The sequence below is a fragment of the Anomaloglossus baeobatrachus genome, chromosome 3 (genome assembly GCF_048569485.1).
Source record: "Anomaloglossus baeobatrachus isolate aAnoBae1 chromosome 3, aAnoBae1.hap1, whole genome shotgun sequence".
Taxonomy (NCBI): domain Eukaryota; kingdom Metazoa; phylum Chordata; class Amphibia; order Anura; family Aromobatidae; genus Anomaloglossus; species Anomaloglossus baeobatrachus.
The window spans coordinates 590,082,521-590,154,609 of record NC_134355.1 but is presented as its reverse complement, the minus strand read 5'-3'; the positions used below and the strand labels follow the sequence as shown (position 1 = coordinate 590,154,609).

General features: G+C 48.7%; 1 protein-coding gene across 2 annotated transcripts; it reads right to left on the bottom strand.

The window, feature by feature from the left end:
• Positions 1–36,625: 36,625 nt before the first annotated feature.
• On the bottom strand, positions 36,626–49,147 carry LOC142296908 (alpha-1,4-N-acetylglucosaminyltransferase-like). 2 transcript variants are annotated; one of them, XM_075341021.1, is made up of 3 exons: positions 49,032–49,147; positions 41,350–41,938; positions 36,626–37,385 (listed from the first exon to the last, which is right to left on the bottom strand). In XM_075341021.1, the coding sequence occupies exons 2-3, from the start codon at positions 41,914–41,916 to the stop codon at positions 36,816–36,818; spliced, it is 1,137 nt and encodes a 378-aa protein (XP_075197136.1). In that variant the 5' UTR covers positions 41,917–41,938; positions 49,032–49,147; the 3' UTR covers positions 36,626–36,815. The 2 variants fall into 2 exon arrangements, with proteins under 2 accessions (XP_075197136.1, XP_075197135.1); XM_075341020.1 differs by lacking the exon at positions 49,032–49,147 and adding an exon at positions 48,584–48,740.
• Positions 49,148–72,089: the final 22,942 nt, after the last annotated feature.

Sequence of the window (72,089 nt, the reverse complement as noted above, 5' to 3'; positions counted from 1 at the left end):
GAGAGCCAGAGACTAGGGCAGAGAAAGGGAAGGAGAGAGCCAGAGAGGAGGGAAGGGAGAGGGAAGTAGAGAGAGAGGAGGGCAGGGAGAGGGAAGGAGAGAGCCAGAGACTAGGGCAGAGAGAGGGAATGAGAGAGCCAGAGACTAGGGCAGAGAGAGGGAATGAGAGAGCCAGAGACTAGGGCAGAGAGAGGGAAGGAGAGAGCCAGAGACTAGGGCAGAGAGAGGGAAGGAGAGAGCCAGAGACTAGGGCAGAGAAAGGGAAGGAGAGAGCCACAGAGGAGGGCATAGAGAGGGAAGGAGAGAGCCACAGAGGAGGGCATAGAGAGGGAAGGAGAGAGCCACAGAGGGAGGGCAGAGAGAGGGAAGGAGAGAGCCACAGAGGGAGGGCAGAGAGAGGGAAGGAGAGAGCCACAGAGGGAGGGCAGAGAGAGGGAAGGAGAGAGCCACAGAGGGAGGGCAGAGAGAGGGAAGGAGAGAGCCACAGAGGGAGGGCAGAGAGCGGGAAGGAGAGAGCCACAGAGGGAGGGCAGAGAGAGGGAAGGAGAGAGCCACAGAGGAGGGCAGAGAGAGGGAAGGAGAGAGCCAGAATGGAGGGCAGAGAGAGGGAAGGAGAGAGCCAGAATGGAGGGCAGAGAGAGGGAAGGAGAGAGCCAGAATGGAGGGCAGAGAGAGGGAAGGAGAGAGCCAGAATGGAGGGCAGAGAGAGGGAAGAAGAGAGCCAGAGAGGAGGGCAGAGAGAGGGAAGGAGTCCTTTTCCTGTTGCCTGGTTTTGCTGCATACTGGGGAGCCCACCCTGTACACGACTTAAAATGAAGCATAAGTCGCAATGTGAATTTCACTGTGCTACAATGCGGCATAGCGTGCCTGTGCAACAACCGCCTGCCCCATCAAGTGCATCTGCGTGCTCTTCATCCTCTGTGACTGTGGGGACAGCAGTCTCACATGGTTTTTCACACTAAACTTCCACCCCTTTACACGCAACAGGGAGTGTGATTGGCAGGTCATCACTTGTTTTGGAAGTGGAAACAGATGGTATTGTTGAGCTGTCAGACATCGAGAAAACCAACATTGGATGCAGGCTACATTATATCCACACCTGCACCTTCATTACAGATTGGCTGGACTACCTGCATTTAATAATTGCATTCCAGAAATGTAAAGGAGTGTAGAATGCACATGTGTTGTACCTTGCTTGGCAGCAAAGGAACACTAACTTAGTATTACAGACATTTTTAGGAAGGCAGAAAAAGAGTCAGCTCTTTGGGCAAATTAAATAGCGTGGCAAAAGTGGACAGGTGGGTACAGTGGCCGTGTTCTGAGGGTACCAGGACAGTAAAGGAAGCCTCACTTTCTATCCCTCCGAATGATCAAATGCAGCAAGGAATTCCCTGAGTTTGCTATAAAATTAGCGTAGCAAAATGTGCATGACGGTGTCATGCAGAGTTGCTGCAAATAGATTTGCACCAGTGGGACACAACAGTCACTTCTTCTATGCCACTAAATGGCAGCATTTTTTGCTATCATTATAGCTTATTAAAAACAGAGCAGGAGGGTGTCATGCAGAGGTGCTAGACATAGCTTGGCACCATTGGGACACTAATGAAGTCCAACAGCCACTTTTAGGATGCCACTAAGTTTACTCAGTGTTTGGTATTATAATGGCTTAGTAACAATGAGTTTGAGTGTGCAATGCAGGCAGACGTGCTGCAAATATCTTTGCACTAGTGGGAAAATAATGAAGTCCAACAGCCACTTTTAGAATGCTACTAAATGGGAGCATTTTTTGCTATCATTATAGCTTATTAAAACAGAGCAGGAGGGTGTCATGCAGAGGTGCTAGAAATAGCTTGGCACCAGTGGGACAATAATGGAGTACAACAGCCAGTTCTTGTATGCCACTAAATGGCAGCATTTTTTGCTATTATTATAGCTTATTAAAATCAAAGCAGGAGGATGTCATGCAGAGGTGCTGCACATAGATTTGCACCAGTGGGGCTCTAATGGAGTACAACAGCCACTTCTTGTATGCCATTAAATGGCACCATTTTTTGCTGTCATTATAGCTTATTAAAAACAGAGCAGGAGGGTGTCATGCAGAGGTGCTAGAAAGAGCTTGGCACCAGTGGGACAATAATGAAGTCCAACAGCCACTTTTAGGATGCCACTAAATGGCAGCATTTTTTGCTATCATTATAGCTTATTAAAAACAGAGCAGGAGGGTGTCATGCAGAGGTGCTGCACATAGATTTGCACCAGTGGGGCACTAATGGAGTACAACAGCCACTTCTTGTATGCCATTAAATGGCACCATTTTTTGCTATCATTATAGCTTATTAAAAACAGAGCAGGAGGGTGTCATGCAGAGGTGCTAGAAATAGCTTGGCACCAGTGGGACAATAATGAAGTCCAACAGCCACTTTTAGGATGCCACTAAATGGCAGCATTTTTTGCTATCATTATAGCTTATTAAAAACAGAGCAGGAGGGTGTCATGCAGAGGTGCTAGAAATAGCTTGGCACCAGTGGGGCACTAATGGAAGTCCAACAGCCACTTTTAGGATGCCACTAAGTTTCCTCAGTGTTTGCTAGTAAAATGGCTTAGTAACAATGAGTTTGAGTGTGCAAAGGGCAGGAGGGTACAGTGGCAGGTTTGTGGGTCTGGATAGAGGAAAGGAAGCCTCCCTTTTTATCCCTCCTAATGGAGAAATGCAGCGAGGAAATCCCTGACCTTAGCTACACAGACGCTGTCATCTTGTGTAGCTGTTAAAATCTGTTTTCACGGCCCTCACTGTCACCTATGGCTCTGACCCTGCCGGTATTAGCCCTTACAAGGACTGAAAGAAACTTCTATCCATATTCTGTATAGCGCTGTGTATAGAGCGTACACAGCAGTATCGGAGACAGGAGCTGCGCCAGCGGTGACTGACACCCAGACACAGAAGAGATAATGGCGTCCGGACGGGCAGATACTCGTTTTTATAATGCAGGGACATATGACATGGACCTCCTATCACACATGCCGTTGCTTCTCTGGCTAAAAGTCCACTTAGCTGTGTGTGTCTGGGATTGGATGACATGCTGGCCCGCCCCACTACACGCGCGCGCTTAGGGAAGGAAGACAAGGAAAACAAAATATCGATCGCCATTATCCAAACAGCAGTGATCTGAATGCGCTGTTCCCGCACACTATACACTGAAATTTCATAATAGTGTGAGTCACAGAGTGACTTACACTATTACAGCGGAAAGCCAGCTAGTAATTAGCTTGTCTTTTTGCTGCTAGAACCGTTCTTGAACGTATCTAGAACTATCGAGCTTTAGCAAAAAGCTCGAGTTCTAGTTCGATCTAGAACAGCCCCCAAAATCACTCGAGCCGCGAACTGGAGAACCTCGAACCGCGAACCGCGTTCAACTCTAGTTATTAGCCCTTACAAGGGCTAAAAGAAACTTCTATCCCTATTCTGTATAGCGCTGTGTGTAGAGCGTACACAGCAGTATCGGAGACAGGAGCTACGCCAGCGGTGACTGATACCCAGACGCAGAAGGCAGATAGTGGTGTCCTGATGGGCAGATACCCGTTTTTATAATGCAGGGACATGTGACATGGACATCCTATCACACATGCCATTGCTTCCCTGGCTAAAAGTCCACTTAGCTGTGTGTGTGTCTGGGATTGCCTGACATGCTGGCCCGCCCCACTACACGCGCGCGCTTAGGGAAGGAAGACAAGAAAAAAAAAAAAATGGCGATTGCCATTATCCCAGCAGCAGTGATCTGAATGCGCTGTTCCCGCACACTATATGCTGAAATTTCATAATAGTGTGAGTCACAGAGTGACTTACACTATTACAGCGGAAAGCCAGCTAGTAATTAGCTTGGCTTTTTGCTGCTAGAACCATTCTCGAACGTAACTAGAACTATCGAGCTTTAGCAAAAAGCTCGAGTTCTAGTTCGATCTAGAACAGCCCCCAAAATCACTCGAACCGCGAAGTGGAGAACCACGAACCACGAACCGCACTCAACTCTACTCTCTGCATCAACCATGACTCATGCCATAGGGCTAATTTTTGTAAACAATGCACATTGTGCACTAGACCAACCAGGACTGTATTCCTACCAAACTAATATTTGTCATTGGAGACTCTTGTGACGGGTTGTCCCACATTGTGACTGAGATAGGGGATATATATTTGATAGCACTTTACAATGACTATTAATGAACAACTGATGGCGCTATGAAAACTTGAATTGAGGGCTGCAGTATGACATGGAGGAGGAGGGTAAAGCCCTGCGCTACAATGGGTGCATTGTAAACTGCTATGGAATATGTAGTTTACTATCTGAGTCTCAATGAGGGAGGAACCGCCCAAATGTATTAGTAAGAGCAGTCCCTCCCAAACGTATGTTACTGGCACACTACTGGCCCAGTTGATAACACACTCTGACATTACACTAGCAGATGAGCAGGCCAGCACCTCCAAGACCTATAGTGAGTGTGTTTAGTGTATCAGACAGCACAAAATATTAGTAGTACTGCTTTGTATTTGGCAAGCCCACTAGCAATGTATTAATGTGGCTCATGTGGATGGCACAAGCCAGGCTGTAAACAGCTAAATTTTGTAGAAACATACTGATGCATTTAGTGCATCAGGCAGCATAAAATGTCACAGTACTGCTTTGTATTTGCAAAGGCCACTAGCAACGTATTAAAGTGGCTGATGTGGATGTCGCGGGCGGGGGGTGCGCTGCTCGACCGCGCTTGCGGCTCGGGTCCGGCTGCTGCTGCTGCTCGGTGGCTCGAGCGGTGGGCCGGATCCCGGGGCTCGAGCGGCGCTCCTCGCCCGTGAGTGAAAGGGGTGGTTATTTGAGGTTTAGGATTTCGGTTTGTGACGCCACCCATGGTGTGTGGTGAGGTTGGGACACCACCGCTGCTCTGTACGGGGATCCCGGGCGCGATGACAGGGAGCAGCTGGGATGGTTCTCTCCCCTCCATGGGTAGGGGGATTTTGGTGGTCCCGGGGCCCGGTAATGTTGGTTGGAAGGTAGATAGCGGGGCCTGGGGAGGTGCAGGGCCGCAGGGGCAGCGCAGTGCCAGATGGCACGGTGGTACTCACTCAGCCAGTAACGTACACGGAGTCTCTGGTAAAACAAATGGCTAGATGGACGGGTCCCACAGACAGACCCCGGTCCTTACGGTTGTACGTCAATCGGCCTCTCCAGCAGACGATCACCACCGTCTGCCAACCTTGCTCTCCGTTGCCCGGGCCACGTACCCGGACATGGTCAGTCTGTTTAAGCTCCTCAACTACCACTTTACTTCCTCACTCTACTCTCTCTCCACTCAAACTGATTTCCTTTCCCGCCTCCAGGACTGTGAACTCCTCGGTGGGTGGGGCCAACCGCCTGGCTCCACCCCACCTGGTGTGGACATCAGCCCCTGGAGGGAGGCAACAAGGATTTGTGTCTGACTCAGATGTTCCTAACCGGGGTGTGGGGTGTGTTGTTGCAGTACCTGTGACGTCCTGGCTTGTCCAGGGCGCCACATTCCCCCTTGGTTAAACGCAGACCGTCCGCGGGCTGCCCTTCCATCACCGGTTTTATTTTTCTTTTCAAAACTGTAAAAAGTAGAAAAAAAGGCCTAAAAACATGAAAACAAGCATCACTTTATAAACTTCCCATAACGGGAGGCACTGTCCTTTTAACGTTACTAAACAGTTATCTTTTGTTAGACAAACGGCTTCTGCTCTCCCCCCACCCAAACAACCTGGCCCTGATGCTGCCCCTAAGAAGTGGGCAGCACCCCTTGCCCCAGTCCAGAACCAAGATGCCCGAGCGGGTACGGTCTCTTTCAGGGGACCCGCGTCCATGGGGGACCCCTGACCCCCGGAGGATCGCCACCGGTTACGGTAGTGGCGGGCCTGGGCCATCCATTTCCTCCAGGCCCATCCTCCCAAATCAAAAAAGTAATAGTTCTGGCACACTAAGAAGAATGAGAACATGAAAAAAAAATTTCTTGAATGCAGAATCAGTTTTATTAGTGCAAAAAACAAGATAAATTCATCCAACGTTTCGACCGTCTTAGTCGTTATCAAGGATAGAATTATCTACCAAAGAAAATCATAGAAAATGCATCATTACATGATATTACAAAAAATATACAAAAGAATTCTTTCACAGTAAGCATCATATAGTGACTGATGTCATGAACAAACAAATCATCTTATGTAGCACATGATTCCTGGTGGTATATGACAAAATCATTGCAACGTATGCATGACCTATTGGGCTAAAAAATGCATGGAGTTAATAATATGAGTACAGCAAGCATAAACCCACCTATATCATAATGGGAGGATGTGCGTTCAATAGAAAATGGTCATCACCATTAGGTATGAGTGATCAGGAGGTTACGATCTTATGTCTAAAAAGGAGAATAAATCATATGTGACACATCAAAGGACTAGAAAACTAATAAAACACACTCTTTTCCGTATATGGCGTACAATGAGTAAGTGGACAAAGATGCATATACCTCTTGCACTGGCCTATGGTAACGAGCAAAACCAAGATGGAGGCAATCTATGGTTATAGTTGTTTCTAAATGGGGATTAACATGGATATAAACATCACTCAGGTGTACAGTATAGTGGACCATCTGATGAAGGAGGTAACATGTAGGAACATATAGCATATACGAGATAGGTATACTACCTGGAATAATGCGTAATAATTGATAGTAGAAAAAAGGAAAATAATAGGATTCCCTCACTGAATGGTTCTCAGTTACCTCCCAGATATGCATATGCTGAAAGTAACATGTACAAGAAAGGAAATTCATACAAGGACAAGTAACATCAATATGAGATACATTTGTACAGGTCTATACCTCATATGTTGGTATATGGTAACCGAAAAACAGAGCTGAAGGCAATCTGTAATAGTAGATGTGTCTAAAAGGAGACCAACATGGATATAAACATCACATAGGTGTACATCAAATAGCATGACAGGGAGGATAACATACAAGCAAGTATACGAAATAGACATACTACCTGAAACACAGTGTAATAATTGATGGCAGTGTAATAACCTGCAGGTAACGGGATACGCAAGGACTGCACGGAACCACGGGGGTTAATCAATGCAAATTTAATAACATATTGAACAACACAGGTGGAGGAATAGTGTGGGAAAGGAGGGAGAGAAAAGCGGGAATGTGCACAGCAGTAGATATAATGTAATATACATACAACCACTTTGAATAGCTTGTCAAGGGTGGGAAGCCTCAGATTGTACTCCCAAAAGCAAAACACAAAAATCCTTATTAAGCAAAAAAAACGCAGGGTCCTTGTTACCTTACTTGCATAACACATTGCAGAGTCATTTCCTATCTGTCCCTAACTAAAAGTAGTGTGCACACTTAACTGCAGGTTTCAGCGTGGGGTACCTCGTCACCGTTGGGGCCCGTATTCCGCCGGCAGACACCTCTAAAGTTCAGTCTTTGTCCCGTCTCTGTAATTTGCCCGTGCTGTCTGGCTCCTCGCTCCACATCCAGCCTTTCTTGGATCTGTGTCTTGGAGAGATGTCACGAACACTCAGGTACTTGGACCTTGTTCAGCAGGGCAGAATGCGGCCTTGCCTTCTTCAGCACGTCCGAACACACACACCTCAGCATAAACAGCTACCAAACAAAACTAGCTCCTCCTCACATCCTGTTCAGGACTGTACCAAGTAAATCAAGTAGCAGGGGTTTGTGCCCGCTGTGCTTTGTTTTGACAGCAGGTGGCAGCATAACAAGGAAAAGTTCACAGTCTTCTAACCTATATATGTAAATGTTAACAGGTCTTACATTTCCCCCCCTCTTTAACCTCGGCCGTCCCGGCCGATACTCTCCTGAGGCGCTCTGCACAGGGGCACACGGTGGCAACTCCTGCCCTGCTTCACAACCTGTTGCTTGGGAGCCAATGTCTTAAAACAGGATCCAGTGACAGAACACACAAATTCATCTGCCAAGTACCGATCAGGGAGAATACCAGCATTAGCCCGCTCAGTCCGGCGTGGTACTACGGCTAAGTCACCAGACGTCGGCGCCGTATCAGGGAGTACAGTATTCTCGTCCCCATCTCTGGCGATTGGTGACTCCTGCTCTGCAGGGGTGGCACCTGTGTCTTGAATGAATGGGGGCGTGGATCTCTCCCAGTCTGCTGGGTTGGCCGGGGCCCGACACCATTCTTCATCGTCAGAGCCCTCTTCGAGGGTAACAGGAACGGGCACGGGCACCGTCTCCGAGGTACTTTGTCTGGTCCTGTCTTCTGAATAGCAGGGCCTCAGCATATTGCGATGCAGGATGAGGGTGCTGCCTCTTTGCTCGCCTCTCACTTCGTATACTGATCCGTGGGGCGAGATTCTTCTGATCACAATGTAAGGCTCTGTTTTCCAGCGCTCGCTCAACTTGTATCTCGGGTGCGTCTCTGCAACTAGTACTCGGTCCCCTGGCAAGAACGGGGTTTCACACACAGGTTTCCGCTGTGGATGTGTCTTTTCTTGCAGCCGCTTGGTGACAATTCGATGGATAGTCTCCAGCCGTCGACGGTGACAGTCAACCCAGGAACCCACACTCTGACCTTCACTGATCTCGGGGGGAGCTAGGTTCAGCTCTTCAATGCCTCTTCCAGCTCTTCCAAACAGTAGCACGTACGGGGTGTACCCAGTGGTGGAGTGGACTCGATTATTGTACGCCCACACGAGTTCTGCGAGATAGCCGGGCCAGTGATTCTTACGATCATCCTCTAACGTGCGTAGCATTTGTAGGAGGGTCCGGTTAAATCTCTCGCAGGCTCCGTTGCCCTGTGGATGATAAGGCGTAGTCCTTGACTTCTGCATTCCGTAAATCCTTTGCAGCTCTCTCATGACACCGCCCTGAAAGCAAGCCCCTTGGTCGGAATGTATTCTTTTGGGGCAGCCGTACACCCGGATAAAGTCATCACTGATGGCTCGAGCAGCTGATTCAGCCGTCTGATCTCTGGTGGGCGTCACCACTGCAAATTTGGAGAAGTGATCTGTCATCACAAGGCAGAACTGATAGCCCCGGTGGGAGTGACTAATCTTCAGATAATCGATCATGAGTACTTCCAATGGCTCTTTGGTTGCAATAGTCTGTACTGGTGCTCGCTGTGGGGGAGCTTTACTTAACTCACAGGAACGGCACAGTTTACAGGCCTTCTCTACTGCCCGAAGCATCTGAGGACAGTATACTATTCTTTGCAACCACTGGTAAGTCTTGTCCGGTCCGAAATGGGCTCCCTTCTCATGCGCCTCTCGGGCCAATGGTACTGCCATCTTCTGGGGTATCACTACTTGCCACCGTACTTCCAACTCTGTAGCTAGGTGCACCTTCCGATACAGCATCCCTTCCTGCACCGACAGCTTATCCCACTGGCTGAGAATCTGGAGGGCCACGTGCGACAGCGTGGCCCGTATTTCCTTTCTAGGCTTGCACTGCTGGATCACCCACTCTTTCACTTGAAGCAGTTCTGGGTCAGATGACTGGATTTTCACCCATTCCTCTCTGGTTTGGCCAAGCAGGCGTGATGTCGTGCCCGATGTAATTTCCAGCATACGAGCCTCTACCACTTGAGCGGTGAATTTACTGAAGTCCGGAATTTCGTCTTCCTCCAACTGTTCATCTCTCTCCCCCACTGGGGCCTCGGTGGTAACACGAGAAAGGGCATCCGCATTCTGATTTTCATGCTTGGAGCGGTACTGCACATGATAATTGTATCTGGAGAGTCGTGCCAGCCACCTCTGTTGCATTGCTCCCAGTTTGGCGGTGGAGATGTGAGCCAGGGGATTATTATCCGTATAGACTTCAATTTGGGCTCCCGTGAGATATTCCGAGAACCTTTCGGTTATTGCCCATACTAGTGCCAGTAACTCCAGCCGAAAGGAACTGTAATTCTCGGGGTTGCGCTCGGGTTCCCGTAACGTCCGACTTCCATATGCAATCACCCGTTCAGTACCATTCTGTACCTGGGCCAGTACTGCACCCAGGCCGTAGAGGCTTGCGTCTGTATACAACCGAAAAGGGAGGTTATAGTCTGCATAGGCAAGCACAGGGGCGCTAACCAAGGCCTCTTTCAATTGGTGTAAGGCTTCTGCTTGTCTTGGTCCCCAGCAAATTTTCTGTGCTTTTTGTCCTTTCGCAGTCCCTCGGAGCAATTCGTGCAAAGGTTCTGCCTCCTTCGCGAAATCTTTGATAAAGCGACGGTAATATCCGGCTAGCCCCAGGAAAGCTCGAACCTCCCGCACTGTGCTGGGTGTGGGCCATTGTAGCACTGCTCTCATTTTCCCATCGGAGGGCTGTACGCCGGCTTCCGACACCTTGTGTCCGAGATATTCAATCTCTTCCTGAAAGATCCGGCATTTTTTTGGTTTCAGTTTAAGCCCATGGGCCCGTAACCGCTGAAACACTTGACCCAGGTTTTCTAGATGTTTTTCGAAGGTTGCAGAATACACTACTATGTCATCCAGGTAAATCAACGTGGCCTCGAAGTTCATGTCTCCAAGGCAACTTTCCATGAGGCGCTGAAAAGTTCCTGGGGCATTATTTAGTCCAAACGGCATGTGATTGAACTCGAAGAGTCCCATGGGTACAATAAATGCGGTCTTGGCCTTGTCTTTCTCTGCCACAGGGACCTGCCAATATCCGCTGGCCAGATCAAGGGAGAAGTAACGTGCCTTTCCCAGCGCCGACAGGGACTCCTCTATCCGGGGCAGAGGGTAGGAATCACGAACCGTGCATCCATTAAGCTTGCGATAGTCAACACAGAAGCGGGTAGACCCATCCTTTTTCTTGACCAGCACGATTGGGGCAGCCCATGGACTCTGACTTTGTCTTACCACCCCGCTCTTCAGCATCTGCGCCAAGAGCTCTTTTACCTCTTGGTAGTACTTTGGGGGTATTTGTCTGTACCTTTCCCTGATCGGTGGGGCATCTCCAGTGGGTATTTCGTGCTGAATCTTGTCAGTACAGCCAAAATCTTCTGCGTGACGGGAGAACGTGGCTTGATTCTCCCAAATAAAGTCTTCTATGGCTTGGGCTTGCTCCGAAGCGAAGGGGCTCAGGTCCACTCCCATCTGCCCTAAGATGACGCGACTGTTCCACTGATCAGTGGGTTTCTCTTTTCTTTCCATAGAAACAGCCCAAGTCCAGGCTTCCCCTGCCATGGGCTGCAATTCAATCGATTCTGCGGTCGCCACCTCTTTAGGCGCCAGGTAGACATGGGCCAGAACAACTCCCGAGGTCAAGGTGTAGGCCTGTTCACCGGTGTTCACGCAACGGAAAGGGACTCTTCCATTTCTTACTGTTGCTAAAGTGCGAGCCACCAACGGTTCATCTCCGTTCTCTTCACCACGGTAAGGCTCCACCAACACCTCCATCCCCTCGAGTGTACGGTGGGCTCCAACTGGCAAGGTGAGGACTGTCTCACGATTTGGAGGTAGAGTAATTGTTGTCTGTCTTGGGACTCGAACTCTCCCCACCGGGTAGCGGCTCCCACCATTCCTCCACAGTCCTCGGGCACGGATAAGGTGTTGGAAGACCTTTTGGGCGGGCCTGTTAGCAACTGTCATCTTCCAGTAATCACAGCCCCCCTTGTTGAAGAGCAACTGGTCTAATTCTTTCAGGACGATTATACCCACGATAGCCGGCACTTCTCTGTCGTACCGGCCCTCCGTTAACACAATCCCTTTTTTGCCTAAGTTCTGGCCACATGCACGTATGTTCATCCACACGACCCCTACAACCAGAATGGGAAGATTGTTTGCAGCCCTCAGTTTGATATGTGCCCCTTTGTCAATGGATACAGTTTGTCCAAAATGTTGGTAGAAGAACTGTTCTGGCATGGTGGTCACTTGGGACCCAGTATCCATCAAGCATCTTACTTCTTTCCCTTCAAATTCGGCCATGATCGTCGGCGTGCTGGCTGCTATATCTTCAGGGCGTTGGTTTTCTCTAAGCTCAGTTGGTCTCCCCGCCATGTGCCCATCCATGGAGGGAGGCACTAGTTTAACGGCGGTCTTTCTTGAGACGTCTTCCTCTCCGGACAGTGTCGGAATAAATGGTTCTGATTTCCACAGTTCCAACACTGGTACTCTCCAGCGGGTTTCGATCGTCTCTGCTCGATCTGTCCCCTCTCTTCTTGATAGGTATGCGTGCGGGTATTTGGCCGCGGTGCTGTCGTTCTTACTTCTGACGCCGGGGCTTGCATATTCTTCAGCAACTCTTGTAGAGCAGTAACCGTCTCTTGTAACTGATCGATTTTAGCCTCAAGTTGGCTCGGTTCTCGGTTTTTCTCACCCGGGACTATCTTATGCATTCAAACTTCTCCCCAGGCGTTCTGCGGGTCGCAATTTTCAGTTTGTGCGCGGGAGACTGCTTCTTCCAATATTTCCTGGAAAGTTAGTTTTTTTTCTACCCTGAGCCGTTCACAGAGGGCACCTTTGATCTTGAGGTTATGTAATCCGCAGAGGAATTGATCTCGCAGGGTACGGTCAGCATAACCGGGGGTTTGTGCTAGCTCTGGCTCTGCTGTAAGCATTTGTCTCATTATTCTCTGGAGTGCATTTGCATACTGTGGCAGACCTTCTTCTTCACCCTGCAGCCTGTAGAACAGTTGCGCCTGTAAATCTCATGCTTCTGATTTCCCGCCATACACTCTCTCAAGAATCTTCACCACCTGCTCTAACGTCTTTCGTTCACTCTCAGGGCACAATAAAATAGTCTCTTGAGCATGGCCTTCAAGGGCAATCAGCAATATCTCCCCTTGATTTTCTGCAGTCACTCCTGCTACTCTCAACATGCCCCTCACTCTCTGCGCCCAGTCATGGAGAGGTACATTGTTGCCAGTAAATTTTGGTATATGGGTCAGCATAGCCCCCAGGGACAGCTGCCTTGCTGGTATTCCCCCATCAGGTTGTATTAGAACACCTCCATCAGCGACACCACCCTGTCCGTCCATTGTTCCGTACCAGCCTGCGTATCCTGCCGACTACGCCAAATGTAATAACCTGCAGGTAATGGGATACGCAAGGACTGCACGGAACCACGGGGGTTAATCAATGCAAATTTAATAACATATTGCACAACACAGGTGGAGGAATAGTGTGGGAAAGGAGGGAGAGAAAAGCGGGAATGTGCACAGCAGTAGATATAATGTAATATACATACAACCACTTTGAATAGCTTGTCAAGGGTGGGAAGCCTCAGATTGTACTCCCAAAAGCAAAACACAAAAATCCTTATTAAGCAAAAAAAACGCAGGGTCCTTGTTACCTTACTTGCATAACACATTGCAGAGTCATTTCCTAACTAAAAGTAGTGTGCACACTTAACTGCAGGTTTCAGCGTGGGGTACCTCGTCACCGTTGGGGCCCATATTCCGCCGGCAGACACCTCTAAAGTTCAGTCTTTGTCCCGTCTCTGTAATTTGCCCGTGCTGTCTGGCTCCTCGCTCCACATCCAGCCTTTCTTAGATCTGTGTCTTGGGGAGATGTCACGAACACTCAGGTACTTGGACCTTGTTCAGCAGGGCAGAATGCGGCCTTGCCTTCTTCAGCACGTCCGAACACACACACCTCAGCATAAACAGCTACCAAACAAAACTAGCTCCTCCTCACATCCTGTTCAGGACTGTACCAAGTAAATCAAGCAGCAGGTGTTTGTGCCCGCTGTTCTTTGTTTTGACAGCAGGTGGCAGCATAACAAGGAAAAGTTCAGTCTTCTAACCTATATATGTAAATGTTAACAGGTATTACAGCAGCACAATAAGATTCCCTCACTGACTGGTTCTCAGTTACCTCCAAGACATGCAAATACTGAAAGTGACATATATAGGAAAAGAGATTCATACACAGGCAAGTAACACCAGTATAAGGTACATTTCTACAGGGATGCACTGAGCTATTAATATATACTACCTTTATAAGGCAATCAGGGGGAAGCCATAAGGAACTGTTGCCATGAACAGAGGGATATATGTCCCTGTGGGACTAAACAAGGAAACCTTGTAAAAGCCATTCAATCAGGAATCATGTACAGTAAAAGGGAAGGACCCAGTGACATAGTACTAAGGAAACACATACCTGGTGAAATACACTGGGCAAAACAAGTAAACTGTCAGGCAGTAGGGTGAAAGATTCTGGGGGGAAAATGAAGGGCACAATCAGTGCTTTCCCTCTACCCCACGCTGGACGGGTTACCACTGATTGTGCCCTTCAGGTCATGCATACGTTGCAATGATTTTGTCATATACCACCAGGAATCATGTGCTACATAAGATGATTTGTTTGTTCATGGCATCAGTCACTATATGATGCTTACTGTGAAAGAATTCTTTTGTATGTTTTTTGTAATATCATGTAATGATGCATTTTCTATGATTTTCTTTGGTAGATAATTCTATCCTTGATAACGACTAAGACGGTCGAAACGTTGGATGAATTTATCTTGTTTTTTGCACTAATAAAACTGATTCTGCATTCAAGAAATTTTTTTTTCATGTTCTCATTCTTCTTAGTGTGCCAGAACTATTACTTTTTTGATTGACTCCTATTTTTTCTGGGTACCTAATTCATACACAGTGAGCCAGACATATTCACTTACTACATCCTCCCAAATCAGCCTCTCCGGAGGCGGTTACGGTATTAAGGGTACTTTACACACTGCGACATCGCTAGCGATCTCGGTAGCGATGTGAAATTCTAGATGGCAAGTGCGATCTTTTGAGATCGCACATAGGTCGTTTAACGCATGTGCGATCTCAAAAGATCGCACTTGCGATCTAGAATTTCACATCGCTACCGAGATCGCTAGCGATGTCGCAGTGTGTAAAGTACCCTTTAGCCAACATTTTATTTACATGCCACTAGTTTGTGGTTGCCCTGCAAGTTCTCGGGCTTGTCCGTAAGTAGTTCCTTACGCAAACGGTTGCAGAAAGTCCCCACGGGGACTAGTTGCCGGCAACGGCCGGTTCAATCACGGTGTTAATCAGGTCACAGTTCGGTTGATTCATTTTTTTTTATCATTCGGTACATTTAACAACACTTTCAACAGATTAACATATCACACAACGGTGCGGGTGGTCCCAACGGGGACAACGGTGTAACGGAGGGACCGCTGACTCACTTCAGGTCCACTCCACCGACCGGGGGAGGGAGCTGGGCTGGTGCTTGGGGCCCCTGGCCTCCCCTCAGCCTAGCATCCAGGGCAAACCAGCCCCTCTCCCCACAGTGCCGGGTATAGGTGACGAGGTCACCAGGAAGCAGGTTGCGGCCCGGGTAATCCTCCGGCAGGTGGTCATTCACGTCTCTCCGGTCCACAAAAACTTCGGCCTCCAGGCCCGGTTCAAAAATGAAGCCGTATCCTCTACGGACGTCGAACCTCCTCACTTGTCCTTCATACCTCGGGCCCCGTACTCGGAAGGTGGCTCTGCGGAGGCTCTCCTTCTCTCTAATAGTGCGGGATACCAGCTCCGCCTTCCTCTTCTCTCGCTCCGCAATCTCCTGGCCCAACGGGGTCGGTTCCCTATCCCAGTAAGGGGCTGCTGCGGGCCCCTTGCACGGGTCGGGCCCCGCGAGATCTCCTTCACGCTGCCCACTACTGGCGCCCTCTGTGGAAGGTCTCGTGGTGTCATGGCCTGGGGTGCTGCCTTACAGCTGCAACCCGGGGCAGCCTCAGCCGAGGCATGGGGGATGGGTAAAGGGTTCCTCTCCCGCTGGACCTCCTCCTCTTCTTGTACGGGACGGGCTGCCGGAGCCGGTACGGGACCAGGCACGGGTGCTACGGGTGCCTCCGGTATACATCCACCGACGGGCTTGGTTTTCGGCAGCTTCCAAGGGAGTGGTTCGGGCCGGTGACAAGCTTCTGCTGCAGGTCGGTCCGCTTGGCGGATGGGCGGGGTACCGCTACCGATGAGACGGGTAGCGGGCCTAGTGGCGGGGTGGTAGCAACTAACACGGGTGGCGGGGGAGGCAGTAGGGTGAGCGGGTACAGGCCGGGTCCCTCAGCCGCTACGGCCGATCCCTCGGGAATACAGGGGCGCTCCTCAAAATCTTCCTCCACCTCGCGTCTCCGTATAGCCGCCACCACGTCTGTCATGTCGGCCTCCCACTCCTCGAAGAGGAGCTGCACACTGACCTGCAGACGGCTGATTAGCTGGACAATCCGGACCTCCACCCGCGCTGCTGTGCCAGGCGTGGGCGCGGGGACTACGGTGTTGTCGGTCGGTCTCCGCATCTTAGCAGCGGCCTCTTCCAGGAACCAAAGATGGCCACAGAGTCCTGGCGTTCCTGCTTTTATAGCCGCGGTCTACATGCGGCCAGGCGCCATCCGTCCCCCCTTGGTTTCTTTTTGGCACCTCCTCTTCAGGGGCAGAGCTTCTGCTTTCGCGCCTCCACTGCTCTAGGAGACGCTCGAGCGGGACAACCTTCGCGCCCAAAATGGCGGCTTCTGAAAATTTTCGGCCGGACACCTCCGGCGGGACACAAGGCGCACTTCTACCAGGCGGTAGAACGGTAGGATCCTGTTCGTGATGCCAAGTTGTCGCGGGCGGGGGGTGCGCTGCTCGACCGTGCTTGCGGCTCGGGTCCGGCTGCTGCTGCTGCTGCTGCTCGGTGGCTCGAGCGGTGGGCCGGATCCCGGGGCTCGAGCGGCGCTCCTCGCTCATGAGTGAAAGGGGTGGTTTGTTGGGGTTTAGGATGTCTATTTGTGACGCCACCCACGGTGTGTGGTGAGGTTGGGACACCACCGCTGCTCTGTACGGGGATCCCGGGAGTGATGACAGGGAGCAGCTGGGATGGTTCTCTCCCCTCCGTGGGTAGGGGAATTTTGGTGGTCCCGGGGCCCGGTAATGTTGGTTGGAAGGTAGATGGCGGGGCTTGGGGAGGTGCAGGGCCGCAGGGACAGTGCAGTGCCAGACGGCACGGTGGTACTCACTCAGTCAGTAATGTACACGGAGTCTCTGGTAAAACAAACGGCTGGATGGACGGGTCCCACAGACGGCTGCAGTGTTCACTCCCGGTAGGTTGGCGGTGACTATCTCTCCCTGCACCGTTGTTGTGTTTTCGGCCCCCATGGCTTCCCACCGGTAGCCCGCTCCCCGGCGGTGTGTTGGCTAAGGGAGCCCCTTTGTGCAGGCTCTGGCCCTGGGAGCTCTAGCTCTGGTGGTAGCTTTATCTCCCTCACGGTTTGGATGGTTGCCTTCGGTCGGGTCTTTACTGCTGGGAAACCCCAGAGGTTCCCGTCGCTGATGGATTTGACCGGTTTTACGGCGACTCCAAGCCTGGTCGGGGTCCGTAGGCCCTGCCGAATGGTGTTGGCTTCTCTTCGCTCCCCGGTCCGGTACCGGCGGGCCATCGCCCGACCCCAGTCCTTACGGTTGTGCGTCAATCAGCCTCTCCTGCAGACGGTCCCACCGTCTGCCAACCTTGCTCTCCAGTGCCCAGGTCACGTACCCGGACACGGTCAGTCTGTTTCAGCTCCTCAACTACCACTTTACTTCCTCACTCTACTCTCTCTCCACTCAAACTGACTTCCTTTCCCGCCTCCAGGACTGTAAACTCCTCGGTGGGTGGGGCCAACCACCTGGCTCCACCCCACTTGGTGTGGACATCAGCCCCTGGAGGGAGGCAACAAGGATTTGTGTCTGACTCAGATGTTCCTAACCGGGGTGTGGGGTGTGTTGTTGCAGTACCTGTGACGTCCTGGCTTGTCCAGGGCGCCACATGGACAGACAGCACAAGCCAGACTGTGAACCCCTAAATTTTGTAGAAACATACTGGTGCATTTAGTGCATTAGGCAGCATAAAATGCCACAGTACTGCTTTGTATTTGCAATGGCCACTAGCAACGTATTAATGTGGCTGATGTGGACAGACGGCACAAGCCAGACTGTGAACCCCTAAATTTTGTAGAAACATACTGGTGCATTTAGTGCATCAGGCAGCATAAAATGTCACAGTACTGCTTTGTATTTGCAAAGGCCACTAGCAGCGTATTAATGTGACTGATGTGGACAGATGGCACAAGCCAAACTAAACAGCCCCGATTCCCTACCTGATCCACAATATATCCCTCCCTGTGACCTTATTCATTCCTGTCAGCTCTTAAAACAGCTATTGTATTTTTTTACTATGGAGGTAATGACACGCTCCTTTAAACTCTGTCCCTGTTTAAAAATCTGGCCCTCCCTACACTACACTGACTTATACACTGCAGGTAGTCCGGCAAAGGGCTTTTTGTGTTATGAGTAGGCCTACACTATCCCTTGCAGCTGCTCGCCCTGTTCCTATACTGATACAATGCTGGCGGAAGGCTTTTATAGACTCTATGACACTATATGGCCAGCCAATCATAGTAATGCCACAACTAACATTGCTGCAGCATTAATGTGATTGGTTAAGAAGCTCAGCATGTTTAGTGGCTGCAAGTCAGACGCCAAACCTGCTGGGCTGTACAAACGGAAATAGTGGTGAATACACAAAAACTTGCACTATAACGAGTAACACAATTACTGTACTAGCAGTTCGAGTAGTGAATAGTGACGATTACACTCATCCATCACTAGACTACACCTGTCAATCATCCACCTACCTCTTGATTTGAAAAATGAAAATGCTGAGCCACACCCTGTTTGTGAATGGTCCATGCCACACTGCTGTGAAAAGACACTATGGGTACTCTGGGGCAATTGATGAAACTGTCCTGTGTGTGCTCCTAATTTGTGGAAATATGGAAACTCCTAGTTGGGTCTCCAAGTTGTGTCTTGTCTGTAGTAGCAAGGGTCTCAGAGCAAGATGCTTACACCTGTCACTCATCCACCTACTTCTTGATTTGAAAAATGTAAATTCTAGGCCACACCCTGTGTGGTGCATGGCCCATGCCAGACTGCTGTCAAAAGACACTATGGGTACTGTGGGGCAATTGATGAAACTGTCCTGGTGTCTTATCCTAATTTTTGGAAATGTGGAGACTCCAGGATGGGTCTCAAAATTGTATCTTGTCTGTAATCACAAGTTTTTCAAAGCAATAGGCCTACTCCTGCACTCATCCAATTTTCTTATATTAATAGTCTAGAAAGTTAAGGGCTGTGCGAATCCGAACCTCGGCCTGTTCGCTCATCTCTAGTTATAATGAGAAATTACGCAGGGAAAAAGTTTTGAACACGCTTACTGAAATGTATTTAATACTTCATATAAAAGCCTATGTTGGTGATGATGACAGCTTCAAAACACCTCCTGTATGGAGAAACTAATAACATGCATTACTCATGTGTGATTTTGGATCATTATTCCTCACAAATACTTTTCAAAACCTGAAGGTTCTCTGGGTTTCTTATATGAACTCTAAGCTTTAGTTCCTTCCATAAAGATCAGATCAGGTGACTGACTTGGCCATTCTAGCAACTTTATTTTCTTTCTCTTAAACCAATTAGGAATTCCCATGGCTGTGTGTTTGGGATCATTGTCTTGTGAAACAAACACCTTTGTTTCATCTTCATCATCCTGGAAGACGCCAGGAGAACAGATAATGTTAGGTTGACCTAACGGTCACAGCTATTGCCAGTGATGTCCGAATGCAGAGAGGGTACCGGTGACCCCCCTCTGCCCTCCCTTTAGCCTTCAATGAAAACAGGCAGACACCGTTATACACGTAAAGGCTAGGAGACGTGCGGCTCCCAAAAAGAAAAAACTGTATTATTTTGTTTACATTTCAAAGTTATACAAAGTTGATTAGGGCGTAACTATGCAGCATACATATTCATTAAAGGCGTGAATTACATATTCCCAGCAAAAGAAATTAACATAATGACTTATACTCCCATAATAAACTGTTGCGTTCTTATTCCCATAACAAGATGTTTGTCAGTCATTTCTAAGTCAAAACATTCTGTGTCCTTGAAGTTGGTCTCACAGTTTATTACGCAAATAAGTCTGGTTCGGTCTTGCCAGGGAGAATGAATTTCTATTATTTTTCTAAGTCAGTGAAAAAGGTTAACTCTTTCCTCACAATCCCCCCTATTGGCGTGATTGATGGACAGGGGGCCATCGAGAAGCTGTGGACTATAGAGCGAGCAGGCTAGTCTCCAGATACTTTCTGAGTCGCGGGTTGCTCAGGGAGTGTCGTCTCACATCCGTCACCCAGGACTGCCTGCATGCCTCTCGATAGGAGGCTCATCATGATACGCCAAGGTGATTTCTAGAGGAAAGAGTAGAGAAGAGAAAAAGGCATATTAGTGATTTCATACGGGTGCTGAATAATCATTGTATCTACATTGCTTCAATCAGCGGGAAAACAAAGCCATTAGCAACTTGAACACTACATAAGCAACTAGTAAACAGAGTAACACTTGGAACACTGATAGTCTGTTGTAACAGCCTCCCCATTGAAACACTTTGTTTATTGGGACTGGTATGGCTAAGTATGGCATGGAAGAGGCTGTCACAAGTGCGTGTGTACATATCCAGCAGTCTGTGATCTCAAGTTTTTCAGCTAACACTTCATGATGGGTCTCAAATGAATTCTGCCGTGGTGTAGAGGGCCCCAAAAAGGGAGTACACATAGAAATACTTATCAGCAGTATTAGGCCTTCTTGCAGTGGCTGGCATGGACCCATGTCGATCTCCCCTCAAGTTTGACGGAGGTTGGAGTGGTCAGCTGGACAGTCAAAGGCCCTTCGAATCGTGGCTCAAGGGTCTTTCTCACGTGCTTCTTTAGGTAGACCCGGTCACCAGGCTTTAGGGAGTGGGTTCCTGGAACAGCATCAGGATCAGGTAGAGAAGAGTAGACCCTTTGGTGGGTTTCAGTTAGTCTCTTCTGCAGGGAAACAACATAAGACGTTAGGCTATCACATTGCAGGTGTAACTCCTGCGGGAAGTAGCATCCTAATCTGGGTGCACTACCAAAGAGTATTTCAAATGGTGAGAGCCTGTGCTTTCCCTGCGGGGTAGTCCTTATAGAGTAAAGAGCTATGGGGAGACATTCTGTCCATGGTCTACCAGTCTCCTCCACTGCCTTGGCTAGTTTGAGCTTTAGAGTCCCATTTAACCTTTCCACTTTCCCTGATGACTGTGGGTGGTAAGGTGTGTGTAAGGCTGACTGAATGCCTAACAGGGCACAGGTGTTCTGGAAAACTTGTCTAGTGAAATGAGTACCTCGGTCTGACTCTATGACTTCAGGGAGTCCAAACCGGGGTACCAGCTCACAGGCCAATTTCTTTGCTGTAATTCGGGCCGTGGCTGAGCTGACAGGGTAGGCCTCTGGCCATCCTGAGAAGAGGTCTACACAGACAAGTACAAACTCGTAGATGCCATGTTTTGGCAACTGTATATAGTCTATTTGTACTCTTTGAAATGGGGCAAACGTCTTTGGCATGTGTCTTTGCAGGGTTTTTGTTAGTTGGCCTGGATTGTGTTGTTGACAGATGTGACAAGCTTTTATTCTCTGGGAGGCGTATTGTCTGAAGCCGGGGGCTACCCAATATGGTTGCATCTGGTTCATGATTGAGTTTCTGCTACCGTGTGTGGGGTAGTGGAGTACTTGGAAAATGGCAGGGAACCAACTGCGTGGCAGGACGGGAAGTCCGTTTAGGCACCAAATCCCCTCCACCTTTTCTGCCCCCTTGGCCAGCCATCCGGCCTTTTCTTCCTCAGAGGTGTTTTCTTGTGTCTCAAAGAGGTTCTGCATTTCTTCCTCCGTCGTTGACACTGTTTCCGTCTCCTTCAAAGGGAGTAAGGCTGCTTGTTTTGCTGTTTGGTCGGCCAAGCGATTTCCCCTTGCCTCGGGTGTTTGAGCCTTGGTGTGGGCAGCAACCTTTATGATTGCTAGCTGTTTTGGTATCAAGGCTACTTCCATTAGTTTCTTCACTGAGGCTCCATGCCTGATGGGATTTCCTGTTGCTGTGAGGAATCCTCTAGTCTGCCAGATAGTGCCAAAATCGTGCACAATGCCATGTGCATAGGCTGAGTCCGTGTAGATGTTCGCTGTTAGTTCTTCCAGAAACTCAATTGCCCAAATGAGGGCAAGAAGTTCTGCTTCTTGAGCAGATATGCGTTGTTTGGCTAGGACTGCATATAGAGTCACTACTGCAAATCCGGTGTGGAACTTGCCTGCTTCATCAGCGTATCTGCTACCATCCACAAAAAGTTCAAAGTCTGGATTTGTAAGCGGTGTTGCCTGAATATTGTGCAGGGGCTTTGCCTCATGTTCAATGAGTTCCTGACAATCATGATCAAATGGTGCGCTGGTACGTTTGTCACTCTCTTCTGTCCTCTCTTCTGTCCCCCCTTCTAAACTTGTAAAGATCAGCAGATCAGCAAGGTTTAGACTTGTAACTCGAGCAAATGAGATGTTTGGGGGTAGCAACAGCATGCACTGGAGTCTGACTTATCTTGCCATGGAGAGGTGTTTCAACTGCACTTGATTGAGAACAGCATAAATGTCATGGCTGGTAAGGATGGTAGTCGGGAAATCGAGTGAGATTTCAGATGCTTTCTGCAGTATGTTTGAAACTGCTGTAACAGCACGGACACAGGTTGGTGCTGCTCTGGTGACGTTGTCGAGTTGAGAGGAGTAGTACCCGATTATGTGATGTTTGTCCGTCTTCTGGGTGAGTACTCCTACGGCAAATCCTTGAAGCTCTGCTACGAACAGATTAAAGGTGAGATCATAGTTTGGTAGTGCCAGAGCAGGTGCATCAATCACTAGTTCCTTGAGCTTTTGAAAATTTTGTCGAGCTTCTTCTGTGAGGGAGAAAGGAACATTCTTTGTGCAATCATACAGCGGTTGCATGAGTAGCGATGCATTGAGAATCCACTGTCTGCAAAATGATATTAGCCCTAAAAATCCTCTGAGTTGTTTGAGATTTCTAGGAATGCTTGCTTTCCTGATAACTTCTTGTCTGTCCGGGCTGAGGTGTTTTTGTCCCGCAGAAAGGCAATGACCCAGGAAAGTGACCCTCGTTTTGCAGAACTGCAACTTATCTCTGCTCGCTTTGCATCCTACTTCTGCCAGAAAGGTAAGAAGACTTATTGAAGCCGTTTTGCATTTTTCTTTACTAGGGCAACACAGTAGTAAATCAACCACGTACTGATAGATGTACTGCGAGAGGTAGCGGGAGGGGGGATTGTCTCAGCTGCGGTGGCGTAATTCCAGGCTTGACTGAAACTTTTACTATGGGCACGGGTAGTGTGCCGAGGTCAGTTTTTGATGTGGACCAGAGTTTTGCAGGCACTTGTAGAAGTATTGGATCCGTGTTTACTTTACGTGTAACATCAGATTCTGGTTGATCTTCTATCATCTGGAGAGTGCACAGGATTTCTTCTGGGATATCTTCTGGAATTTGCAGGATAGCAGATCCATCTTCATTGTAGACAATCTGAGCTTGTAGTCTTGATAGTAGATCTTCTCCCACTAGGGCATCTCCACCCAGGGGGGACACTAAGAATTTAGACACGAACATGTATGGTCCCAGTTTCACCTTCAGTGGATGTATTATTGAGATTATCTGGGCTTGTCCATCAACTCCGGATACTACAGTAGCTTCAGAGGAGATGGATCCTTCAGGCACCAGATTCTTGGGGAGTACGGAGCGAGAGGCTCCTGAGTCCACTAAAGCTCTTATTTCCTTGTTGCCAATGTGAAGGGGGACATGTATAAATGGACCTCTGGCATCCCTATCCCGTGCTGCCGCAAGTCAGGCAGTCTTCTCCTCCTGACTCTCAGGTCGGTTTTGAGTGTCCCTCTTCTTCTTTCTACAGTCTCTGATCACATGTCCTCTGACTCCACAATAGTAGCAGGTCGGTGCCTTCTTTCTTGTACCTTCTGGCTGGCCGTCCACTGCTGCTATGACAACTTTCTTGTTGCTCCTTTTATCCTTTGCATCGGTTTCTAAGCCACTTGCTTTGTTGACTAGAAGATCTATGTCTTCCATGTTCCTCCATTCTGGGCAGCACGCTTTCAATCTTTCTGCCAGAGGTGCATGTATTCCATCCATGAAGGATCTTACCATCAGGCGACGTATTGCACCCGCTTGTAAGTCCAGCCCTTCATCTGCGAATGACTGCATCAATCTGTAGTAAAATGAGCTGACATTCTCCACAGGACCTTGATGCACTGGTCCCATTGTGCCCTTAGTTCTTTGCTCCTGGGCGCAGAAGAGATTGAGTCTTATCATGAAATCTTGGCCCGATTCCACATTACGGGTATCGTCCGGAACATGTCCTGTCAGGTGGGCAGTGAGTTTGGCATACAGTTCGGGAGACATTTTAACTCTACACAAACCTTCCATGTCCAACCAAGTGCTTCTGTAGGAGACCTGTATTTGGTTCAGGTAACGTGAAAAACTGACTGGGTTTCTAGTCGGATCTGGAGCATTTTGCAGGAAAGCCATCTGCTGGGCTGGAGTCCAGGGTACGTAGTCATCATACGTACAAGGAACTGCATCTCTGGGAGCATCTGGGTTTTGTGGATTAACAGGTGGTCTTATCAGGACTCTTCTTTCCACTACGGGATAAAGAGGCACTGGTGCTGTGGCTTGTAGCTTGTGCTGTGGGGCTCCACAGGCTAGGCATTTTTCACTCCAATCCGGATTTTGTTGGCCACAGTTTGTGCAGGTCCATTCCGGGGATCCTGTTATTTTTGGAGTCGTTCCAGGAGTAGCTGACAGGTACGGAGGGGGTTGCGGATCCTTATTAGCTTGCTTCCCAGCTTCTTCCCATGTGTCTGATTCTTCATGGTATATCCAACCTTGATCGTGGGCTGTTTTTGCCATGTCAGAAAAAGTTCTGATCAGTTTAGTCCATGATTTATCTGCTATCACTCCTGCTCTAGTAGATGTTATTGTGTCCCATTTGTTGGGGTCCAATTGATCCTTCCCCTTCAATCCAAATGTCTTAAAAAACTTCCTTGGACTGACTGGCTGTTCTTTTGCCATGATAACACGTAATGAGATGTTGCAGGGTGGTGCATCCAGCTCTTCTGTCTTTTGATATTCCTTGCCCCATTCTTCTTCTTCTATCTTCTTCAGCTTTTAGACCCTTGAACGTCCTTTGGACTAAACCTACCTATCCTGGAGATACTCAGAGACTAACTCCTTTTGTATTCCTACCTAAGGTGAGGTCTAGAACCACCTTTCCTGGAGATACTCAGAGACTAACTCCTTATTTGTATTCCTACTGAAAGGTGGTGTCCTAACTTCAGAGGGGGCTGAGAATGTTGAATGGCGCTGGGTTGCCCTTCTTGTAACAGAGATACACTCTATATCCGATAGCAATGGCAAACAGGGCTATTCCCACTAACACTAGGGCAGTGAATATCACATCCATTTGACAGAGCAGGTACACTATTCCCTTTCAACACTCACTGATGTATGGGATCTATGACAACCAACAAGGACAACAGCACAGAAGTAAAGCGCAGGAGAGCAGACACGCGACACACGGAGAGGCAGAGAAACACAGAGAAACAAACAAGCAAACAACCAAACAAGGCACAGAAAACATCTGCTGGCAAGGCTCTCTCAGAGTTCATTGGAAACCCGCCAATAACCCAGTTTCTACTCACAGTGTACCATTTTGCGCGTTGAGGAGAGGGGAAATCAGATGTGGGGAGCATAAAGAGAAGAATAAGGTTCAACTCTTACCTGGCCAGGTGTTTCTGGTCCCCACGTCTGGTCCACTCCTCCTCTGAATGGCAAGACAGTCCACTGCGTCCTGGGATTAGAAACACGGGTCCCTGCTTTTCGGGCGCCAGATAATGTTAGGTTGACCTAACGGTCACAGCTATTGCCAGCGATGTCCGAATGCAGAGAGGGTACCGGTGACCCCCCTCTGCCCTCCCTTTAGCCTTCAATGAAAACAGGCAGACACCGTTATACACGTAAAGGCTAGGAGACGTGCGGCTCCCAAAAAGAAAAAACTGTATTATTTTGTTTACATTTCAAAGTTATACAAAGTTGATTAGGGCGTAACTATGCAGCATACATATTCATTAAAGGCGTGAATTACATATTCCCAGCAAAAGAAATTAACATAATGACTTATACTCCCATAATAAACTGTTGCGTTCTTATTCCCATAACAAGATGTTTGTCAGTCATTTCTAAGTCAAAACATTCTGTGTCCTTGAAGTTGGTCTCACAGTTTATTACGCAAATAAGTCTGGTTCGGTCTTGCCAGGGAGAATGAATTTCTATTATTTTTCTAAGTCAGTGAAAAAGGTTAACTCTTTCCTCACACTTCCATAAAGATCAGATCAGGTGACTGACTTGGCCATTCTAGCAACTTTATTTTCTTTCTCTTAAACCAATTAGGAATTCCCATGGCTGTGTGTTTGGGATCATTGTCTTGTGAAACAAACACCTTTGTTTCATCTTCATCATCCTGGAAGACGCTAGGAGATTTTTATCAAGAATGTCTCAGTACATTTTTCCATTCCTCTTTCCATAAATTGCATACAATTTCCCAGTGCCATGCCAGATGCTGAAAAACAGCATCACACCATGATATTCTCATCTCTAAATTTTACTGTTTATATGATGGTTTTGAAATTATAAGCAGTGCCTTTTGGCCTCAAAACCTGGTGTGAATTATGGTATCTAAAGAGTTCAGTTTTGGTCTCTTCTAACCACACTATGTAATCTTTCATTTTTTCACAGGCTTGTTTAAATGTTGATGAGCAAACTTTAAATGCAGTTGAACATACTATTTGTTCAGCAATGTAGTTTTGCGTGGTGAGCGTGCATACAGGTCATGAAGGTTGAGTGCGTTACTTATTGTTTTCTTTTAAACAATGACACCTGCTAATTCCAGGTCTTTCTGTAGCCATCCACAGATGGTCCTTGGCTCTCGGACATCTCTTTTGATAATTATTTTCATTCCTCTGGTTGAAATGATGTTCTTTCCACTTCCGGAATATGGCCCAGAGTAACCACTGGAACCTTCAGTAGAACTTGGTCATTCAAATTTTAATCCTTGAAAATCCAGCTCACTGCCACCTGACCAGAGATGAGCGAACCGGTCGCGGTTCGGCTCGAGGTCGGTTCGCCGAACGGACGTCCCGTTCGAGTTCGGTTCGTCGAACGTTCGACGAACCGAACCGCATAGGAAAAAAATGGCAGGCATTCACAAACACATAAAAACACCTAGAAAACATCCTCAAAGGTGTCCAAAAGGTGACAAACAACTCACAACACAAACACATGGGAAAGTGACAAGAACAAATTCTCATGCGAAAACAAAAGAGCGTAACGAGGAAAAAGAGGACGAGACACAGATATAGGCATGGCACGCCCTTCTAAAATAATGTAAAACACCGCAAGGTGACTCCAAGCGGAGTCTCCCTTTTTTCCAAAAATTGGGCCCCATACACACCCACCCATTCAGTGGCAGCACTTGTGCCCTAGTTGTACACTTTACAGCTAGATTGGCATCAAGCACATTCAAAAATACGCCATTCTTAACCGTCCCCAGGATGACACCGGGGTAGGTAGCAAAGTCTTTCCTGATCCCAGCTCTGTTCATCTTGGATCATTTTTAAAAACAATGTAAGCAAGGGTTACGCCAAGCGGAGTCTCCCTTTTTTCAAAAAATTGGGCCACACAGACACCCCATCAGTGGCAGCACTTGTGCCCTAGTTGCAAACAGGATGTTTTGATTTGCATCAAGCACATTCAAAAATACACCATAATTAACCGTCTCCAGGATGACACCGGGGTAGGTAGCAAAGTCTTTCCTGATCCCAGCTCTGTTCATCTTGGATCATTTTTAAAAAACACAGCAAGCAAGGGTTACTCCAAGCGGAGTCTCCCTTTTTTTCCAAAAATTGTGCCCCACACACACCCACCCATTCAGTGGCAGCACTTGTGTCCTAGTTGTACACTTCACAGATAGATTTGCATCAAGCACATTCAAAAATACGCCATACTTAACCGTCCCCAGGATGACACCGGGGTAGGTAGCAAAGTCTTTCCTTATCCCAGCTCTGTTCATCTTGGATCATTTTTAAAAACAATGTAAGCAAGGGTTACTCCAAGCGGAGTCTCCCTTTTTTCAAAAAATTGGGCCACACAGACACCCCATCAGTGGCAGCACTTGTGCCCTAGTTGCAAACAGGATGTTTTGATTTGCATCAAGCACATTCAAAAATACGCCATAATTAACCGTCCCCAGGATGACACCGGGGTAGGTAGCAAAGTCTTTCCTGATCCCAGCTCTGTTCATCTTGGATCATTTTTAAAAAACACAGCAAGCAAGGGTTACTCCAAGCGGAGTCTCCCTTTTTTTCCAAAAATTGTGCCCCACACACACCCACCCATTCAGTGGCAGCACTTGTCCCCTAGTTGTACACTTCACAGCTAGATTTGCATCAAGCACATTCAAAAATACGCCATACTTAACCGTCCCTAGGATGACACCGGGGTAGGTAGCAAAGTCTTTCCTTATCCCAGCTCTGTTCATCTTGGATCATTTTTAAAAACAATGTAAGCAAGGGTTACTCCAAGCGGAGTCTCCCTTTTTTCAAAAAATTGGGCCACACAGACACCCCATCAGTGGCAGCACTTGTGCCCTAGTTGCAAACAGGATGTTTTGATTTGCATCAAGCACATTCCAAATCCACAAGCATTTACTCTCCCCAGGATGACACAGGGGTAGTAAATTCCTTGTGGATCCATGACTTGTTCATTTTGATGAACGTTAGTCTGTCCACATTGTCACTGGAAAGATGTGTGCGCTTATCTGTCAGCACACACCCAGCAGCACTGAAGACACGTTCAGAGACAACGCTGGCAGCTGGACACGACAAAATCTCCAAGGCGTAAGTGGAGAGCTCTGGCCATTTTTCAAGATTTGAAGCCCAAAATGAGCAAGACTCCATTTGCAAAGTCATGGCATCGATGTACATTTGGAGATACTCCTGTATCATCCTCTCCAGCCGTTGACTATGTGTTAGACTTGTTGTCTCTGTTGGCCTTGCAAAGGAGGGTCTAAAAAAATTATGAAAAGATTCCATAAAATTGCTGTTACCAGCACCAGATACAGTCCTACTGGGACGGGTAGACTGTTGAAGATGACGAGACCGTCCCATGTTTGTCAAGTTACAACTGGGAGATTCACTCCCTGCACCTGCACGGTTGTTTGGTGGAAAAGCCGAGCTAAGATCGAGTAACAGCTTCTGCTGATACTCCTGCATACGTGCATCCCTTTCTATGGCTGGAATTATGTCACAAAATTTGGACTTGTATCGGGGATCTAATAGTGTGGCAAGCCAGTAGTCATCATCACTTCTAATTTTGACAATACGAGGGTCATGTTGGAGGTAGTGCAGCAAGAAAGCACTCATGTGTCTTGCGCAGCCATGCGGACCAAGTGCACGCTGTGTTTGTGGCATAGAGGTTATAACCGTTCTTTCTTCCTCTGACATCTCCCCCCAACCTCTTTCAACTGAAATTTGACCAAGGTCTCCCTCATCCGCTGAGTCTTCCATGTCCATGGACAGTTCGTCCTCCATTTCTTCATGTTCTCTTGCACCTTCCTCAACATTTCGCCTGCTACCATGCGCCCTTGTTGATCCCTGTCCCCCATGGTCCCATGCCTGCCGCGTTGGTGATGATGAACGTCTGGACCTTGGTGATGTTGTTGTGTCTTGCGCATATGAATCCTCCTGTAGTTCCTCCCCTTCCTGTTGTCCCACCCCCTGACTCCAAATAGTGTTTAGCGTGTGCTCCAGCATGTAAATGACTGGAATTGTCATGCTGATAATGGCATTGTCAGCGCTAAACATATTCGTCGCCATGTCGAAACTGTGCAGAAGGGTGCATAGGTCCTTGATCTGAGACCACTCCATCAGGGTGATCTGACCCACCTCTGCATCTCGCTGGCCCAGGCTATACGTCATGACGTATTGCACCAGGGCTCGACGGTGCTGCCACAGTCGCTGTAACATGTGGAGAGTCGAATTCCAGCGTGTCGGCACATCGCATTTCAGGCGATGAACCGGCAGGCCGAAAGACTTCTGGAGCGATGCAAGTCGCTCAGCTGTGGCGCTTGAACAGCGAAAGTGAGCAGACAGTTTTCGTGCCCTGGTCAGAAGGTGTCACGCTCCCCGGGTCCCCTGTCACGCTCCCCGGGTCCCCTGTCACACTCACCGGCTCCCCTGCCGGGCTCAGCCGCTCCCTAGCCAGGCTTCCTGGTCCCCTGCTCCACAGCCTTCCTGCCCCCTCGCCTGCGGTCCCCAGGCAGCCCGGTCCCCGCTCCCGGCGTCCGATGGCAACCCAGCCCCAGTCCGGCTCTCCTGCTTCCTCCTCACCGCTCCCTCCTCTGGCTTCTGGCACCCGGGCCGCGCGCATGCGCATTAGGGCGCGCGCGCGGTCACTGACCCTCTCTTAAAGGGCCAGCGTCCATTAACAGGAAATTGAACACGCAGGTACAGGGTATAAAGGGGTTTAATGTCCAAGTGGGCGGGGCCTGTTCTTCGTGTTTCCCAAGCTAGGAGTCAGGTCTCCTTGTGTTTCTGTGAGATACTCACCTCTCTCTCTTCTAGAGCCGATCCTGCTTCGCCACCCGGTCCTGCCAGATCCTGAACCCCGAACGCTGCCCATCTGCCATCCTGACAGTCTGTTCCATCTCTGATCCCTGTGGTGACCCGTCTGCTCGTTCCATCGGTTCCGGACTCCGCCTGACCACATCTTGGCCTCCGAACCTGAGCTCCGTCACCCGGACTACCATCAGTGACTCCGTGGTCCCAGGGACTTCTGCATTCTCCTCTTGTACACGGACTGTTCTGCTACCTGTAGTGCTCCAGCCACCGGACCCCTTACCATCATCAAGGAGTTCGGCCCAGTGGATCCACCTCCTGGGTCTGCCCGTCCACCTGGCCCTAACAGAAGGCCATCTAGGCCGGGATAGTGTGTTAAAAATTGCTGGACAACAAGGTTCAACACGTGAGCCATACAAGGTACGTGTGTCACCTTGCCCAGGCGAAGGGCCGCACCCAGGTTTGCAGCATTGTCGCACACGGCCTTACCAGGCTGCAGGTTGAGTGGAGACAACCATTTATTAAACTCGGACCGCAGAGCTGACCACAACTCCTCAGCTGTGTGACTCAAATTCCCAAGACATGTCAAGCTAAAGACCGCCTGATGCCGTTGCGCTCTGCTGCCAGCATAGTAATGAGGGGTGCGTGATTCCTTCTGTGCAGTGAGAACGCTGGTGGCCTGACCAGGCAGGCTTGGGGCGGGGGTGGAGGACACAGATGAGGTGGAGGAGACAGAAGCAGTGGCGGAACATGGACAGACAGAGGATTGACACACAAGTCGTGGGGACGGCAAGACTTGTGCAGCAGACCCTTCACCATCTATCACCATAGTTACCCAGTGCCCAGTCAGCGACATGTAACGTCCCTGTCCATGCTTACTGGTCCAAGTATCGGTGGTGAAATGCACCCGTTGACACACATAGTTTCTCAAGGAAGCGGTGATGTTGTGTGCGATATGCTGGTGTAGCGCGGGCACACCTTTCTTAGAGAAGTAGGGGCGACTGGGCATCTGGTACTGGGGCACAGCGACAGACATAAGGTCTCTAAAATCCTGTGTGTCCACCAGGCGGAAAGGCAGCATTTCGGTAGCCAAGAGCTTACAGAGGGATAAAGTCAACCTCTTAGCTTTGTCATGGGTCGCAGGAAATGGCCTTTTATTTGTCCACATCTGAGGGACAGAGATCTGGCTGCTGTGTGTAGACGGTGTTGAGTACGGTGTCCCTGGAAAAATGCAGGTTTGTGAGGAAAGTGCAGTCGGAGACATGATGTTGCCTTCATCCAACGTTGGTGCTATCGATGTCTGAGAGAGCTGTACACACGCACTTGTTTCCCCTTCCAAACCAACTGACGACCTACCAAGCAAACTGCCTGTTGCGGTTACAGTGGTGGAAGTTGTGCGTGGAAAACCAGGTGTGACAGCTGTCCCCACAGTCCTAGAAGATGAAGAGCGCGCGGATGCACTGGAAGGGGCACGCCGTGGATGGTTCGCTCCGCTAGGCCGCATTGCAGCATGGTGAACTTCCCACTGGGACCTATGATATTTATTCATGTGACGCTTCATGGAAGAAGTTGTCAAACTGCTGAGGTTTTGACCTCTACTAACAGAATCACAACAAATTTTACACATCACATAATTTGGGCGATCTTTTTCTATGTCAAAAAAGGACCAGGCTAGGCAAGGCTTAGAGGGCATGCGACCTGCTGAGCCCCCCCGACTAGTGCTCAGAGGCAGAGTGGTGGCTGATGATGCAGTTGTAGACGTGCTACCAGTGCTCCGACTCTGTCCAGGAAGGCGCAAGGTAACTTCGTCGTCGGTTGCATCCTCCTCCACCGCCTCTGTTGACCTCCTCGAGTGCCTGACTGTGGGTTGACAGTAGGTGGGATCTAGAACTTCCTCATCAATTGTTGTGTTTGCACTCCCCTCACCCTCAGACCGAGCCTCTTCTTGCCCTGACCGAATATTTAAGTTGTAATCCCAATCTGGTATCTGCGTCTCATCGTCATCAGTATGCTCCTCATTGTCTATAACCACAGGTGTTACAGTTTGTGACAAAGGGTCAATATTATGCTCAGAAACTTGGTCCTCACGGCCTGAATCAGAGTCACAAAGGTTCTGGGCATCACTGCAGACCATTTCCTGGTCTGTACTCACTGTAGCTTGGGAGCGGACCTCTGATTCCCAGGCTATAGTGTGACTGAACAGCTCTGCAGACTCAGCCATCTCACTTCCACCATACTGTGCAGGGCTGATGGAGACTTCAGAGCTGGGAGAAAGCAAGTTTGATTGGGATAACAACTCAGAGGACTGGTGTTTTTTGGATGCGGTAGTTGAGGTGGCTGAGAGGGCACTTGTTGGACCACTTGAGATCCATTCAAGCATTTTCCTTTTTTTGCCATCATCTACCTTTGTTCCTGTTGTTCGTGTCCGTAAAAAAGGGAGCACATTGGATTGTCCACGGTAAGTAGTAGACATCTTACTTTTGCTGGTAGATGGTCTATCTTTAGCAGATGTTAATGGAGCTTTGCCACCTTCCCCACGGACAAACCCTTTTTTTCCTTTTCCAACACTTCTCTTCCCCTTTCCACCAGCACTTGTCATTTTGCCACTCATGTTGATTGCGACAAGATTGTGCACTTAAAATGTGGCAGTAAAAATTGAGAGGTGGTGTAGATTGCAGCGGTGGTCTAGCTTTATTAACAGCAGAATAATAAAGAATAATTATCCCTGACAATGCATTTACGGCCCTTACACTGGCAGCATAAATTGCTAGTATAATGGCTTAGTAACAATGAGTTTGAGTGTGCAATGCAGGCAGAGGTGCTGCAAATATCTTTGCACTAGTGGGACAATACAGAAGTCCAACAGCCACGTTTAGGATGCCACTAAGTTCACTCAGTGTTTGCTAGTATAATGGCTTAGTAACAATGAGTTTGAGTGTGCAATGCAGGCAGACGTGCTGCAAATATCTTCGCACTACTGGGGCAATACAGCAGTCCAACAGCCACGTTTAGGTTGCCACTAAGTTCACTCAGTGTTTGCTAGTATAATGGCTTAGTAACAATGAGTTTGAGTGTGCAATGCAGGCAGAGGTGCTGCAAATATCTTTGCACTAGTGGGACAATACAGAAGTCCAACAGCCACGATTAGGATGCCACTAAGTTCACTCAGTGTTTGCTAGTATAATGGCTTAGTAACAATGAGTTTGAGTGTGCAATGCAGGCAGATGTGCTGCAAATATCTTTGCACTACTGGGGCAATACAGCAGTCCAACAGCCACGTTTAGGATGCCACTAAGTTCACTCAGTGTTTGCTAGTATAATGGCTTAGTAACAATGAGTTTGAGTGTGCAATGCAGGCAGACGTGCTGCAAATATCTTTGCACTACTGGGGCAATACAGCAGTCCAACAGCCACGTTTAGGATGCCACTAAGTTCACTCAGTGTTTGCTAGTATAATGGCTTAGTAACAGTGAGTTTGAGTGTGCAATGCAGGCAGACGTGCTGCAAATATCTTTGCACTACTTTGGCAATACAGCAGTCCAACAGCCACGTTTAGGATGCCACTAAGTTCACTCAGTGTTTGCTAGTATAATGGCTTAGCAACAATGAGTTTGAGTGTGCAATGCAGGCAGAGGTGCTGCAAATATCTTTGCACTACTTTGGCAATACAGCAGTCCAACAGCCACGTTTAGGATGCCACTAAGTTCACTCAGTGTTTGCTAGTATAATGGCTTAGTAACAATGAGTTTGAGTGTGCAATGCAGGCTGACGTGCTGCAAATATCTTTGCACTACTGGGGCAATACAGCAGTCCAACAGCCACGTTTAGGATGCCACTAAGTTCACTCAGTGTTTGCTAGTATAATGGCTTAGTAACAATGAGTTTGAGTGTGCAATGCAGGCAGAGGTGCTGCAAATATCTTTGCACTAGTGGGACAATACAGAAGTCCAACAGCCACGTTTAGGATGCCACTAAGTTCACTCAGTGTTTGCTAGTATAATGGCTTAGTAACAATGAGTTTGAGTGTGTAATTAAGGCAGACGTGCTGCAAATATCTTTGCACTACTGGGGCAATACAGCAGTCCAACAGCCACATTTAGGATGCCACTAAGTTCACTCAGTGTTTGCTAGTATAATGGCTTAGTAACAATGAGTTTGAGTGTGCAATGCAGGCAGACGTGCTGCAAATATCTTTGCACTACTGGGGCAATACAGCAGTCCAACAGCCACGTCTTGGATGCCACTAAGTTCACTCAGTGTTTGCTAGTATAATGGCTTAGTAACAATGAGTTTGAGTGTGCAATGCAGGCAGACGTGCTGCAAATATCTTTGCACTACTGGGGCAATAAAGCAGTCCAACAGCCACGTTTAGGATGCCACTATGTTCACTCAGTGTTTGCTAGTATAATGGCTTAGTAACAATGAGTTTGAGTGTGCAATGCAGGCAGAGGTGCTGCAAATATCTTTGCACTACTGGAGCAATACAGCAGTCCAACAGTCACGTTTAGGATGCCACTAAGTTCACTCAGTGTTTGCTAGTATAATGGCTTAGTAACAATGATTTTGAGTGTGCAATGCAGGCAGAGGTGCTGCAAATGTCTTTGCACTAGTGGGACAATACAGAAGTCCAACAGCCACGTTTAGGATGCCACTAAGTTCACTCAGTGTTTGCTAGTATAATGTCTTAGTAACAATGAGTATGAGTGTGCAATGCAGGCAGACGTGTTGCAAATATCTTTGCACTACTGGGGCAATACAGCAGTCCAACAGCCACGTTTAGGTTGCCACTAAGTTCACCCAGTGTTTGCTAGTATAATGGCTTAGTAACAATGAGTTGGAGTGTGGAAAGGGCAGGAGGGTACAGTGGCAGGGTTGTGGGTCTCTGGGTAGAGGAATGAAAGCCTGCCTTTCTATCCCTCCTAATGGGGAAATGCAGCGAGGAAATCTCTGAACTTAGCTACACAGACGCTGTCATCTTGTGTAGCTGTTAAACTCTATTTTCACGGACCTGTCACCTATGGCTCTGACCCTGCCGGTATGAGCCCTTAAAAGGACTGATAGAAAGTGCTATCCCTAAGCTGTCCAGCGCTGTGTATGGAGCGTATACAGCAGTATCGGCGATAAGAGCTGCGCCAGTGATGTCTGACACCAAGGACGCAGAAGGCAGATAATGGCGTGCTGGAGGAAAATGTCCGGTTTTATAATGCAGGGACATGTGACATGGACATCCTATCACACATGCTGTTGCTTCTCTGGCTAAAAGTCCACTTAGCTGTGTGTGTGTCTGGGATTGGCTGACATGCTGGGCCCCCCCACTACACACGCGAGCTTAGGGAAGGAAGACAAGGAAAAAAAAAAAATGGCGATCGCCATTATACATACAGCAGTGATCTGAATGCGCTGTTCCCGCACACTATACACTGAAATGTCATAATAGTGTGAGTCACAGAGTGACTTACACTATTACAGGGGAAAGCCAGCTAGTAATTAGCTGTTTTTTTTGCTGCTAGAACCATTCTCGAACGTATCTAGAACTATCGAGCTTTAGCAAAAAAGCTCAAGTTCTAGTTCGATCTAGAACAGCCCCCAAAATCACTCGAGCCGCGAACTGGAGAACCTCGAACCACGAACCGCGCTCAACTCTACACCTGACCTGACCGCTGCCCTCGGATGTCGGCCCTGCCCTGGCCACGAAACAAACAATGAGGAAAATAATCCAGCTGGGTGCAAACGATGTTTCTTTATTCGTGCATGAACAGACAGTGTACAACCAACGTTAACGCATTTCTGGCTTAACGTCCTTAGTCATAACCAAGGTTATGATTAAGGGCGTTAAGCCAGAAACGCGTTAACGTTGGTTGTGCACTGTCTGTTCGTGCACGAATAAAGAAACACCATTTGCACCCAGCTGGGTTATTTTCCTCCTTATTCAAATTTTGAACTGGTATAAACACAGATACCAAATGGATGTAAAATATAAACACACAGAAGGGATACTTAAGGAATACGGATGACTAAACAGATGAAACTCCTCTTCTGAATAAATGTCAGACAATTTTTAATAAGCTCGTTTGAACCTGACCTTGAATTGAGGAATTTTTAAAGTTAACATGACAAAATATAAAAATGTCTCATGAGGGTGATTTTGTATAAGATCTGAAAAATTGGTTACAAAATTTCACAATTATTACCTTTATAACTAAAACTTATGTGCTAAAAAGGGTTCAACTAGATGTTGCACTATATGTGGATGGACAATACTGTTTGTAGAGAAATTCTGCTAATGTGTTACTACCAGGTACCATAGTTAATTTTTCCTTATTCATGAAGTTCCAGAGATGCAAAGCATAGGAGTTATTAAAAGATGGCAATTTTTCCCATATCTGATAATACTGTTTCCAATCTGGGCAAATAATAGGGTAAAATCGCTGGGGATTGAACAAAGTATTGTTTCCACACAAGGCATTTTCAGAACCAACAAATTCTGGTAAGTCACAGAACTTCTTTAAAATACGGGTAAAGAGACGTGGTCCTTGCTGTCCCCATATTCTGCTATCATAATTTTGCACAAAGTCCTCCATACATTTCTGAGTGAAATCATGACGAGATGAAAACCCAAAAATACCATTGCTAGAGTAATTAGAAGATTCTGCAGCTAAGAAGTCTTTTTTGGGTATGGCTTTTAATGAGATGAAGTCTGTATCCATATAAATGCCACCGTGCCGCCAGATCAGAGCTATCCTGCAGGCATCAGAGCTAACATGGGTCCAGAATGACTGCTGTTGTTGATTAATCTGAAATAAAATAGATACATTAAAGTCTGTGCCAGCATATCATTATTATTATACAACTTTATATTTCTGATATAGCGATAGTGATACACCATGTGTCCAAATGTCAGAATAATACATACTAAAAGGTTCCTGTTCCTCCGAAAATAAGATCTACCCGAAAATGTACTCTGATAGAATTTTTTTTTTTTTTAAGCAAACAAAATTTGATCCAGATCACCTCCGCCTGACACACAAATGTTGAGCACGGAAACAGGTCCTGCCACGGCCGTTGAAATATCCAAAAGAGAAAATATATATTCCGGCTCCAAACAGTGGATAATATTTTTATTTTTATTTTAAAGTGCAGTACAGACAAAAAGGCAGTGATACCAGCGAGGTCAACTAGTTTCTGGCTAAACGCCCTTAATCATGACACATCGGCTTTTGTGAGTAATCAGCTGATCTCCCGGCAGCCGACTCTTATGAGTGATTAGCTGATCGGCCGGAGGCCGGCTTTTATGAAGATCAACTGATCGTTCAGCCGCCAGCTTTTATGAAGATCAGCTCATTGGCCGGAGGCCGGGCAATCAGCTGATTGCTCACAAAAGCCGGCCGGTTTTTGTGAGCAATCAACTGATTGCCTGGCATCTGGCTTTTGTCAGCGATTAGCTGATCAGCCGGCGGCCGGCTTTTGTCCCATTTTCAGCTGATCTTCATAAAAGCTGGCTGCCGGGCTATCAGCTGATTGGCCGCCGCCGGAGAGAGATTCCCCGGACATTGATTTCACACAAGCACTGAGCATGCTCAGTGTGAAGCAATGCAATTCGTCAATAAAAAAACGTTGCATTCTGCGTTCTATACGGCCAGCGCTCGGTCAAAATAATGACTCAGCGTCGGCCGGCGGATGCAACACAGACACAATAGTCGCAATTCGTCATCCATACAAGTCTATGGGAAACAGCGCAAGCCGTTAACGGATTGCGCTGTTTTCCAAAGCGGCGGGTTGTGACTAACACAAGTGTGAAAGTACCCTATAGGGTGCTTTACATGCTGCGACATCGCAAGCGAAAGCTAGCGATGTCGTGCGCGATAGCACCCACCACCCACCCTCGTCGCTCATGCGACATTTGGTGATCGCTGCCGTAGCAAACATTATCGCTATGGCAGCGTTACACGCAGATAACTTGTCAGCGACGTTGCTGTGACCCCCGAACAATCCCTCCTTCAAGGGGGAGGTGCGTTCGGCGTCACAGCGACATCGCTGCAGCGTCACTAAGCGGCTGGCCAATAGCAGAGGAGGGGCGGAGATGGGCAGCCGGAACATGCCACCCACCTACTTCCTTCCTCATTGCCGGTAGACGCAGGTAAGGAGATTTTCGTCGTTCCTGGGGTGTCACAGTGTCACACATAGCGATGTGTGCTGTCGCAGGAACGATGAACAACATCGTACTTGCAGCAGCAACGATATTAAGGAAATGAACGACGTGTCAACGAGCAATGATTTTTCATGTTTTTGCGCTCGTTGATCGTCGCTAATTGGTGTCACATGCTGCGATGTCGCTAACGGCGCCGGATGTGCGTCACTAATGACGTGACCCCGACGATATATTGTTAGCGATGTCGCAGTGTGTAAAGCACCCTTAAGACATCAGATCGCAGATATCAAGATGACATTTTATTAAACTTTGTTTGACCTACTTGCCCATATAGGCGGCTTAAGACCATTATCCTACTGACAGATTGCCTTCAGTTGCAGGAATTTTTGGGTATTATTGATTGTGTACTGCATGACAACAATATCCCGTATTCTTCATGTGTGACCTTTGGGATAAGATGGCAAGGGTTTTTTTGACAAAGAAAATGATCAAAGTCCGACTATATTTTGCTGTAACCTACATCAAATGCACATAGCAAAATGTTTTATGCCATGATGAGATCAAGTTTGAACTTTTAGATAATAATTCTAAAAGGTATGTTTGGCACAAAGCCTAAAGTGCACATAACCAAACTAAAACCATACCCACAGCTAGGCAGGGTGGAGTCAGCATTACACTTTATGGATATTTTCAAAAACTGGAACTAGAACTTTAGTCAAGGTGGAAGATCAAAGTACTGAAATGGCCCAGCCAGAGACCAATCAAATTGAAAATCTGTTGGTTGACCTGAATAGGACACTGTGCAGATGAGATGACCTTGCCATCTGACAGATTTGGAACACTATGCAAGGAAGGGTAGGCAAAGATTTCCAACTATGGATATGCCATACTGATAGACTTCTACCTCAAAAGACTGAATGCTGTCATAAATTCAAAGTTACTTCAATAAAGTATTAGTTTAAGGGTGTGCATATGTATGCAACTACAATGTGTTAGTTCTTTATTTTTAATTTTCTATTTAAAAAGATTACAGTTGGTTTGGAAAATGTTTTAAAGCTGTCTAGACCAGATAAAGATGATAAGGGAAGGTGAGAGATTACAAACAGAAATGTCACATAAGGCACTTGCATCATTTTGTGCAATGTGGACACTGTTTAACTTTTAATTCACAGGCAATTCAATTGCCTCAGAAAACATTACTTAAGAAATTAAAAAAAGATTTCCAAGACTCTTAAACTGATGGCCTATCATTAGATAGGTCATCAGTATCTGATTAATGGGTGTACAACTCACTGCCGATCAGCTGTTCTCGGTGTTGGTGGTGGCAGGATGTGATCAGTTCCTTAGCTGCACAGCTTCACCAACAGCATAGTGGCCATGGCCTGGTACTGCACATCCGCCTACTATGCAAATCACTAATAATCAATTATTTAAATGATCCCTTAGATGTATTATTCTAAAATATTTGCATTTGTTTTCTTTATAAATTGCTAAATAATTAAAATGCAATGGGACTGGGTGAACCTCAAAAATAAAGCCTAATTTATGAAAATAGCTTTTGGTCCTCATTAACTTTAGAAACCTTCTATAGAGGGGACTGATGACTTTTTATTGGCTACTGTAAAACATTTATCAAATTTTATTACCTTTTCAAAGTATTCAAGAATAAATAAATATAGCGGTTAATGCAATAAATTGTACAGTCTAATATATAATCCATGATTTCTTACCTTCACCAAAAAATAATTTAATGTACAGCCTTCTCCTCTCTCTATCATTATATACACCACGGTTTGTCATTGTGTGACCAGTTCCTTCTCCATATTGACATTTGTTCTTGAAGGACAACCGTTAGGGGTTTAATTTTTCCGGAATCAGGGACAGGATCCCTTATTACTGATTTGTATGCTTATAATGTAAACGAGAGAGAAATGTGCAAACTCAGATGAGTAGTCACTGAGGCGGGACCCTCGGCTTAGCCACACCCAGCTCTGCTTGATTGACAGGACTATTCCTGTACATAGAGACCTGTCACTCTAGCTAAGGGGGTGGGAAGAGAATTAAGTAAAAGAAAATTATATAAAGTATTTTGAGAGTCTCCAGATTCCCCTTTGACAGCTGAAATCCGGAATTAGCAGGATTAAGCATGCTGAAAAGCAACAGTGATCATGTTGTAATTTTGATATCGATTTGTTAATTGTAGTTCTATCTATACTGGAATGTAAATCATGTCTTACCTGTGGTCCAGTAGAGGACAGTCAGGAATCAAATTAAAATACTAAATATTGTCCAAATAACACCTGTGTATAGATATCTAAGCAATGATGCTAGACCACACACCGGAAAAGTATATTATTTGGCGTAGTGGCTTAGTAACAATGGTATCCTAATTGTAAGTTATTTCCATCATACTGTATACAATACGCTAGTGGAATAATTACTATTACAAAGATAAGTTGAGGCCGAAAGACTTAGCGGTCATACTATTTTAAATGCCACCTTTACTCAGCCTGGACATCACAAAGCCAACCCTACAAAATTGAAATCTACCTTACATTTGGTCATTGTAATTAATAATATTTATATTGATCAGATGGTGAGCACTTTACCTTCTGATACCAGGAGTGAAGTGGTGTGTCAGCAAATACTTCCTCAAACTTCAGCGGGAAGAAGTGAATGTTCCTCAGGGATGAGAGCGCTGAGAAATGTCTCTTCACCATTTCTTCTTTGTTGGTATTGCTTAATCCTTTCATGAAGAAGACCACTGGTTGGTTCTTGTACACACGAGCTGCTGATTCTAGGGCACATAAAATTAATGTAGGGGGTTGTATTCGATCTGTAGTTTCCAAAAATATGATCCCATCACCTCCTTTTAATACCTCAGAAGGAGAAACAAAAGCAGTTTTTAACGTTGTGCTTGACAATGTCTTGATGGTCCTCAATAAGGTATTTTCCTGAACACTTGATGGTTTAGTACTTGATGCATATGTGATACTTGACCAATCATGAATTGGATTGAAAATGTTATTCATTAACATAATTGATTCATTTAATATATTTCTTCTTGAGAAAAAAGATGTATAAGGATAAATACTTTCTTTGTGGGTCATTCCAAAAAAAAACCCGAGGCTTGTCACCAGAAAAGAGAAGATGACTATCCTTGATTTTTTTAACATCACTGCAGTATAAGTTGTCAGACTGCAAAACAAAAGAAAATATACAGAAATGTTTAAGTGGAAAAATTCTGTAACATAACAAATGGTATTAATGCAAAGTAAAAAAAGCACTAATTTAATCATCTGATCAGATTAAAAACTGATATAGAATGGCTACACATATAGAGGGGGGGTGGCCAAGGCATATCCCCGGGCCCAGCCAACAGGTAGGGTGCTGTCGGGCCACAGGATACGGTGGTCTCTGAGGTGGCTGAATTGTGCCCCCCACTATAGTGGAAGCCTGCATCTCTCTGAGTCGGCTGTCAAGAGAAAGTACAGAGCACTGGCTCCCAGTGCTCAATTGTACTCACATGTTTCAGACCCAAGCCTAATTGATGCCCTGACCATTGGCACTTCCGGGCCAGAGCAACATGAGCAGATCATCTGATCACACTGGTGATGTCACTCGCTGGTGTCACAGTGGCACACACAGCAATAGTGGTTAGTGCTCTAGTGGAGCTGAAGACACCAAAGATTTATTGTAACTAGGAGGTACTTTGAGGACATAGTTTGCGAATCAAGGGGTGATGGGTGCTGACACAGATTGGGGGGGGAGTTAAGGACACAGCATGGGAAGTGAAGGGGGATGGGTGCAGACAGTATGGGAAGTAAAAGAAGGATGTATGAGGACCCAGAATGGGGAGCGAGGGGAGTGTACGTGTGAAGGGGAGATGGGTCCAGATACAGTATGGTAAGTGGGGGGATGGTTGTAGACTCAGTATAGTTAGTAAAGGGGTTTACATGCATGTTTACTGGCTGAACCACAGATTTGATACATGCGGGGCAGTAAGTTGAACATGGCACTTGAGCACCAGGGATACATGATTGAGCAACAAGTGTGCCCGAGCACCCTGATGCTCGATCGAGTGTCAAGTTCTGTTGAGCATGCACACCCATCACTACCTGTTACCGGTGGCACATTGCTTGTGAGTTTTCCAATGATTTCAAACTCTTTGATTGACTTTCTTACCCAGTCACACCTCATGATGCTGTTGTGGGATGTCAATGAGCTTTCATCATTGGGTAATGCAGTGGAGCATAGATAAATATATTTTCTGGTTAAAATTTAAATAAAACTGTTTTACATTAGTAATGAGCGAGCACTAAAATTCTCAAGCCTTCATTACTCGAATCGAGCAGTTAGGACGCTCTGATGGGCTTTATTCAAGTAACGAGTATAATGGAAGTCAATTTATGAATGCAAGCATTTTTCCAGAAGACTCCAACAGGAGGGCTGGGGGGCAGGAAATTCAATGAAATAGACAAAAAAAGCATGGCCAAGATGCCTGGACTCCCAGGTTGCTTCTTGGTACTAAATAAAAAATTAATTTAAAATAATGACGTGGGGTTCCCCCATTGTTGATAACCAGCCAAGGTAAAAGAAACAGCTGGGGTTGATATTATCAGGCTGGGAATGTCCATAGTTATTTGGCTCTTCCCAGCCTAAAAACCTCAGCCTGCAACCTCCCTAAAATTGACACATCACATTAGATGTGCCAATTCTGTTGCTTTGCTTGGCTGTTCCTGAATGCCCTGGTGCAGTGGCAATTAGGGTATTATTTATTTTTGTTCATGTCAGCTGTCTAATTTGAGCTGGCATCAATCCCAGGGGCTAGTAAGAAGAAAAAAGACACATCAGCATTGCCGTGTCTCGCTTAGAGCAGCACTAAGCGTTGTCTCACTACCCAGCTCTTCTGAATAGCTGTACTTTACTGCTGTTCACAGTCCCTGGAGCTGCATTCTTGGATTATAGACTATGACAGAACTTTGCAGGAGCATTTTTGATAATAAATTAGTGAATAAGTAATAGTGTGGAAGTGTCTTTATTCAAATAAACTATTTTTCTGTGCGTTTATCTCACTTTACTTACTATTGATAATAAATCTTTATTTTTCTATCGTGCAGACATATTCCGCAGCGCTTTACATACATCAGGAACACTGTCCCCATAGGGGCTCACAATCTAAAGTCCCTATCTGTATGTCTTTTGGAGTGTGGTAGGAAACCGGAGAGCCCAGAGGAAACCCACGCAAACACAGGGAGAACATACAAACTCCTTACAGATGGTGTCCTTGGTGGAATTTGAACCCAGGACCCCAGCACTGCAAGTCTGCAGTGCTAACCACTGAGCCACGGTGCCGCCCTTGATAATGACATTCTCTGATAGACACCTCTCCATTATTAACCCCTGGGCTTGATGCCAGCTGACATTACAAAGCTGATATCAACCCCCCAAAATACTACCTTGATTGCCAAGGCACCAGTGCAACTGGGAAGAGCCAGGCAAAGTACCAGAATTGGTGTATCTAATGGATGCACGAATTCAGGCTCAGTTGTAGGCTGATATTTTTAGGCTGGGAAGGGGTGAAAATCCATGAACATTCCCAGCCTGATATTGCTAGAGCAATAATGAGCGGTAATGTTACTGACATCATCACAACTTATCACAGTCGCTGGGTATTGTAGCATGCAGCCTGACCAGTATTGATCAATGAAGCGTTATTCAAGGCTCCAGAGGTTATGCTGGAAAATCAGTGGACATCATGAGCATTCCATGTGTGACGCCCTGGGCAAGCCAGGGGTCACAGGTAATGACATCACCACACCCTACACCCCGGATAGGTACACCAAAGCTAAACCAGAAACCCTTGTTGCCTTCCTCCTGTGGCTGATGTCCACACCAGGGGGTGGGCCAGGTGGTTGGCTCCGCCCACCGGGGAGTTCACAGTCCTGGAGGCGGGAAAACCAGGCAGATGAGTTGTGGAAGTTGAAGTTGAAGGTAGATTAGAGTTGAAGCTAGAGTGGAGTGGTGGAGGAGCAAGAGAGAGGAGTTGAAGTGAAGGAGAAAGTGACAGTTTGAAAGCCTGAAGTTGGTCCGGGTGTGTGCCCCGGACTGAGACAGCAAGGTTAGCAGACGGCGGTGACCGTCTGCAGGAGAGGCTGATCGGAGGTTGCCGAAAGGACCGTGGATGGGTGGTGGCCCGGCGGTACCGGACTGGTATACAAAGAGAAGCCAGCACCATTGGCAGGGGCCTTTCGGATCCCGGCAAGGCTAGGAGTCACCGTGAATTTGCCAAATCCGTCAGTGAAGGGGACCTCCGGGTCTCCCAACAATTAAGTCCCGATTGAAGGCAACTGTCCAACCGTAGGAGAGAGACACCGCCACCGCCAAGGCACCAGTTTCTCAGGGCCAGCGACTGCGGGCAAAGAGGGGCTCCTCCGGCCCATTTCCAAGTCGGGGAGCGGGTTACCGGTGGGAACCCATCGCTACCAACATTACACAAGGTGCAGGGAAAGAGACCGTCACCGTCAACTACCGGGGAAAAGCAACAGCAGCCGTCCGTGGGAACCGTCTTTCCAGCCGTGTGTTTTACCGAGAACTGTGTCAACGTCTCAGACCCTGCACCTCACCAGGCCCCGCACCCGGCCTGACATCCATCCCTACCCCATCACCGGGCCCCGGGACAACCAATCCCCTACCCACGGAGGGGAGAAATAACAACAAAGCTGCTCCCTGTCACCGCTCCTGGGATCCCCATACAGAGCAGCGGTGGTGTCCACACAATCACCACAACCGTGGGTGGCATCACGGACAATAAATCCCCAAAACCAATCCCCTTTTCACTCACGGGCGAGGAGCGCCGCTCGAGTCCCCGGGATCCGGCCCATCGCTCGAGCCACCGAGCAGCGGAGGCTGCAGCAGCAGCGGGAGCCGGACCCGAGCAGTGGGAGAGCGCGGCGTCCCCTCCTCCGCCCGCGACACATGGACTATGTCAGAGTAAAATAAAAAAAAAATGGTGAACTAGGGACTGTCTCAAGGAGTATTTTTTCAAAGAAAATATGTGTTTGTGTGTTTTTTATTTTTCCCTACTAGGTTAGTAATGGGAATGACCCCAATGACCCCATTCTATTACTAACCCCTAAACGTGATGCCAGCTGACACTACACAGCTGACATTAACCCCACCTACCATTACCCCAATTGCCTTAGCACCAGGCCAATCAGAAAGACCTGAAGTGAAGCGCCAGAATTGGCGCAACTAATGTGAGAGGCAGCTGCAGGCTCGTATTTTAAGGCTGGGAAAGGCCCAATAACCATAGGCCTTCCCACCCTGATAATACCAGCCCAGAGCTGAATGCTTTATCTTGGTTGGTTATATAAAAATAGGTGGGACGCCATATGTTTTTTGTTTATTTATTAGGTTAAACAAAGGCTAAAAATACCGGTTAGTGCCACATGAAAGGCATTAAAGACTGCAAATATAGAAACCTTACTGTAGTCTTAACTCTATCTTCTAGATTTGCTCTCCTTTAATTGCTATGTCTATGGTGGAGAGTGATAAAAAAACAAGTCCCATCACAGTGCACCATTTGGCTGCTAATTTAAACCTACCACACTCCCTATGTCATTTTGGGATCACTATAAAAGGTGTTAATCGGTCAGCATGAGATACTTCTGTAAGGCCATGTGTGCACATTGCGTTTTTTCATGCGTTTCCGCAGCTTTTTGATCTGCAGCGTTTTAATGCAAAATTGCATGCGTTTTGATTTCCAGGCAAAGTCTATGGAAAATAGGGCTTTCTTGTGCGCACAATGCTTTTATAAACGCAGCGTTTTTGGTGTAAAAAAATTGTCAAAATCTCTGCGTTTAAAGAAGCAACATGTCAATTGTTTTTGCCATTTTGGCAGCGTTTTGCTAACATTGAAGTCAATGAGAATCATAAAAACGCATCCTTAAAGAAATTCCTAGCTTGTTACTGTCAGGGCCAGGTGGACGGGCAGACCCAGGAGGTGGATCCACTGGGCCGAACTCCTAGATGTTGGTAAGGGGTCCGGTAGCTGGAGCACTATAGACAGCAGAACAGTCCGTGCACACGAGGATAACGGAGAAGTCCCTGGGACCACGGAATCACTGGTGGTAGTCTGGGTGACGCAGCTCAGGTTCGGAAGCCGAGATGATGTCAAGCGGGGTCCGGAACCGTTGGAGCGAGATGACGGGTCACCGCAGGGATCCGAGATGGTACGGACTGTCAGGATGGCAGATGGACAGCGTTCGGGGTTCGGGATTCGGTCAGGACCGGATGGCGAGGCAGGCACGGCTCTACAAGAGAGATAGGTGAGTATATCACAAAAACACCAGGAGACCTGACTCCTAGCTTAGGAAACACGAAGATCAGGCCCCGCCCCCTTGGACAATAAACCCCTTTATACCCTGTACCTGTTTTGCATCATTTCCTGTTAATGGACGCTGGCCCTTTAAGAAAGGGTCAGTGACCGCGCGCGCGCCCTAATGCGCATGCGCGCGGCCCGGGTGCCAGAAGCCAGGGAAGGAAGCTGAGAGGAGGACGCAGGGGAGCCGGCCAGGACCTGGGAAGCCGTCGGGCGCCGGGATCGGAGACCAGGGGGCCTGGGAAGGACGGGCACCGGAGGCTGGAGAGCGGGGAGCGTGGCAGGTGAGCCGGGGAGCGGAGCTGAGGACCCGGGGAGCGGAGCAGAGGACCCGGGGAGGGGAACCGAGGACCCGGGGAGCGTGACAGTTACATGCTTTTTTGATGCTAACCGCAATCTCATTAATCATTTTCGGTAAATTATCATTATAGTGTTTCATTTATAGTTTATTATTTTTTATTTTATTTTTCATTTTTTTCCTACTGTTTGAATGTTCAAACTTTATTTAGTTGTGTATTTGTATTGAAAACGCATCTCAATTTAAGCACTGAAAATGCATGTAAAACGCGGTCAAAATGCGGCAAAAACGCTATAAAATCGCTCGTGTATTTCCTGCGTTTATGTGGTCAAAACCAAATTTGACAATGAGAAATTCTGCCAGAGGATGCGTTCATTTCTGCACGTTACTGAACGCAACGTGCGCACATGGCTTAATCCCAACTGTGAAACTCAATCACCACCAGACTTCATGTTATCTTACAAGCACAGCTGCTGTGCAATACATGTAGTTTTAGATAAAACAAACCTTGATGTATATACATGTCATGTTGCAGCAAGGGTTAAAAATTCAGAATATCAGTCCCATGAGCAATTTGCTTTTGTAAATTCCTTGAATAATCTTATATGATCCAGAGAATAATTACACCTCCTTAGGCTATATGCGCATGCTGCAGGTTTTGTTGCTTTTTTGTCACTTTTTTTGGGGCAGTTTTGTTGTCAGAAAGTTCTGACTTTTGACTTCCCAGCAAAGTCTATGAAAATTCAGATTTGCTGTGCGCATGCTGCTTTTTTTTGTCTGCAGTTTATTTGTCACAAACTTCTGACTTCTCGCTTTTTTGTCGCAGTTTTGTCACACTTTCTATACCGACAAACACATGAAGTCAGAAATGACAAAAACACAACAAATCTGCACCAAAAAAAGCAAAAAAAGCAACGAAAGCGCACCATCATTACAAATATTTTTTTGACACTTCCAGGCTCTCTGTGACAAGGTGCAGTTTTGTTTGCAGTTTGTGTGCAGAAAAAACTGCAGGGTGCACATGTAGCCTTATAAGATTCTTGGCATGCTTTTAAGACATTACAGATACAATCACAATAACCTGGACATAAACACCCAAGACAAAAATAGAAATGTGCACAATAATTACATATCAATTCATGTGATCATCATATCTACTAACCAGGAGTCCGTTCCTTCACTGGGTGTATGGTGTTCCTAATTTTTTTTTTCTTTTTGCCTTCTTTTCTTAATGTCTCCACTTCAGGCTCTTTCTCTGATTAAATTTTAGTCACTGACAAATATGCAGCATGTCTAGAATTGTCATGTGCCTTACGCTCTTTCCCAACATTATTACCAGGTGTGGTAATGGTGTATGGCATGTACACAAGAAAACAGGTTTTCTGAGTGTTAATGATACGTTACCAAAGAATAGGGAAAACTACCGTATAGGCAAATGAGTAATACCGTGTTTTTTCAAAAATAAGACAGTCTTGTACTTTTTTTTGCCCCTCAAAAAAGCACTAGGGCTTATTTTTGAAGGAGTAGTTATTCTTGGAGAAACATTGTTGGGGGTAAGTTTACCCCCTCAAAAAAGAAGATACCCCACTTCCCAGGAGACACATACTTACCAGACACGGACGTCTGCGTGGCTCCCAGGTCCTCCCTGTGATCTGCGGTGGGTGCAGCACGTTGTCCTCCCCTGCTTCTGGCTGATGTGACGCCCTGACAAAACCAGGTAGTCACAAAAGTGTCCACCCTCATTAATACCACCAAAAACCCACACCCAGGTACAACACACAGCCATTAAAGCTTAGCCACCCCCTCATGATAATAAGGACACACCAGTGGGCAGCATCAGGCGGATGAGAATGCCCACCTAGGGATCTTGAGGTGTCAGAGGCAGGAACACGTTAGTTAGATGAAGTTTGGAGTTTGAACAGTCTTGACAAGAGTACTGACAGTTGAAACTGACAGTAGGAGTGGAGTTTGGTAGTGAAGCTTACAAAGAAGTGTAGTCAGGGGTAGGGGTCCTTGGACTACCCGGTTAGGTGGAAGACAGTGAACAGGGCCACAGGCGACGGAGATCCGGTCGAAGGAAACCTTAAGTGGACCAGGGCAGGGTCGTAGCCCGCCGGTGCCGACAGCGGGAATCTGGTCTGGAGGCCGTGCACAGACGGGGTGCCTGGACCCTAGGATGAGGAAGGTTGCATGCCCCCTTGTTAATTACCCAGCAGAGGACGTGGTTTCAGGCCTTGTTCTCCCGAAGCCCAGAGAGCGAAATGGAAGCCCAACGTGGGAGATAGGGTGTCCGTCAGAACCCACAGAGATCCCAAGGGTCAGATTTCGCGGACTACAGCTCCCAAATACACACAGAACCAAGAGTGGACTTCTCTGTTCCATGTATTGGGGGACATTCCATTACCCCTCAACACGGGGAGGTTTCTGTCTCTTAAAGTGGCAGCTTGTTTCTTATTGTCCATAGCAGTAGCACCCCCCAATACATGCAAAGTCGTCCAACAGGAGAGACAAAGACAGCGTGAAGGAGGAAGGGACACCTGTTCACTAACTCGGGTGTGGGACCCGAATACACCCTCATAGTCAGCAGTGGGGTGCCGCAGGGATCTGTGCTAGGACTGATTCTTTTTAATCTCTTTATTAATGACCTTGTGGATGGGATAGATAGTAAAGTGTCAGTCTTTGCTGATGACACTGTACCGCCCCCGTGCCAGTGGCCGAGCCGCTCGGATCCGGAGCCGCGGTGGCTCGAGGGGTCTCCAGACCTGGGGGTTCGTGCGGACACTCGTAATCAAAAGGGAGGGGGATAGGTATGTACAGGGGATGTGTGAGTTCGTGATGTCAACCACGGTGCATGGTAATGTAGTAGGCCACCGCTGCTGTTCGGGAGCCCGGTGGCGATGGTGTAGCAGCAGGATGTTTAACCCCTCCGTGGGTAGGGGGTTTGTGCCCCAGGGCCCGTTGGGTGTTGGTGACTAGGGTGCCGTTGTGTAGAGGAAAAGGGGCTTTTCAGCATACTCACTCATTCCAAGAATAATAACTCCGACAGCTTGTAAACCAGAATTCTGAACACCGCTGCAGCATGGAGGGAGCACGTGTGGATCCGTGCTCTTGGTGTTGCTGTTAGCCTGTGGCCTTTTCAGTGGCCCCTTCTCACTAGTTGGACCCTCAAGCTTGAAACTATTTGGGTCCCGCTTACCCATATGGCTAACGGAGTGAGCTTGCTATCAGGGTTCATGCGTAAGATTTCTTTGGACTGTAATTTGGGAAAGTCCTATCCCATCGGTGCGCTAGTACCCGTATTTGGGTGCGGGATGGGAATGAACCTTGATGTCTTCACCCTCGTCGGGTAAATTACCGGGACGCGTGAAGCTGCTTCCTGGCCTTGGGTCCACGTACCCCGTCGTGCCTTGGCCCCTGCCCAGTGATGGCTCAAGACCACCGGCTGCCCTCCTCGGCAGTCCGTGCCCCTTGACGCGATCCCCTGCGATGAGGGTTCCAGCTCCTACCAGGCGCAGACCAACGTCTGCCACCTAGTAAACTTCAGGAGCCCTGCTCTGGACCGGTGACCTCTCCCTCACAGAGAGTCACCTTCCACCCGGGTGTGTCGCCCCGGCTCAGACCGTTGTGCTCGGATCCGGGGTGGTCGTGGCTCGAGGGGTCCGGACCCAGTCTCGCTACAGCACTCGGATCCTTGAAAAGGGATATTTACAGGGGAGAAGTTTGTGACGCGGTAATGGAAGTACCGCCGCTGCTGGAAGGAGTACAGGGGCAGATGGTGTGGGGCAGCAAGTTGTCAGTCCCCCCACAGGTAGGGAAGGCCCCAGCCTCTGGGGAATTGGTGAATATTTGGGAGCGCAGGGTGCAGGGATGCCAGGTTACTCACTGTGGTAGTCGTGGTGCTGGATGAGGATTACAAAGTAGACACTCACACTGAAGATAAATCAAAGTCTCTGTGCATCACAGTCACTACAGGTAGCCCGTTCAGGGTGTCCGCTCCCACCGGTGTCACTTGATAGTCCGGACCCTGTCTCCGTGCACAATTGTAGTTGTCTGTTGTGGCCCTTTGGCTTGGAGCTGCTGGGGCCCTGCTACCTATGTGAAGTGTAGCTATGCAGTCTTGATGGCTGGCACTTGGGATTTCAGTTGGGTTGCTTTGTATGGAAAACCCTATCCCCCGCTTTGTGCTGATGCCTTCAATCTCTAAGCTCTTAGGGAAGTTCGTGAAGATACTCTCCCTCCCAGGTTAATTATCAGGACGTGGAATCGGTTCCTGACCTAGTGTCCTATACTCTGCCATGCTCGGTATCAGTCCATTTATTGGGCTTGCTGATGCCGACAGTCCTCCAAGACTATGTCCGTCGCACCCTTTTCCAATGTCACTGTTACCGGTTCCCGACTCCTGTGGTCCCGGACCACCGTCTGCGACCCAACCAAGGTCTCACTCCCAAGGATCTATTACTCCCCAGCTCCTCACTCTTTGAGGGCTCTCACTGCTCTGCTCTCCACTTTCTCCCTCCCACCAGTCTGCCTGATCCCTAGGTGGGTGGCCCTACTCCAGATTGACCATCCCACTGGTGTGTCTGACAGGTTTGATGAGAGGTGTGGTTGGGATTTGTGATGCTGATGGGGCGACACCAGTTATTGGGAACCTGGAACCATGGGGGGTGGGCCCGGCACCCGGGGTAAGGAATGCTGTACCCTGTGGCACCCTGATATACTCAGGGGCACCACATTGGCATATGACTTACCGTATTTTTCGCTTTATAAGATGCACCGGATTATAAGACGCACCCCAAATTTAGACATAAAAAAGGTAAAAGAAAAATGGGGTTCGTCTTATACTCCGGTGTTTTCTTACCGGAGGGGGGCAGCAGTGGTGGTGAAGTGGGCTCACAGGAGGCAGAGGTTGTGCTGGCAGGCGCGGCGGGTCAATGGCAGCAGGGTCCGCGGTGGCGTCCGTGGTGGCAGTCGCGGTGGCATCCGGGGTGGAAGGAGCCGCGGGGTCCGTGGTGGCAGGAGCCGCGGGGTCGGTAGCGGTGGCGGCAGCAGCAGCGGCGGTGGTTGAGTCGTGCAGCAGGCCGGTGCAGTGAGTGTCCCAGTCCGCGGTGCCGGTTCAAATGATGGCGCCTGGAGCGGCGCATGCGCAGATGAAGCTCTCATCCAAGAGCTACATCTGCGCACGCACCCGCTCCCGGTGCCATCATTTGAAACTGGGACCGCGGACAAACTGGGAAACTTGCTGCACAGCCGCCCGCACCGTACGCACAGAGTGGCAGCCAGCAGGCTGCCTGCCCACCCTGCGTGCAAGCGGCCGGGTACCTGTGCTTGCGTGCAGGTGCCTGTGTGAGGGCGGCAGCCGGCTGCTGCCCGCACACAGCACCCAGCTGCCGCCAGCACACAGGTCCCGGCTGCCACCCGCACACAGCACCCGGCTGCCGCCCGCACACGGCACCCGGCCGCCGCCCGCACACGGCACCCGGCCGCCGCCCGCACACGGCACCCGGCCGCCGCCCGCACACGGCACCCGACCGCCGCTCGCACACGGCACCCGACCGCCGCCCGCACAGGCACCCGACTGCCGCCCGCACGCAGCCACGAGTACCTGGCTGCCACCGCACGCAAGCACAGGTACCCGGCCGCTTGCACGCAGCCACAGGCACCCGGCCGCCCGATCACCGCACAGACAGGACCCCGAGGTACCGCTATATTCGGATTATAAGACGCACCCCCCATTTTCCTCCCAAATTTTTGGGAGGAAGAGTGCGTCTTATAAAGCGAAAAATACGGTATTCCTTCCAAAGACAATACTAAAGACCAAAGGGCACTCACTGCAAGTGGAGGAAAGGCAATTCCAGCAGCTTAATAGGAAAGGGTTCTTTACAGTTAAAGCAGTCAGATTTGTGAAAAGTCCTGCCACAAGAGGTAGTAATGGAAAACACTATAAAAACTTTTAAAAAAAGGGCTGGATTATTTCCTCAGTACAGACAACATTGTCATTTATAAATAATTTAGTGACAAAATCTATAATTGGTGGAGGAAGGTTGAACTAGATGGACCTAGGTCTTTTTTTTCTTTTTTCAACCTATGTAACTATGTAACTATGTAAGTTAATTGTGCATTTTTTCAATACATCAATATAGTACATAATACATAGGCATGTTAAAATTTAGTATAAACAAACCTATAAACATATAGATGACAATAAATATAAAAAAAACAAACCTCTATATTTTACGTATGTTATTATTATTATTATTGATTTTTAGAGCACAAATGATTCCATGGTATTATACATACATTAGGGGTTTACATACAAAATATGAATTCCTAAGAAAAAACTAACAGTGACAGACTGGAACAGAGGGGGAGAGGGCCTATACTTTCTGCAGGATAATGGGGAAGAAGACAGTAGATCGGGGTGTTATGGCAGCTCTGGTGATGATGTGGTGGCAGCATAGGCATTGCATGCTTTAATCAGTCTTGAATAGATGGGTATTCAAGTTGCACCTGAAAGTTCTGAATGTGGTGGATATTCTCATATGTTGGGGCACAGAATGCCAAAAAATTGGGGATACTGAGTAAAGGTTTTGGAGATGAGTAAGTGAAAAATGTACAAGTGTGGAGAAGAAACAGATGTTTTGGAAGGACCGGAGGTTATGTGTGATAAGATATCAGGAGATTATTTTGGAGATACATTGAAAAGACACATTGATGGCTTCATAGGTCAATGTTAACAGTTTGAACAGGATACATTTGGGAATTGGGAAACAGTTAAAGGGAACCTGTCAAGTGCAATATGCACCCAGAATCACGAGCAGTTCTGGGTACATATTGCTAATCCCTGCCTGACCGTCCCTGTATACACTAGCATAGATAAAGAGTTCTGTAGAAAAAGTACTTCTAAAGATCTTATATCGTATGCTAATGAGCGAAGGGACTTGTCTCAAGGGCGTTGCTGCCCGAGGTGCAGTTTTCATCTCGGATACGGAGAAGGTCAACACCAGTAAACAACCACCACAACACATCCAACACATAACACGGGAGCTCTGTCACTGGAACTGGGCCAGGGTAAGAGCCAGGAGTGGCCATCATGAGGTATGGGACCGCTTGCCCACTAGTTCAGCAACCCGAGAGGCGGGGCACCTGCAGGGGAAGTTATGAGCAATCTCACACAGCAGTCAGTCAGCTCCGAGCGCAGCAAGCATCAGGTTGCACGCAGGAAGAGACAACAGTCAGAAGTGACAAGGACAGACAGGGGACCGTGTTCTGGAGCTGGAGGCTCGACCTGGGTTCTTAGTAAGAAGGGGGATCCCAGAGTGCGCAGGGAGTGCTGCAGGCACCTGTGATTCATTCCACAGCCCAGTAGTTGGGGTGGAGAGAAGACCACTGGAAAGGACACACAGAAGGCAACACCGGCCTTGACCTCTGAACTATCTGGGATCGACTGGAGCCCATCACAGCGGAACACGGCACTCCAAAGGTGGTGTGACATCAGTGAGTAAAGAACTTGAACTGCATCCTCTGTGTCGTCCCATCATTGCCGGCGCTCCCATCATCGCGCCCCAGCGCCATCAGCTACTACTACTACTACCATCCTCCCTGGGGCCTAGATCTACCTGTGGAGAGCTGCAACACCTGAGCAGTGTCACCATCTGCCCCAGCGGAGAGAGACTTCCCGCAGCAGCGGCTGATAACTGGCTGCACACCACAGGTGTCGTCACGAATAACTACTATCATCATCCCCATCCCCATCTTTATTCACACCACTGGGGTCACGGAACTGGGCCAGGCCGCTGTGACATCCAAAACCGACACCAGCCCAGTGATGAGTTACCCCCGAGACCCCGTGGTCACGTCACTAACATGCTAATGAGTGCCCAGTATCAGTGGATGTTCGCGCTCACCTCTCTGCTGCCATCGCCGCCCGACGCTGGATTTTGGCTCAGTGCGCATGACCTTACACTTTCAGTCATGCACACTACTTCAGTTTGAAGCCGGGATGGTACACCCGGCTTCATAGTGCGCATGACCGTAATCCTGGGGTCATGCGCATTGAGTCAAAATCCAGCGTCGGGCGGCAGTGGCAGTGGAGAGGTGAGTGAGATCATCCTCTGATGCTGCGCATTCATTAGCATGATAGCACACCCACAGGGACATACTAACATGCTAATGTGGCCAACTAGCATGGGAAGCAACGTCCTTTGGATCAGTCCCCACGCTCATTAGCATACGATAAAAGATGTTTAGAAATATTTTTTCTAAATATCCCTTTATCAATGCTACTATATACAGGGACGGTTAGGCAATATGCACCTGGAACTGCTTGTGGTCCTGGGTGCATATTGGACCTAACAGGTTCCTTTAAGGGATTTGGAGAAGGGAGAAGTGGAGGACTAGATTAGATAGGAAGTGGATTAGTCAGGTAACAGTTAAGGATGGACTAGAGAGGTGGGACAATGTTAGAAGCGAGGCCACAAAGGACATTGCAGTGGATGAGGGAGGAGATGATAAGGGCATGTGTAGTGGCCCGGTCCAGATTGTGTCTGTTTCTTTAAGTACATTCACTTATATGTAATATTATGCTATATGTTATAAGTAAAGCATTTTTCATTTGTTGTGTTCTAGCACTGTGACGCCCTGGGCAAGCCAGGGGTCACAGGTCATCACACCACAACACCCTACACCCCAGTTAGGAACACCCAAGCTACCGAAAGTCACTGACAAATATGCAGCATGTCTAGAATTGTCATGTGCCTTACGCTCTTTCCCAACATTATTACCAGGTGTGGTAATGGTGTATGGCATGTACACAAGAAAACAGGTTTTCTGAGTGGTAATGATACGTTACCAAAGAATAGGGAAAACTACCGTATAGGCAAATGAGTAATACCGTGTTTTTTCAAAAATAAGACAGTCTTGTACTTTTTTTTGCCCCTCAAAAAAGCACTAGGGCTTATTTTTGAAGGAGTAGTTATTCTTGGAGAAACATTGTTGGGGGTAAGTTTACCCCCTCAAAAAAGAAGATACCCCACTTCCCAGGAGACACATACTTACCAGACACGGACGTCTGCGTGGCTCCCAGGTCCTCCCTGTGATCTGCGGTGGGTGCAGCACGTTGTCCTCCCCTGCTTCTGGCTGATGTGACGCCCTGACAAAACCAGGTAGTCACAAAAGTGTCCACCCTCATTAATACCACCAAAACCCCACACCCAGGTACAACACACAGCCATTAAAGCTTAGCCACCCCCTCATGATAATAAGGACACATCAGTGGGCAGCATCAGGCGGATGAGAATGCCCACCTAGGGGTCTTGAGGTGTCAGAGGCAGGAACACGTTAGTTAGATGAAGTTTGGAGTTTGAACAGTCTTGACAAGAGTACTGACAGTTGAAACTGACAGTTGGAGTGGAGTTTGGTAGTGAAGCTTACAAAGAAGTGTAGTCAGGGGTAGGGGTCCTTGGACTACCTGGTTAGGTGGAAGACAGTGAACAGGGCCACAGGCGACGGAGATCCGGTCGAAGGAAACCTTAAGTGGACCGGGGCAGGGTCGTAGCCCGCCGGTGCCGACAGCGGGAATCTGGTCTGGAGGCCGTGCACAGACGGGGTGCCTGGACCCTAGGATGAGGAAGGTTGCATGCCCCCTTGTTAATTACCCAGCAGAAGACGTGGTTTCAGGCCTTGTTCTCCCGAAGCCCAGAGAGCGAAATGGAAGCCCAACGTGGGAGATAGGGTGTCCGTCAGAACCCACAGAGATCCCAAGGGTCAGATTTCGTGGACTACAGCTCCCAAATACACACAGAACCAAGAGTCGACTTCTCTGTTCCATGTATTGTGGGACATTCCATTACCCCTCAACACGGGGAGGTTTCTGTCTCTTAAAGTGGCAGCGTGTTTCTTATTGTCCATAGCAGTAGCACCCCCCAATACATGCAAAGTCGTCCAACAGGAGAGACAAACACAGCGTGAAGGAGGAAGGGACACCTGTTAACTAACTCGGGTGTGGGACCCGAATACACCCTCATAGTCAGCAGTGGGGTGCCGCAGGGATCTGTGCTAGGACTGATTCTTTTTAATCTCTTTATTAATGACCTTGTGGATGGGATAGATAGTAAAGTGTCAGTCTTTGCTGATGACACTGTACCGCCCCCGTGCCAGTGGCCGAACCGCTCGGATCCGGAGCCGCGGTGGCTCGAGGGGTCTCCGGACCTGGGGGTTCGTGTGGACACTCGTATTCAAAAGGGAGGGGGATAGGTATGTACAGGGGATGTGTGAGTTCGTGATGTCACCCACGGTGCATGGTAATGTAGTAGGCCACCGCTGCTGTTCGGGAGCCCGGTGGCGATAGTGTAGCAGCAGGATGTTTAACCCCTCCGTGGGTAGGGGTTTGTGCCCCAGGGCCCTTTGGGTGTTGGTGACTGGGGTGCCGTTGTGTAGAGGAAAAGGGGCTTTTCAGCATACTCACTCATTCCAAGAATAATAACTCCGACAGCTTGTAAACCAGAATTCTGAGCACCGCTGCAGCATGGAGGGAGCACGTGGGGATCCGTGCTCTTGGTGTTGCTGTTAGCCTGTGGCCTTTTCAGTGGCCCCTTCTCACTAGTTGGACCCTCAAGCTTGAAACTATTTGGGTCCCGCTTACCCATATGGCTAACGGAGTGAGCTTGCTCTCAGGGTTCATGCGTAGGATTTCTTTGGACTGTACTTTGGGAAAGTCCTATCCCATCGGTGCGCTAGTACCCGTATTTGGGAGCGGGATGGGAATGAATCTTGATGTCTTCACCCTCGTCGGGTAAATTACCGGGACGCGTGAAGCTACTTCCTGGCCTTGGGTGCACGTACGCCGTCGTTCCCTGGCCCCTGCCCAGTGATGTCTCAAGACTACCGGCTGCCCTCCTCGGCAGTCCGTGCCCCTTAACGCGATCCCCTGCGATGAGGGTTTCAGCTCCTACCAGGCGCAGACCAACGTCTGCCACCTAGTAAACTTCAGAAGCCCTGCTCCACACCGGTGACCTCTCCCTCACAGAGAGTCACCTTCCACCCGGGTGTGTCGCCCCGGCTCAGACCGTTGTGCTCGGATCCGGGGTGGTCGTGGCTCGAGGGGTCCGGACCCAGTCTTGCTACAGCACTCGGATCCTTGAAAAGGGATATTTACAGGGGAGAAGTTTGTGACGCGGTAATGGAAGTACTGCCGCTGCTGGAAGGAGTACAGGGGCAGATGGTGTGGGGCAGCAAGTTGTCAGTCCCCCCACAGGTAGGGAAGGCCCCAGCCTCTGGGGAATTGGTGAATATTTGGGAGCGCAGGGTGCAGGGATGCCAGGTTACTCACTGTGGTAGTCGTGGTGCTGGATGAGGATTACAAAGTAGACACTCACACTGAAGATAAATCAAAGTCTCTGTGCATCACAGTCACTACGGGTAGCCCGTTCAGGGTGTCCGCTCCCACCGGTGTCACTTGATAGTCCGGACCCTGTCTCCGTGCACAATTGTAGTTGTCTGTTGTGGCCCTTTGGCTTGGAGCTGCTGGGGCCCTGCTACCTATGTGAAGTGTAGCTATGCAGTCTTGATGGCTGGCACTTGGGATTTCAGTTGGGTTGCTTTGTATGGAAAACCCTATCCCCCGCTTTGTGCTGATGCCTTCAATCTCTAAGCTCTTAGGGAAGTTCGTGAAGATACTCTCCCTCCCAGGTTAATTATCAGGATGTTGAATCGGTTCCTGACCTAGTGTCCTATACTCTGCCATGCTCAGTATCAGTCCATTTATTGGGCTTGCTGATGCCAACAGTCCTCCAAGACTATGTCCGTCGTACCCTTTTCCAATGTCACTGTTACCGGTTCCCGACTCCTGTGGTCCCGGACCACCGTCTGCGACCCAACCAAAGTCTCGCTCCCAAGGATCTATTACTCCCCAGCTCCTCACTCTTTGAGGGCTCTCACTGCTCTGCTCTCCACTTTCTCCCTCCCACCAGTCTGCCTGATCCCTAGGTGGGTGGCCCTACTCCAGATTGACCATCCCACTGGTGTGTCTGACAGGTTTGATGAGAGGTGTGGTTGGGATTTGTGATGCTGATGGGGCGACACCGGTTATTGGGAACCTGGAACCATGGGGGGTGGGCCCGGCACCTGGGGTAAGGAATGCTGTACCCTGTGGCACCCTGATATACTCAGGGGCACCACATTGGCATATGACTTACCGTATTTTTCGCTTTATAAGACGCACCGGATTATAAGACGCACCCCAAATTTAGACATAAAAAAGGTAAAAGAAAAATGTGGTTCGTCTTATACACCGGTGTTTTCTTACCGGAGGGGGGCAGCAGTGGTGGTGAAGTGGGGTCACAGGAGGCAGAGGTTGTGCTGGCAGGCGCGGCGGGTCAATGGCAGCGGGGTCCGCGGTGGCGTCCGTGGTGGCAGTCGCGGTGGCAAGGTGGAAGGAGCCGCGGGGTCCGTGGTGGCAGGAGCCGCGGGGTCGGTAGCGGTGGCGGCAGCAGCAGCGGCGGTGGTTGAGTCGTGCAGCAGGCCGGTGCAGTGAGTGTCCCAGTCCGCGGTGCCGGTTCAAATGATGGCGCCTGGAGCGGCGCATGCGCAGATGAAGCTCTCATCCAAGAGCTACATCTGCGCACGCACCCGCTCCTGGTGCCATCATTTGAAACTGGGACCGCGGACAAACTGGGAAACTTGCTGCACAGTCGCCCGCCCCGTACGCACAGAGTGGCAGCCAGCAGGCTGCCCGCCCACCCTGCGTGCAAGCGGCCGGGTACCTGTGCTTGCGTGCAGGTGCCTGTGTGAGGGCGGCAGCCGGCTGCTGCCCGCACACAGCACCCAGCTGCCGCCAGCACACAGGTCCCGGCTGCCACCCGCACACAGCACCCGGCTGCCGCCCCACCCGGCCGCCGCCCGCACACGGCACCCGGCCGCCGCCTGCACATGGCACCCGACCGCCGCCCGCACATGGCACCCGACCGCTGCCCGCACATGGCACCCGACCGCTGCCCGCACACGGCACCCGACCGCCGCCCGCACAGGCACCCGACTGCCGCCCGCACGCAGCCACGAGTACCTGGCTGCCACCGCACGCAAGCACAGGTACCCGGCCGCTTGCACGCAGCCACAGGCACCCGGCCGCCCGATCACCGCACAGACAGGTCCCCGAGGTACCGCTATATTCGGATTATAAGACGCACCCCCCATTTTCCTCCCAAATTTTTGGGAGGAAGAGTGCGTCTTATAAAGCGAAAAATACGGTATTCCTTCCAAAGACAATACTAAAGACCAAAGGGCACTCACTGCAAGTGGAGGAAAGGCAATTCCAGCAGCTTAATAGGAAAGGGTTCTTTACAGTTAGAGCAGTCAGATTTGTGAAAAGTCCTGCCACAAGAGGTAGTAATGGAAAACACTATAAAAACTTTTAAAAAAAGGGCTGGATTATTTCCTCAGTACAGACAACATTGTCATTTATAAATAATTTAGTGACAAAATCTATAATTGGTGGAGGAAGGTTGAACTAGATGGACCTAGGTCTTTTTTTTCTTTTTTCAACCTATGTAACTATGTAACTATGTAAGTTAATTGTGCATTTTTTCAATACATCAATATAGTACATAATACATAGGCATGTTAAAATTTAGTATAAACAAACCTATAAACATATAGATGACAATAAATAATATAAAAAAAACAAACCTCTATATTTTACGTATGTTATTATTATTATTATTGATTTTAGAGCACAAATGATTCCATGGTATTATACATACATTAGGGGTTTACATACAAAATATGAATTCCTAAGAAAAAACTAACAGTGACAGACTGGAACAGAGGGGGAGAGGGCCTATACTTTCTGCAGGATAATGGGGAAGAAGACAGTAGATCAGGGTGTTATGGCAGCTCTGGTGATGATGTGGTGGCAGCATAGGCATTGCATGCTTTAATCAGTCTTGAATAGATGGGTATTCAAGTTGCACCTGAAAGTTCTGAATGTGGTGGATATTCTCATATGTTGGGGCACAGAATACCAAAAAATTGGGGATACTGAGTAAAGGTTTTGGAGATGAGTAAGTGAAAAATGTACAAGTGTGGAGAAGAAACAGATGTTTTGGAAGGACCGGAGGTTATGTGTGATAAGATATCAGGAGATTATTTCGGAGATACATTGAAAAGACAAATTGATGGCTTCGTAGGTCAATGTTAACAGATTGAACAGGATACATTTGGGAATTGGGAAACAGTTAAAGGGAACCTGTCAAGTGCAATATGCACCCAGAATCACGAGCAGTTCTGGGTACATATTGCTAATCCCTGCCTGACCGTCCCTGTATACACTAGCATAGATAAAGAGTTCTGTAGAAAAAGTACTTCTAAAGATCTTATATCGTATGCTAATGAGCAAAGGGACTTGTCTCAAGGGTGTTGCTGCCCGAGGTGCAGTATTCATCTCGGATACGGAGAAGGTCAACACCGGTAAACAACCACCACAACACATCCAACACATAACACGGGAGCTCTGTCACTGGAACTGGGCCAGGGTAAGCTCCAGGAGTGGCCATCATGAGGTATGGGACCGCTTGCCCACTAGTTCAGCAACCCGAGAGGCGGGGCACCTGCAGGGGAAGTTATGAGCAATCTCACACAGCAGTCAGTCAGCTCTGAGCGCAGCAAGCGTCAGGTTGCACGCAGGAAGAGACAACAGTCAGAAGTGACAAGGACAGACAGGGGACCGTGTTCTGGAGCTGGAGGCTCAACCTGGGTTCTTAGTAAGAAGGGGGATCTCAGAGTGCGCAGGGAGTGCTGCAGGCACCTGTGATTCATTCCACAGCCCAGGAGTTGGGGTGGAGAGAAGACCACTGGAAAGGACACACAGAAGGCAACACCGGCCTTGAACTCTGAACTATCCGGGATCAACTGGAGCCCATCACAGCGGAACACGGCACTCCAAAGGTGGTGTGACATCAGTGAGTAAAGAACTTGAACTGCATCCTCTGTGTCGTCCCATCATTGCCGGCGCTCCCATCATCGCGCCCCAGCGCCATCAGCTACTACTACTACTACCATCCTCCCTGGGGCCTAGATCTACCTGTGGAGAGCTGCAACACCTGAGCAGTGTCACCATCTGCCCCAGCGGAGAGAGACTTCCCGCAGCAGCGGCTAATAACTGGCTGCACACCACAGGTGTCGTCACGAATAACTACTATCATCATCCCCATCCCCATCTTTATTCACACCACTGGGGTCACGGAACTGGGCCAGGCCGCTGTGACATCCAAAACCGACACCAGCCCAGTGATGATTTACCCCCGAGACCCCGTGGTCACGTCACTAACATGCTAATGAGTGCCCAGTATCAGTGGATGTTCGCGCTCACCTCTCTGCTGCCATCGCCGCCCGACGCTGGATTTTGGCTCAGTGCGCATGACCTTAGACTTTCAGTCATGCACACTACTTCAGTTTGAAGCCGGGATGGTACACCCGGCTTCATAGTGCGCATGACCGCAATCCTGGGGTCATACGCATTGAGTCAAAATCCAGCGTCGGGCGGCAATGGCAGTGGAGAGGTGAGTGAGATCATCCTCTGATGCTGCGCATTCATTAGCATGATAGCACCCCCACAGGGGCATACTAACATGCTAATGTGGCCAACTAGCATGGGAAGCAACGTCCTTTCGATCAGTTCCCCCGCTCATTAGCATACGATAAAAGATGTTTAGAAATATTTTTTCTAAATATCCCTTTATCAATGCTACTATATACAGGGACGGTTAGGCAATATGCACCTGGAACTGCTTGTGGTCCTGGGTGCATATTGGACCTAACAGGTTCCCTTTAAGGGATTTGGAGAAGGGAGAAGTGGAGGACTAGATTAGATAGGAAGTGGATTAGTCAGGTAACAGTTAAGGATGGACTAGAGAGGTGGGAAAATGTTAGTGTGACGCCCTGGGCAAGCCAGGGGTCACAGGTCATTGCACCACCACACCCTACACCCCAGTTAGGAACACCAAAGCTAAACCAAAATCCTTGTTGCCTTCCTCCAGAGGCTGATGTTCACACCAGGGGGTGGGCCAGGTGGTTGGCTCCGCCCACCGAGGAGTTCACAGCTCTGGAGGCGGGAAGAACCAGGCAGTTCAGTTCAGGAGGTGAAGGAGTAAACATGGAGAACAGTTAAGGAAGTGAAAGTAGAAGGAAGTGAAGTGGTAGAGGAGCAAAGGAGAAAACTGGAGTAAAGGAGTAAAAGTGACAGTAAGAAAGCCTGAAGCTGGTCCGGGTGTGTGCCCCGGATTGAGACAGCAAGGTCAGCAGACGGCGGTGATTGTCCGCAGGGGTGACTGCTCGGGAGTTCCTGTAAGGACCGCGGACGGGTGGTGACCCGGCGGTCTGGAGCAGTGTACAAAGGACAGTCAGCACCAGGGCAGGGATCTCTCGGACCCCGGCAAGGCTAGGAGTCGCCATAATTTGCCAAATCCGTCAGTGAAGGGGACGTCGATCCCCCAACAACCAAGTCCCGATTGAAGGCAACAGCCCAACCATTACAGTAGAGACACCGCCACCGCCAGGGCACCAGTTTCTAAGGGCCAGCGCCTGCGGGCAAAGAGTAGAGCTCCTCCGGTCCAGCTTGAAGCCGGGGAGCGGGTTACTGGTGGGAACCCATCAAGACCATCAACAACATTAGGTGCAGGAAAAGGGACATCACCGTCACCTACTGGGAAAAGCAAGTGCAGCCGTCCGTGGGAACCGTCTTTCCAGCCGTGTGTTTTACCGAGAACTGTGTCATCGTCTCAGGCTGAGTGAGTACCACAGTGCCGCAAGGCACAGCGCTGCCCCCGCGTCCCTGCGCCCACCAGGCCCTGCATCTCCCACCTCATCACTGGGCCCCGGGATCACCAACCCCCTACCCACGGAGGGGCAACACAACAACTTGCTGATTCACACCCTCACTCCCGGGATCCCCACACAGAGCAGCGGTGGTGTCAACAAATCACCACAACCGTGGGTGGCGTCACGGACAATAACCAATCCCTACACCCAAAATCCCCTTTCACTCACGGGCGAGGAGCGCCGCTCGAGAACCCCCGGGATCCGGCCCACCGCTCGAGCCACCACTGAGCAGTAGCAGCCGGACCCGAGCAGAGGGGTGAGCGTAGTGCTGACACCCTCCTCCCCGCCCGCGACAACTTGGCGTCACGAACAGGATCTTACCGCTCTGCCGTCTGGTAGAGGTGCGCCTTGTTACCGCCGGAGGTGTCCGGCAGAAAAATTTCAGAAGCCGCCATCTTTGGTGCGAAAAGTTCCCGCTCGAGCGTCTTCTCGAGTAGCAGAGGCGCGAAGGCCAAAACTCCGCCCCAAGAGAGGAGGGGCCGGAAAGAGCTAAGGGGGACGCGATGGCGGCTGGCTGCATGTGAACGCAGCTATAAAAGCAGGGACGCCAGGACTCTGCAGACATCTTGTTCCTGGGAAGAGCCGCCAGCAACATGTGGATGCCGTCCCGCGACACCGTAGCCCCCGCGCCAGGAACCGCGGCGTGGGTGGAAATCCGGACCGTGCAGCTCTACCTAAGGCTGCAGGTCAAGATGCAGCTCCTCATGGAGGAGTGGGAGGCCGACATGGCGGACGTTATAGCAGCCGTGCGGAGATGCGAGGAGGAGGCGGAGGAAGGGAGGGTGAGTGACCCACGCCCCGATGCCCTGGAAGGGCCGGTCATCGCGGCTGCGGGACCCGGTCCAAGCCCTCTCCCCCCGTTGCCTCCCTCGCCACCCGTCTCGGAGGTTTTGACCCCGCCACTAGGCCTGCTACCACCGCAACCGGTAGCAATACCCAGCGTCCCCGCCCAGGCGGGCCGACCTGTAGCCGGAGCCCGTAGTCGACCGGAGGTGTTGCCCTGGAAGGTCCCAAAAACAGAACCGGAGGCGTCCCATGAAAAGTCCCCCGAGCCGGAGCTGATGACCTGCTCCGAGCCGAAGGCCCAGCAGCGGAAAGCCCCTATGCCCATCCCCCACACCTCGGCTGAGGTAGCGCCGGGTTGTTGCTGTAAGGCAGCGCCCAAGGCCAAGACACCGCGGGACACGCCGCCCAGATTCCTGACAGTGGGCAACGTCCAGAATGTCCCGCGGGGCCCGACCCGTGCGCCGGAGCTCGCAGCAGCGCCGTATTGGGATAGAGAGCCGGTACCGTTGGGCCTGGAGATCGGTGAACGGGAGAGAAAGAAGGCCGAGCTGGTGGCCAGAGCCATTAGAGAAAAGGAGAACCTCCGGCAAGCAACATTCCGTGTCCGGGAACCGCTGTACGAGGGGCAGGTGAGGCGGTTTGATGTCCGCCGGGGCTACAGGTTTATCTATGAACTGGGCCTGGAGGCCGAAGCGTTTGTAGCCCGGCGGGATGTGAATGCCCACCTACCTGAAGAACATCCCGGCCGTAATCTAATGCCGGGCGACATCGTCCAGTATACCCGGCACTGTGGAGAGAGAGGGTGGTTTGCCCTGGATGTAAAACTGCGGGGCAGCCAGGAGAGCAGGGTGAGTCCCGCAACCCCTCCCTCGGAAGAAGCTGAAAGTCCGGAGTAGGGCAACGGATGCCCGCTGCAGCAGCCCCCGTTGGGGCCACCACTGAGTTTCATGTTTAAAAGTTTGTTTGAAAGTTTTGAAAATGATGAAAAATGATGATGACCGAACAGTCACCTGATTGTCCTACAGTGATTGAACCGGCCGTTGCCGGCACCGTTGTCCCCGTGGGGACCGTTTGAAAGTTGTTTTGCATGAGGAACTGCTCATGGACAAGCCCGAGAACTTGCAGGGCACCCACAAACGTTAAGTGGCTTGTAAATAAGTTGTTTGCCGTTACCGTTTCCGCAATGCCGCCTCCGGAGAGGCAGGTTGGAGGGAAGGCCATCAGCAGAGCAGGCTGGGGCCCAGCCACCAAAGGAACCAGTGGCTACCCTCTGGAGGGGAAGGACAGATCCCGCTCGGGTAACTTGTGCTGGACTGTGGGTCAAGGGGTGCTGCCTGGGTTTTAGGGGCAACATCAGGGCCAGGTTGCTTGGGTGGGAGAAAGCGGAAACCGTAACCGTGAACCGTTTTGCAACGTTTAAGTAAAAGTGCCTCCCGTTATGGGAAGAATTATTAAAAATGTAAATACGTTACCGTTTACCTTTTATGCATTTTCAGAAAAATAAAACCGGTGTTGGACGGTCAGCCCGCGGACGGTCTGCATTTTGCTAAGGGGGAATGTGATGCCCTGGGCAAGCCAGGGGTCACAGGTCATTGCACCACAACACCCTACGCCCCAGTTAGGAACACCAAAGCTAAACCAAAATCCTTGTTGCCTTCCTCCAGAGGCTGATGTTCACACCAGGGGGTGGGCCAGGTGGTTGGCTCCGCCCACCGAGGAGTTCACAGCTCTGGAGGCGGGAAGAACCAGGCAGTTCAGTTCAGGAGGTGAAGGAGTAAACATGGAGAACAGTTAAGGAAGTGAAAGTAGACGGAAGTGAAGTGGTAGAGGAGCAAAGGAGAAAACTGGAGTAAAGGAGTAAAAGTGACAGTAAGAAAGCCTGAAGCTGGTCCGGGTGTGTGCCCCGGACTGAGACAGCAAGGTCAGCAGACGGCGGTGATTGTCCGCAGGGGTGACTGCTCGGGAGTTCCTAGAAGGACCGCGGACGGGTGGTAACCCGGCGGTCTAGAGCAGTGTACAAAGGACAGTCAGCACCAGGGCAGGGGCCTCTCGGACCCCGGCAAGGCTAGGAGTCGCCATAATTTGCCAAATCCGTCAGTGAAGGGGACGTCGATCCCCCAACAACCAAGTCCCGATTGAAGGCAACAGCCCAACCATTACAGTAGAGACACCGCCACCGCCAGGGCACCAGTTTCTAAGGGCCAGCGCCTGCGGGCAAAGAATAGAGCTCCTCCGGTCCAGCTTGAAGCCGTGGAGCGGGTTACCGGTGGGAACCCATCGAGACCATCAACAACATTAGGTGCAGGAAAAGGGACATCACCGTCACCTACTGGGGAAAGCAAGTGCAGCCGTCCGTGGGAACCGTCCTTCCAGCCGTGTGTTTTACCGAGAACTGTGTCATCATCTCAGGCTGAGTGAGTACCACAGTGCCGCAAGGCACAGCGCTGCCCCCGCGTCCCTGCGCCCACCAGGCCCTGCATCTCCCACCTCATCACTGGGCCCCGGGATCACCAACCCCCTACCCACGGAGGGGCAACACAACAACTTGCTGCTTCACACCATCACTCCCGGGATCCCCACACAGAGCAGCGGTGGTGTCAACAACTCACCATAACCGTGGGTGGCGTCACGGACAATAACCAATCCCTACACCCAAAATCCCCTTTCACTCACGGGCGAGGAGCGCCGCTCGAGAACCCCCGGGATCCGGCCCACCGCTCGAGCCACCACTGAGCAGCAGCATCCGGACCCGAGCAGAGGGGTGAGCGCAGTGCTGACACCCTCCTCCCCGCCCGCGACATTAGCAGCGAGGCCACAAAGGACATTGCAGTGGATGAGGGAGGAGATGATAAGGGATTGTGTAGTGGCCCGGTCCAGATTGTGTCTGTTTCTTTAAGTACATTCACTTATATGTAATATTATGCTATATGTTATAAGTAAAGCATTTTTCATTTGTTGTGTTCTAGCACCATCTACTGGTGAAAACTGTAAGAATCTGAAGTGTTCATTGGGTGTTATCCTATTGGCTAGTTCTTGGTCACATGGCTCAATAGGTGGAGCTATTCTCCAGCCTCTGTCTGGAAAGAGCTGTAATGAGCTTGTTCTGGCTGAGTCTCCTCTGAGGGAAGACATTTTGTGGAGTTTCTCTTCACCACAAGACTCCTCCTAGGCCCGAGGCCTAGAATTTCATCATTTCCTGATTTTTATAGCCAATATGGTGAAGGCTTCCTATCATGAATCCTCATTGGCCAGATATACATTGTGCATCTCTTCAGACAGTAGGGCATACTAATAATATACAAGATCCTACTGCACACAGATTGGGAAAGTTTGAGGGTCTCCCGCCCCACTGCAATATTAGTGGCTGTCATGCCATTGTCCACGCAGCAGCCGTCCGGTCCCCGTAGCGCGCTGGGCAACTGTCTACATTTGCTTACATGTACTGCATGTGTCTGAAGTAGCAGTGAAATTAACCCCAGGACTCCAGGTCTGTAAAATCTTATTATATCTTTATATCTACCCTCTAAGCTCAAGAGACTCTGAACCTGCTTCTAAAGGCATACCAGTATTAAATCTGAAGCAAATTGTGCTCTTAAAGCTACAGAACCCTAATTACACTTCAGCATTCAACACCAAGCTGTATTTGCTGTGGCCTACCCACAAAAGACCGTGAAACATACTGTATATTCCGTGTTTTCCTTTGTTCCCGCTGTATTAAAGCAACTGTTATCCCCAAGACCGTGTCTGTGGACTGCCCATCAGCTGTGGATACTGTGTGGGGGTGGATAGCAGGGAACATCAGGGCCTTGTAGACTACCCAGGAAATATGGCCTCTGCACCCTTGTGCCAGATCAGCAACTGTGACATATAGAACATTTGAAGTCCTCTGTCCCTGGACCCTTACAAAGCTCGAATTTGGCGTCACGAACAGGATCATTCCTCTGTGCCTATCTTCTCTTACTGCACTAAAAGTCTCAGCATTGCTCATTAACCTCTATCTTGCCAGTGAATACTGCCAAAGACTGTTTTCTGTTTTATGCTGGGGTTAACAGCACCTGCACCAGCTCTTCTACTCTGCTGACTTCCAAGTTACTCAAATAAGTGCAAATCCTCATTCACAGCAGTGGTATATTCAATAGGGGGAGCCTTCCATCTCAATAACTGTGTTGGTACATAATAGTGCATCCATTAAAGCTACAGAGTCATCATTATTCTGAAAGAGACAGTACTTGCCTCATCACCAAAATGTCTGAACCTCTTCATAATGACCAGGCCGAGTCTGTTAACTCTGTATCAATATAATAGAGAAGGCCTGGCTCAACTGAAGGGAAGAAGTTGAGGTGCTCGGAAAATATAAGTCCAGTAAGTGCAAGAATCCGGCACACAAATAAAGTTGATTCCAGAGATGATATTTTGTTTCAAAATATTTTTTATTACTATTCTTTTCTTGTGGGGGTATCAAAGAAAGAAATGCGAAAATAAGTCCAACGTATCGACCAAAACCATCGGTCTTTTTCAAGGACTGTGAGATATAAAACGATATAAAAGAACAAACAATTACATGAAGTAAATATAATAAGCATTATTCAGTCACAATGAGAACTGTTTCCATATAAAAAAACAAAAGTAAATCACTCGATAGTGAGAGGAAAAACTGGGATTACAATACATTTTTCCCACAAGAAGTTACAATAGTTACAATAGTTATGAAAATGAACACATTATTTCATTTCAGAAGATATTTATACATCATAGTTATAGTAAGGAGACTACGGAGTAACTACGGAGTTTACTGGGTATCAAAAAAACGAACCTCAAGGGGTTGTAGTATAGCGTATATCGCGTAGAATGATCACTCGCATATATTTAATACACTCTTAAAGAGCCTATAACCAAAAAAGGAATAAATTAGGAAAGTGGTATGAATGATATAAGGTACATTAGTGGAGATGCGATCATATGAGTTATTGAGAACAGAGGGGATGATAACATCAAAGGGGGTAGATGTAATTACCTTAATACCCTCACATAAACGTCTTCTTATCTAACTTGTTTGGATGCTGTATGATCAATGACACAAATGTTATACATATGATATATTTCATTACAAGGAACATGACATGGTAAATTAGATGTGTTTATATAAAAAGTATATATATACGTACATGGTCATCTGACCATCTGAGATAGGAGAAAATAGTGTCTCCAACGTCTCTTATGAAAGTGGGATTGTGGGCAAAGGCAGCACCTAGCATTCAAAAAAATCCACAAGTTTGAACATCTGTGGCTAATAATCTGAAACATGCAATGTATAGGAGGAAAATACAAGGTAGATAGCTGTCACATTACCAACTGACATATCAATATAATGGCATTATCTGTATAAACGAAAAACAGGGAAAAAAAATCACCTGTAAAAGGAGAATGTCTATTGCTGAGGCAAAAAGCCTAAGGTAGGTACAATAAGGCACCTAGGTATGAATAAAGCATGGTGTTATAACAGATCAGCCAAAAAGACATTGTGCTGTTGGCTAAAATGATATAGCGCTTACCCAGAGGGTGAAACTATGGAATAAGGTCCTGGGTATGATCATGGGGCCTGTGTACAGAAAAACAATTAAGGGTTAAGTGCCAAAACTACATGTCAGACCACAGGGGCCTAGCTGTGATCATACCTTGTGCCTGTTCCTCGTGGTCGCAGTATTAGGAGGTGCCTGTAGGTAGTGGGTGACCTAGGGGTCTCAATAGGGAGTATGAGACTTTTCATTAGAATTCCCATCTATGGTATATTGCACTATTACTGCTGTCCTCATTTGATTTGTTCCTTTTACTGATGTATGACTTCGTCATTAACAGATGCTTCTTATGATCAGTAAATATTTAACTATCATATTTGCTCATGTAATGTAAAGATGATATATTGCCAAATGCATATCATATATATATATATATATATATATATATATATATATGTATATATATACCATTTCGCCTTCCTAATTCTTTTCCCCTTTTTTCCCTCCCCCCTTTTAGGCCCATCTTACTTGACCATACATCCATCTTTCCGAGAATCACAAGCACCTGGGCACTTCCGTTCCTGTTGTTCCTGCTTCACTGGCACTATTATTTATGATTATACCTGTATATGTTGCCTTTTTTTCCCCATTCTATATAGGTGGTTTACTTTTGCGCATGCGCCGCCAGTTATCTGGTGATGCATGCATGAGACTTATCCCATCTTCTCATCACACTCCTTCTCCATGCCATGCACACCGTGGTTGTGTTGCCTGCTGCGCACGCGCTGCCCAAGGATGGGCTGCGCTTGCGCGGTATGCGCCCCATCCACCGCCCTGTCATCACACACGCTATGTGGATTGCCTGCTGCGCGTGTGCTGCCCGATAGCTGGGCGGCGCATGCGCGATATGCGTTCCACTTGTCGTCACCTCCTTTCACTATGACGCGTGGTTCCCGCCTTCCGCGCATTCGTCCTCCGGATTCCCCGGGGGCGCCTGCGCGTTATGCGTTCCACGCCTCATTCCACACCACTCACACACAGGAAGTGTTCAGACGGCTTCACATCACAGCCTTTATAAACCACACATGGCAGGTCACCCACTACCTACAGGCACCTCCTAATACTGCGACCACGAGGAACAGGCACAAGGTATGATCACAGCTAGGCCCCTGTGGTCTGACATGTAGTTTTGGCACTTAACCCTTAATCGTTTTTCTGTACACAGGCCCCATGATCATACCCAGGACCTTATTCCATAGTTTCACCCTCTGGGTAAGCGCTATATCATTTTAGCCAACAGCACAATGTCTTTTTGGCTGATCTGTTATAACACCATGCTTTATTCATACCTAGGTGCCTTATTGTACTTACCTTAGGCTTTTTGCCTCAGCAATAGACATTCTCCTTTTACAGGTGATTTTTTTTCCCTGTTTTTCGTTTATACAGATAATGCCATTATATTGATAGGTCAGTTGGTAATGTGACAGCTATCTACCT

What these genes read in the sequence shown, in the direction of transcription:
- LOC142296908 (XM_075341021.1), bottom strand. Translation starts at nt 41,916, where the DNA reads ATGTTAAAAAAATCAAGGATAGTCATCTTCTCTTTTCTGGTGACAAGC. An exon ending in TTCACTCCTGGTATCAGAAG is followed by an intron (nt 37,386 to 41,349) that starts GTAAAGTGCTCA and finishes ATTTTATTTCAG; the next exon opens with ATTAATCAACAACAGCAGTC.